Source organism: Lycium barbarum, chromosome 7 (genome assembly GCF_019175385.1).
Source record: "Lycium barbarum isolate Lr01 chromosome 7, ASM1917538v2, whole genome shotgun sequence".
Classification (NCBI taxonomy): domain Eukaryota; kingdom Viridiplantae; phylum Streptophyta; class Magnoliopsida; order Solanales; family Solanaceae; genus Lycium; species Lycium barbarum.
In genome coordinates, this window is record NC_083343.1 from 126,329 (window position 1) to 198,417 (window position 72,089).

The 72,089-nt window shown below is 32.5% G+C and overlaps 7 protein-coding genes and 1 long non-coding RNA gene across 8 annotated transcripts in view; 3 read left to right on the forward strand and 5 right to left on the reverse strand.

Annotated features, from left to right (window-relative positions):
* The window catches only part of LOC132602790 (protein trichome birefringence-like 5), a 6,034-nt gene extending 4,091 nt beyond the window's left edge, over positions 1-1,943 (forward strand). The window contains exons 3-5 of the mRNA XM_060315561.1: positions 46-239; positions 340-495; positions 1,220-1,943. Coding sequence (XP_060171544.1) covers positions 46-239; positions 340-495; positions 1,220-1,529 — 660 coding nt within the window. The 3' untranslated portion in view covers positions 1,530-1,943. The remainder of the gene's footprint in view (positions 1-45; positions 240-339; positions 496-1,219) is intronic.
* A 1,002-nt stretch (positions 1,944-2,945) lies between these two features.
* Positions 2,946-9,677, forward strand: LOC132602791 (nucleotide-sugar uncharacterized transporter 1-like). The gene is made up of 7 exons (XM_060315562.1): positions 2,946-3,352; positions 5,195-5,346; positions 5,434-5,642; positions 5,745-5,838; positions 8,137-8,303; positions 8,398-8,568; positions 9,123-9,677. Exons 1-7 carry the CDS (start codon positions 3,280-3,282, stop codon positions 9,403-9,405), a joined length of 1,149 nt encoding a protein of 382 aa, XP_060171545.1. The 5' UTR covers positions 2,946-3,279; the 3' UTR covers positions 9,406-9,677.
* A 15,903-nt stretch (positions 9,678-25,580) lies between these two features.
* Positions 25,581-29,501, reverse strand: LOC132602013 (auxin efflux carrier component 2). Its single transcript, XM_060315045.1, has 7 exons — positions 28,449-29,501; positions 28,007-28,357; positions 27,170-27,440; positions 26,646-26,731; positions 26,390-26,547; positions 26,211-26,287; positions 25,581-26,038 (listed from the first exon to the last, which is right to left on the reverse strand). Exons 1-7 carry the CDS (start codon positions 29,398-29,400, stop codon positions 25,972-25,974), a joined length of 1,962 nt encoding a protein of 653 aa, XP_060171028.1. The 5' UTR covers positions 29,401-29,501; the 3' UTR covers positions 25,581-25,971.
* A 5,441-nt stretch (positions 29,502-34,942) lies between these two features.
* On the reverse strand, positions 34,943-37,660 carry LOC132602792 (cytochrome P450 94A1-like). Its single transcript, XM_060315563.1, has 2 exons — positions 36,611-37,660; positions 34,943-36,358 (listed from the first exon to the last, which is right to left on the reverse strand). Exons 1-2 carry the CDS (start codon positions 37,479-37,481, stop codon positions 35,706-35,708), a joined length of 1,524 nt encoding a protein of 507 aa, XP_060171546.1. The 5' UTR covers positions 37,482-37,660; the 3' UTR covers positions 34,943-35,705.
* A 2,652-nt stretch (positions 37,661-40,312) lies between these two features.
* LOC132602014 (uncharacterized) lies at positions 40,313-43,380 on the forward strand. Its single transcript, XR_009567572.1, has 3 exons — positions 40,313-41,345; positions 42,704-42,787; positions 42,876-43,380. It is a non-coding gene; the product is annotated as an uncharacterized LOC132602014 (long non-coding RNA).
* Positions 43,381-45,627: 2,247 nt separating this feature from the next.
* LOC132602794 (cytochrome P450 94A1-like) lies at positions 45,628-47,497 on the reverse strand. Its single transcript, XM_060315564.1, has one exon. The coding sequence runs from the start codon at positions 47,389-47,391 to the stop codon at positions 45,865-45,867; it is 1,527 nt and encodes a 508-aa protein (XP_060171547.1). The 5' UTR covers positions 47,392-47,497; the 3' UTR covers positions 45,628-45,864.
* Positions 47,498-54,875: 7,378 nt separating this feature from the next.
* Positions 54,876-55,697, reverse strand: LOC132602795 (zinc finger protein 2). Its single transcript, XM_060315565.1, has one exon. The coding sequence runs from the start codon at positions 55,510-55,512 to the stop codon at positions 55,057-55,059; it is 456 nt and encodes a 151-aa protein (XP_060171548.1). The 5' UTR covers positions 55,513-55,697; the 3' UTR covers positions 54,876-55,056.
* Positions 55,698-70,049: 14,352 nt separating this feature from the next.
* Positions 70,050-72,089, reverse strand: part of LOC132602796 (4-coumarate--CoA ligase 2-like) — a 3,520-nt gene continuing 1,480 nt past the window's right edge. The window contains exons 2-5 of the mRNA XM_060315566.1: positions 71,405-71,603; positions 70,836-71,049; positions 70,544-70,646; positions 70,050-70,344 (exon numbers count right to left, since the gene is read on the reverse strand). Of these exons, the coding sequence (XP_060171549.1) occupies positions 70,219-70,344; positions 70,544-70,646; positions 70,836-71,049; positions 71,405-71,603 (642 nt within the window). The 3' untranslated portion in view covers positions 70,050-70,218. The remainder of the gene's footprint in view (positions 70,345-70,543; positions 70,647-70,835; positions 71,050-71,404; positions 71,604-72,089) is intronic.

The following is a 72,089-nucleotide window of genomic DNA, read 5'->3' on the forward strand; positions in this document are numbered from 1 at the left end:
TGCAAAAGCTCTAGCAGTGAGGAATAAAATATTATGTTTTTGCAGGATTATAATTGCACGGTTGAATTCGTGCGCTCACACTTCCTTGTTAGAGAAGGAGTACGTATCAATCCTCAAGGAAGCTCAAATCCAACTCTATCGATAGATCGCATCGACAAAACATCTAAGCGTTGGAAAGGAGCTGACATTCTTATCTTCAATACGGGGCATTGGTGGACTCACGGAAAGACTGCCAGGGGGTGTGTTATTTTTCTCTCACAATATCTCAGTTCTTTTGTTTTTGTACTTTGACTTAATGGAGCTGCAGGGGCGTCTAAAATACGGGCTTTGCTGGTGCAGGAAAAATTATTATAAAGAAGGTGACCATATATACCCTAAATTTGATGCCGTTGAAGCTTATAGGAGAGCATTGAAGACCTGGGCTAAGTGGATTGATGAGAATATGAGTCGTGAAAAGTTGATTATATATCGTGGCTACTCTTCAGCTCACTACAGGTACTTACTGTTTCTTCAACAATAGAAAATTTTGAAACCAAATGCTGAGGCTTGTCCTAGAAAAAGCTTGTATCGTCACATACTCACATCTATAGACTCATCAAGATTGGCTAGACTTTCCGTTTGGTAGTATGATCTAAAGTGGATTGGTTTGCATGCTGTGTAATTTTATATTCATGCCAATCAGGAAATGGTTTTCTACAAATTTGTCAAACATGGTTTAAGTTTACATCTACAGCCAAACTTCTCTATAACAACCTTATTTGTGTAGAGATTTTTTGACTGTTATAGTGACCGGCTGTTATACTCCTATAACAACATTTGACATTTAAATCTTAGTTGGCTGTTATAGACAAAAAAGATGCATAAAATCATACTTTGTATAAGGAAGGGAAATCTGTCATAAATAGTGTATTAAAGTATCAAAATATTTGGTCAAAATCTCTAGACCTATTATTGGTGATCTTAGAGATTCTACTTCTGTATAGATGGTTGATGATTATATTTTCCAAAAAAGAAGATAGTTGTTACAGAGGTGTAATTTTACAAAGAACGTACTGTTATGAAGATGGTTGTTGCTGTTATAGGTAAAAAGTTGTTATAGAGGGGTAAAATATAACAACAAAAATCGGTTCTGAGAAAAACTTGGCTTTGATAGTGAGGTGTTGTTATATAAGGATACTGTTATGTAGAGGTCTGACTGTATCTAAATCTTTGTAAACAGAGGCGGAGATTGGGATTCAGGTGGAAGTTGTCGTAAAGAGACTGAACCTGTTTCGACTGGGGCCATCCTTGGAAACTACCCTTTGAAAATGAAGATAGTGGAGGAGGTGATCAAGGAAATGCAGCGGCCTGTAGTCCTTTTAAACGTAACACAGTCGACAAATTTCCGCAAGGATGGGCACCCATCAGTGTATGGGAAGGTTGCTAATTCTGGTAGAAGGGCGAAGCAAGATTGTAGCCACTGGTGTCTACCCGGAGTCCCCGATGCATGGAATGAGCTAATCTATGCCATTTTGGTCTTGCAACAATGACCTTGTTTCATTCTCTGATAAGTAAGGATTTGACGCCAAAACTCCTCCAAAGGGGACACCGCATAGTGTTCTTTACTCTTGTTTTTTCTTTTCTTTTTCAAACCTGTTTTGAAAGACGTTCTTATTGAGCCGAGCGTCTATCGCAAATCTCTTTACCCCAAAAAGGTAGGGGTAAGGTCTGCGTACACCTGATCCTTCCCATACACCACAAGATTTCACCGGGTTATTGTTGTTCAATAGATGCGCATATAGAAGAGGCTGGTTATACAATATGTGCGCCAAATGTAGCAGTGCCCTGTAAGAGTGTAACATTGTAAAATGAGATGAATATAGTTATGGCCATTTTGAAGTTGGCATCGTTTCAGTTTCTGTACCAAAAATGGGCAGTAATATATTATTCTTATTTCCAGGATCCATTGGTTACGTGATGCAATTTGTGCAATTGTTCATACTCCATGACTCAATTTGGAGACCACATACTTTGGAAGTTAATGTATTTTATCTTTTTTGAACTACGAGTAAAATGCATCCATTTTTATTCATGTAAATAACCTTTGACACTTTGTCATTTTGTCACTTTGTCATTTTCAAGCCCGTGATCGATCAATAGTTATCCTACTATTATACTTTTGATTATTATGCTGCAACTCTGTCTCCATTTTTGACAATATGTACATCCAAGGGTTGAGATTTGAAGGGAAGAGCATTTTTTTTCAATTATTGATTTTGAAAATTAAAAGAGCATGTCGTGAAAAAAGAACTTTGAATAGACTTGTTTTGACTGTCTTTGGAGCACGAATCTACACTTGTCCGACCAAATGCCAAGTTATGATGATGATAAATAAGGTGGTCCTACAACAAGTAACGATAACTTGACCTAATCTCTTAAACACGGTGGTCCCATTAATAAGGATTATTTAGCTTCAAATCTAAGTCGCTTTCTCTTTTAATAAATTACTACCTTTATCGTGATTATTAAAATAGTTCTCTCAAATTATTTATTATTTTAAAATTTTAAGGCACAATTAATTATGTTTTTTCTCTATTTACTCTGAATAGAATTTTGTCACTAATGGAGATGACACAAATAAAATAAAAATATTTAATGAAAAGAGATTATAACTTAGACATAAATAAAGATAAAGTTAATCAAGTGACCCCTCCTAATTAATATTTGAAAAAGTGTAAAAGATAAAATGAGCTAGATTAGAGTAAACCAAGAGTATTCGCCAAAAAATTAAAAAATAGTAATTCTTCATTTAAATAAAAAATTAAATTTCTATTTTATTTTATTTTAAATATGTAAAATTAATTTAATAATTTGAATAAGGGTGTGTAGAACAAAAAAAAAGACAAATAATTTGACACGGAGAAAGTATTTGTTTCCGGTTAATAGTGCTCAACTTTCTTGTCGGTGCATGCCCGTGATTTTCTCCAAAACAATTCTCAACAGACATGTACTTTAACTCACTTGTACATCTCTGCAACACTATGGTACTTGTATGCTTCATCAGTTGTACTTAACGAATATTCTATGAGCTTTGTCACGACACTGGCTCCTTTTACCTCAATCACTCCGCTAAACCCGACAAAACCCTCCCTCTTTCTTTGTGTCCATAAAAATACTTATACATTACTACTATACTAGTCTTGTTTATCTTTAACATTTTCCCACTTTCTCTTTTTGAATAACTTTTATTTTGAGTGAATGGTGATAGAGTGCATGAGTTGAGAATTAGTTGTAAAAAATATGTTGGGTTTTTTGATGAGAAAAGATGTCAGAAAAATACTCAAGAGGAAGGACAGTGATGCTGGGGAAAAAGGTACTTCAAATTTCAAGATTTATGTACCCAACATTACATTTTGTTTTCCTTTCTTGGTACCAGTTTGCTCAAAGGTCTGTTTTTTATTTCTTTTTAGTGTTTTTGGTTAAATATTACTAGTAGTAGATAACTATTTTAATATTTTGAGTTGAATTATGGTGATTCTTTTTTGAGATTTATGTTGTTAGAATTTGTGGAAACTTTTCTGGTTCTTTATTTTTCCTGTGTTTACAAATGTAGTGACATTCTGATATTGAGGGATTTGGTTCTCTTTGATTGGTATTTTTGCAATTGAGGAAGCTTTAGTAATAGTATGGGGACACTATAATTGGATGTCTCTATTGATTCTAGTTGTTGCAAGTCTTGCCATTTCTGTGATTCAAAATTGGGGCTTAAGCAACTGTGCTTTTCATAAAAAAGGGACTTTTGTATATAATTGGAGTAGCAAATGAACCTGAAGAGCGACAATTTTATGGTGGTTTTAGTAAACCTTGTTGCTATTTTCTACTTAATTAAGAGTCAATAGGTAACAAAGACTCAAAGGGTGCATGTGATGATGCAAATTTCTTTTGAATCTCCATTGCTCTTTTGGTGGGGTTACTTGTGGTTCTATAGATGGACCAGAGTTTCAGATGGTGCTACAATTGGAGGCGAAGTTCAAAACATTAATTGCCATGAATCATGATCTATGTTTGCCGGTAATATAACAACACGTACAAGCTTCGGCTGTTGATGAATGACATGCAAATGATTCATTAAAATCGATTGTTCATAAGAATCTGGAATTAAAGAAATTCATTTTAATAGTTCTGGTGCTTGTTTTGTTTGAGGTGTGGTCTATTTACCATTCTGAAGGCACTTCATACTGCTGAATAAAGGGGAATGGTAGGTGGCAGCGTCATAATGGCAAATCTTGAAGCAATGTGATGGCCTCCTGAAGAAAGAAAAGTTACTGGCTATTCAGATGTTCTTATGTTACCCCAGATAGTTAAAATGTACTTACCTGCATGAGAAAAAGCAAATTAACTGTGATGTAATGCGTGAATTTGCATTTATAGTATGAATATCTTATATCCCCTTGATGAAGAGTGAATTTCTTTTTGTGTTGCCTTATCAAAATATCTTTTTGTCATTTTCTTGTGTTGCTTATATTCATTGTTGTTTGTTGTTTTCTTGTGTTTCTCTTACCTAAATTAAACGCTCTTTTTCCCAACTGTGTTTTTCATGCTCTTCTTCTAAAGATGCAATTAAGTAGTACTAGTCTCTTGTTACTGTGAATTCAGTTTTGTATTTATCTTGCTTTATAGAAAAACTTTGCTATACTTAAGCTCTCTGTGCTCTACAGTATCATCACCATTTTAGCGTAAATTTATGTAAACTTAGAAAGGCATTTGGACTTATATTTGTCCTATGCTACTTGATTCTATTCTTCAGTTTAAACATCTTTTTTCCAATAAGTAATTCAGTTCGAACTTTGAAGCATAGACCAATGAAGTGCCTAAGGTGGTCTCTCATTTAATAGAAACTGAGCATTTATTGATCAGCAAAATGAGGACCATCTGTCAGAAATTTAACAGAAATATATCATATTCTCCCAGTTCGCTGTGGGTTTTTGCTTAAATGGAACAAGTAGTAAAAATGACAATATTTCATAACCTCAGGTTTGCTCCTGTAAAGTCACTGTATTCACAAATTCTTCCATTGAGCTAACTGTTCTAATATTTATGGATGGTTTTCCTCTGCACTTAAAGTGCTATACCTTTATGAAATACAGAAGCTCATTCTACAAGACATTTGATATTGATGGTCTAGTCCATTGTTTGTTCCTTTTTATTGATGCAGGAAGAGCATTGGAGGAGGTACGAGCCTCCTTGTTTAGCAGGTTACGAGCACTTGGAGGTGGAAAGCGTCAACAAACTACCTTATGGGGGCCCACTGTTGCTCTGACATTCAATTTTTTTGTTTCTGTTAGTATTATATTGATGAACAAATTGGTCAGTCTACTAAACCTTACTCTAGATGGAAGTAGATATTAGTATTACATATTTCAGTAACGTTTTCTTTTCTGCTTTCCCTTCCAGGTTCTTGTTACAGTTGGATTTAATTATCCAATTTTCCTCTCTTTCCTACATTATATCTGTAGCTGGTTGATAATGGCTATTCTTAATGCTCTCTCCATCCTTTCCTTGTCTACACCATCAAAATCAACAAAATTTTCATCGTTGTTATCTCTTGGTATAGTCATGTCACTTTCTACTGGGCTTGCAAATGTGAGCTTGAAGTATAATAGGTGAGACCTATGGGACCTACTCTGTCGCCTCTTAATCTTTTCTCCTCTGAAATCTGAAGAGGTCCTCATTGTCGATAGTTAACCAGTGCAATATATTTCCAGTGTAGGATTTTACCAAATGGCAAAGATTGCAGTAACACCAGCTATCGTTTTAGCTGAATTTGTTCTCTTTCGGAAGAAAATTTCTTTCCTGAAGGTAATTGCTTCTTACTGTTAATATACAATTTATGCTGGTAGCCTAGTTGAGAGCTAGGTTTAGTTGGTTTATGCATTGTTTTTCTTTCCATATGCCATTAATATTCTTGGAATAAATTCCTGCCTATAGGGTTCACAGAGTCCATAATAAACCTTCACTCACATTCCCACATATGTTCGTTTATTCATAGAGATGGGATTCTATGTCTAACAATTTGAGATAACAAATCTAGCTTCTTCATTCTCATTTAAACTTCCTGTGGTGTTTCTTAAAAGCTGGTGTTACGACGATGATCACACCATCTTACCAATTTCCCACATGTTCATTTTTAAGGGAGATAGCTTTTGATTTTTGTCTTTTGGTCCTTTGTCACCTCCCAATAGAACTCAATATTCCTTAATAAATTATCAGGATTCTGAAAGCAGCTCTTTTTTTATCGGTATAAAGCAGCCACTGATTTTCAGGTAAAAGGTAACTCAAGATTCTTATATGGCGCTTGTATTTAGATCCTCCTGCCACTCAATAAAGTGGCAGTTTTTCTGTATTCAACCAAGAAAAACCCCTTCACCTGGATTCAAATCCTAATACCATTATTAAATAATAATAATAATAATAATAATAATAATAATAATAATAATAAAAAAAAAAAATAACTTCGGCATTATATAATAATTATCAACATCTCAGCTCAGGTACCATCTATCAACGTTCTTCTACTATGTTAGTAAACAAATTCGTCCATTTTTCTGTCTGTTTGCTGTATGGTCCTTCAGTACCACAAATTAATCAGAAAAAGTACAATCGTCACTCCTCCTTTAGCATATTGATCTTTTGGCTGTGTTGGTATGCGTGAGTAAGATTTCATTTAAATGCTTAGACTGTTATATTTAGAATAGACTAGTATCTGGACACGTGCGTTGCACGTGTATCCCGTGACAATCAATATAAACTTTTTAAAATGATATAAATATAATAGTAAAATATATATATATATATATATATATATATATATATATATATATATATATGAGTTACAAAATATAGTTGAAAGGAAAGAAAATACAAGCGCAACATCATAACATGTAATCCTATATATCAACATGGTAACTAAACTTAAAATTACTGGATAGGTCAACAATTATACTTTTAAACTGTTGTTGCAATTACATTTTGACTCTGACTCTTTCTGCAGAGTTTGTTCAGCACAAGAATAAAATATAAATCAAGCATCCTCAACTCAAATTAACTGAAATACTTATATTTCCTCGGTGTATGAATAACTTTTGTTGATACAGTCTTTTGAGATAAAGGCATATTCACGTAAAAATAAATATGACATTTCTCACTTCATAGCTAAAGGGTTGACTATCATATTTCGAATCCAATACTCCCTTTGGTACATAAAGAATATGTTTGTAATACTGTATTCGAATTATAACTTTAGAAAGTTAGAAGATAGGTAGATTGAATCAATAGAATGAGAAGGGAAAAACCTGCCAAACTCAAAAATTGTTGTAGGTAAATATTGATTTACTTAATTAAATATTATTTTTTCAAGAACTAATTAATTTCTCATACAACCTGGAGAACCAATAAATTCAAAGCACTCTACTCTTTTTCGTTTGTTTAATTTTAGTATCAAAATGAATATGTATTTCTTAAAGCACTTAGTGAAACTGTTGAACCATGAGCCTTGGAAAACAAAAGCAAAGCCTTTGTCCCTGTTTATATAAGAAAGAAGAAATTGTAATATTCCTACATATTCAATTCAATAAAACCAAAGCCAAATCAAATAACCAAAAAAGAAATTCATTTACATAAAATAAATAAAAATATCATTTTGCTTTTTTTAGGGGCCATTGATCATTACCCTGTGTCAAGAACCTGTATGCATCAAATTATCTGACTTCTAAAGGAATTAATACATAAAATACTCAAATTTTACCAGAATTAATTTAATTGTACCCTTTAGGTAATTTCATTTGTTATTTTCTCTCAACTTGCACAGTTCAAAGTATTACTCCCTCCGGATCAAAAAAAGAGTCCATTATGATGATGAGATAGGCTGCTAGGCGAGACTTGTTTTTGATGTTTTATTTTCATCAAAGAAAAGATAGGCAAAAGAAACCACCAGAAAAGCTTCTAATCTATCACAAGCTGAGACAGAGATTTGTGTGTCAAAGCCTATATATGTGCTTAAACTGGTAGTTTACCCTACTTTCAGAAGACCGAACTCTATTTGCCATTTAATATAGGTAAGCCTTTTATGATAACTCTATTTACCGTGGTATGTTTCAGGTGGTTGCACTCACAGTTGTATCTGTAGGTGTTGCTGTTGCTACGGTGACAGATTTGCAGTTTCACTTCTTTGGTGCTTGCATTGCAGTAGCATGGATAGTGCCAAGTGCAGTTAATAAAATACTATGGTCCAATCTCCAGCAGCAAGAGAATTGGACTGCCCTCGCGTATGCTCCTAAACTATTTGCTTCTTTTATCGTTTTTAATTTTTAATCAGTTCATCTGTCGCACCTTACCTCAAATTTGCAATTCTGGTCACAGGCTAATGTGGAAGACCACACCAATTACATTGTTCTTTCTGGTGATGATGATGCCATCACTTGATCCTCCAGGTGTCCTTTCATTTAATTGGAACTTTTACAACTCAACAATCATTGGTGCCTCGGCTGTTCTTGGCTTCTTGCTTCAGTGGTCAGGCGCTCTAGCACTTGGGTATGTGCTTTGGGGCATTTACAAGCTTCTGCTTTCACTTGGTGTCCTCAGTTCTGAGTTCTCTAACCTTCTGAACTTGTCTTTCTTTTTTTGTCTGAAGACTTGGGGTTTTGATTTTTACTTATCAAAAGAAGCAAATAAACAAAAGAAGCCAAATTAATTACTCCCTCTGCCCAATTTATGTGATGGTGTTTGACTGGGCACGGAGGCATATTAAAGTAAATTTATTGGTACTAAATATAAAAGGGTATCATTTTTTTGGGGACTGACTAAACAGGAAAGATGTCACATAAATTTGGGCCGGAGCAGTTCTGGCTTAAAATTTGCTGCAAGTAGTAACTGAAGTCGTGTTGACTGTGAGAGCCATCTTACAAGTGGATAGACCTACTAGATAAATATTGTGTTATTAGTATTATGTCTTTGTGCTTGGCTTGCCCTTACAATATGACTTTCTTTCAGATCTTAAAGAAGTTAAATTCATCTCTTGAAATGCATTGCCTAGTCCTTATTATGCTTCTAATTATGTGGCTTCTTTTCTCTTTGTTTTCCAATAGGGAAACATCTGCAACAACCCATGTGGTACTTGGACAGTTTAAAACCTGTGTCATTCTTCTTGGGGGTTTTCTTCTCTTCGGTTCAAATCCGGGTCCAACTAGCATACTGGGAGCCACTACAGCTCTTGTTGGAATGTCTTTCTACACTTACCTTAACTTGCATTCACAGCAGCAGCCATCTAAAACATCCTCCAGACAAACTCCATTCTCTTTATCCAAATCAAAGCTAGGCAAAGAAAATGCAGATGGCCGGGATGGAAGTCGTGCTGATGAATCTGTGTAAGTGAACTCTGGACCAACAGAGTAAGTGTTGTGAATGGAGAGCAATTCACTAACCACGGCATTATTTGTCTGAAGTTGTATTTTTTGGTAACAAAATGATAGCTAACATGAGCATTTTATGTATCACCTGTGGTTCAAACATTATGAAAAGTTGTATATTCAAATTATTTGTTTTGCAAAAAGCAAAACAATGGCTTAGTACTTTTGCGATGCATAATGTTTGTCAAGGGGACTGGATTCATCTTAAACAGAACTGGACCAGCTCTTTTGGAACTGCACAATGTCAACAATACAGAATTGGGTCATAAGAATTGAGTCGGAAGAACTCTCTAATAGTATAAAGGAACTCATTTACTTCCATAAAAGAAAACATGATAAGAAATGCCCCTATTACGCTTTCTTCACTGCTATATCATCATGGAAACTACTAAAAAAATGTCTAAGGAAATGATAAAGATGGAAAGTACTATTTGTAGGAATTATTCTCAAGTGTCAGGTCTAACATATTCGTCTTTTGTACTTTCAACTATATTATGGAGTCAAATCTCAATGACATAATACCTTAATTTTGTCTATCCTTTAAGCGTTTCATTTTGGAAAAATTCATGTACTAATACACAGAGAAACACCAAAAAAGGCTATGTTAGTTACGGCGAAGCAATGAGTATCATTCGCCAGGACGTTTGTGATGGACCTGTCAAGTTTTAGGCCAATCGGAGTTAGTCGATCAATTACAAAAAATATGTGTACTAATACGCACTGAAAACTCCAATAACCATGAATTCGTATTTCAACACTTTGAAATGTCAAAAAAAGCGATATTAGTCACCACGAAACAATGAGTATCAAAATCCCAAGCCGATTGTGACAAATTGGTCAAATTTAAATCCAATCGTAGCTCGTCACCACGAAAACACCTTTAGTTGCGACTGTGGTCGCAACAAATAAGAAATAAGTCTGTATGTTTTGTAACACTCGTAGCGACAAAAGTTGAACAAGTACTAAATCAGTCGCCATCAAATCATTTTAGTAGCGACTAAAGTCGCCAAGAATAATCAACTAAGTCCCTACCAAAAGTATTTTACCAATAACTTTTCGGGCAACTAGACAAATATAAAAGAAAGTTTCCACCAATAATTCCCCACAAAAGTGTTTAAAAGGGAGCCGCCACTAAAACAATAAGTGTTCGTGGCGACTTAAGTAGTCATAAACACTTTTAGTACCGATTTTAGTCACCAAAAAGAACTTCCCTTTTTGTGAAATACCCAAATTCTAGTAGCGACCTCTCTATTTTTTGGGGCAGCATGGGTCGCCACAAAGCCCACTTATAAATAGTTTTGGAATAAAATACAATGGGCAATTAGCAGAATTGCCCTTCTTTTGGGTGATCTTTAAATTTTGCCCCTCATATTTGAAATCTTTAAATTTTGCCCTTCGGCTAAAACCCATGAGTTCCAAGTTCGAACCCCCACTCAGTCAAAAATTTAAAAAAAAATCGCAAGGCAGAGTTTAAATTTCGCTATGCCCCCACCGGCATACACTTGTTAAGGAATTACCAAAGTTATACCGGACCCGGCATACTTATGCCTTATGGGCAGACTTAGCATAAATATGCCGGATCCGGCATAACTTTGGTAATTCCTTCACAAGTTTATGCCGGATCTAGCATACTTATGGGCAAACTTTTAGTTAAGCCTTAATTAAAAGTTTTTTCCTAGTTATGCCTTATGGGGCAGACTTTTAGTTAAGACATAACTAAAAGTATGCCCCATAAGGCATAACTTTTCCTTAAGACATAGACTTTGTTTTATAAGCCAAATTTGGTTAGTTCAAACTCCGCATATTAGCAACCAAATTGAACTTAACATCAGCAAAGCAGTAACACTGGGAAAGAAACAAATCATACATTGGCAGAAACAAAGCATGCTCATAAAAGACTGATATTATTTTTATATTTTATCTACTGGTGCATCGTAGGAAACTTGGTAAGTGCAAATACGAACAGACTGAGGTACATTTGCAACATTTTAAGACCTGAATATGCATTAAGACATATTTAGGTAGAACAGAACATCCACATTCTTTATTGGTTTGTTATGATTTACTGGTCTGGTCCCATTAAAAGTTTATCCATAAATATGGCTGACCCGGCATAAACTTGTTAAGGAATTACCAAAGTTATGTCGGACCCGGCATACTTATGCCAAGTCTGCCCATAAGGCAGAGTATGTCGGGTCCGGCATAACTTTGGTAATTCCTTAACAAATGTATGCCGGGTCCGGCATACACGCGACCCAAATCTTGCCTTGCAATTTTTTTTTTTAATTTATGCTTGAGCGGGGTTCGAACCCAGAACCTCATGATTTCTGCGTGAACGCTCAGGGTTGCAACGCAAAGGGCAAAAATTAAAGACCAGCAATATGAGGGGCATAATTTAAAGACCACAAATATGAGGGGCAAAATTTAAAGACCACTCCAAAAGAAGGGCAATCCGCGCAAAAAAAATGAAATACAATAACATCTTATGTAGCCATTAGCCCAAAATAGTATGCTTTTTTGCTAGACCAAAATGGGTATTTCGTTGGATAACCAACGAAATACCCACACACACACTGTTCCGGTGCCGAATAAATTGTTGCATTTCGCTACACATGTAGCGAAATGCAACAATTTTTTTTTTCTTTCTGCATTTCGTTGTGCAATTCATGAAAAAGGTTTTTTTTTTTTTTTTTTTTTACAATTCGTGAAAGAAACGGTGTGTGCATGCAATTGACCTCATTTTTTAGTGAATTGCATTTCGTTGTGCAATTCACGAAATATGCTCTTTTTTTTTCAATTCGTGAAACTAATGAATTTTTTTATTTTTTTGTTTTGGCATTTTGTGAATTGATCAACGAAATAGGCTTTTTTTTTTTGCATTTCTTGAAATTAATGAAAGAAACTGTTTTTTTTTTTTTGCATTTCGTGAATCAATGAACGAAATAGTTTTTTATTTTATTTCGTTCATCTAAAAACGAAATTGGAATATATATATATATATATATATATATATATATATATATATATATATATATTGTATTTCGTTGATATACCAACGAAATAGGAATTTTTTTGCATTTTGTGTATTAAAAAATAAAATAGGATAAAAAAAATTATTTCGTTCATATAAAAACGAAATTGGAAAAAAAAAAATATATATATATATATATATATATATATATATATATATATTTGCATTTCGGTTATATTCCAACGAAATAGGAAATTATAATTTTTTATTTTTTTTTACATTTCGTTTATATTCCAATGAAATAGGATAAACATTTTATTTTATTTTTGTATTTCATTTATATAAAAACGAAATAGGAAAATAATTGGAATATTTTTTTTTTATATTTCATTCATATATCAATGAAATAGGATATATATATATATATATATATATATATATATATATATATATATATATATATATATATTGTATTTCATTTATATAAATAACATACCTATTTGCATGTACAAGAAAAAATATCAATTCGTAATTACACCAATTAAAATCACAAAATTCAAAAATAATATAGTTTTTCCTTTTTTTTTAAATCCACTTTTCGTGTGTTTTTTTTTTAAGTTTCCTAAAATAGAATTATGAAAATATAAATTTTTTAACTTTATAAAAAGTTATGATAATTTATAAAGTGGATTTTTTTAAAACAAGCGTGTTTAAAAACAAATTCTAAAATAAAGTTATGTTTTGATTAAAAAATAACACGCTTGTTTTGTTTGGAAACTTTAGGTTTAAGTGTTTTATTTTTTAATCAAAACATAACTTAATTTTGAATATAAATCTAATTCAATTAGATAAAAACATAGTTAAAAAATATAGGAGAAAGAGTAGTTATAAATTGGTGAAAGAGTAGTTGTAAATTGGTGAAACTTTAAACAGTCATAACTTTGCGTTCGGATATCCGATTTATGCAAAAAAAAAAATTATTTTGCATATTTTTCCGAGATTTAGCAGCGCAAACTGCCATGGCCGGGCCGATTTTCTAGAAAACCTCTTTTTTCCCTTCTAATTTTAATTTCCCCCCAAATTGGCGGGAAATTTTCAATTTTCTTTACTTATAATATGATGATGCGCAATAGACTTCAACATAAAAATTTCGGAGTAATGTAGCTGTAAATGTCAATTTCACTTATGTGGTTTCAATTTTTGAAAATAAAGCTGACTAATTTTCTCGACATATAGGATAAAACTATTTTTTTTATCCTATTTCGTTTTTTAATACACGAAATGCAAAAAAAAAAAAAAAAACATATTTCGTGAATTGCACAACGAAATGCAATTCACTAAAAAATGAAGTCAATTGCATGCGCACACAGTTTCTTTCACGAATTGCAAAAAAAAAAAAAAATTGTTGCATTTCACTACATGTGTAGCGAAATGCAACAATTTATTCGGCACCGGAACAGTGTGTGTGTGGGTATTTCGTTGGTTATCCAACGAAATACCCATTTTAGTCTAAAAAAAACCATACTATTTTAGGCTAATGGCCGCAAAAATACGTCATTTCGGCTAATGGCTGCCTTATGTAGTGCTACAATAATCCATTTTGATGCTAATAGTCTAATAGAGTAATAGACAACGACAATAACATTTCCTAAATAGAATTTTATATGAATCTTTTATTGTTAAGAATTCGACACAACATAAAGTATTCAATGATTCACAATATTTTCTTTCTTCAAAGTATAAATGACACTAATATTTTGAATAACGAAATTTCTTTGAGCACATGATGCAAATCATCCAGAAAAGAGGGGGGAGGGAGAAAGAGACACTGCATGTCGCAAGTCTTCACTTAGAGAAATGGTTCAGAAGTAAGTGCCGTGAGAGCGTCTTTTTTTCTTTCTTTCTTTGCATGGAACAAATTGAATTGTTAATCTTACTTTATACAAAGAGTGTAATCTATGCAAGGTAAGAAAATGTGACACACCACTAAGAGAGTTGACCATCACAGGGAGCTTCACCACACATAATTGACTGTTAACTGAATAAACTCTTCTCATCCCCACATCAAGCAAGCGAGCTGTGAATGTCATAGTATCAGCGGATGACTCATTTCCAGAAACTGAAGTAGCTAATGAACCCAAGAGGTACATAAGCACTTCCGGGGATACTTTTGCTGTTGGATGGATACAAAGAACATTCAAACCATCTGTGATGCGCCTATTAACGAAGGCTGATGCAGTTCCAGTAGAGATCTGAAGTACTATTCAAGTACTTTGAAGACATAAAAGGAAGACAAAGTTTCAGAGCATCCAGCACGTGTAACACTTCTTGCGCTCCTTTGGGTCTTTCAGAGGCATTTACTGTTGTTCCTCCTTGCAAGTAGAAGAGACCTTTCAAAGAGATTTGTGAGGGCTTCACTTGCAGGTGCAGATAGAGGAGCAAGATCAGGTAATGACTGAAAGTTTTGCAGCACATCGCGAAGACAACTATGTGACATCTTTCTCACCTGTTCCATCGACCAACAAAACAGAAGAAAATTCACTGTCAGTATACTACTATTCTTGTGTCCTTCCTAACTTTTGAGTTGGAAGCAATACATAAGATGCAAAGAACAATTAGAAATTTATCCACAATAGTACAAGCAAACAGGTAGCCATGTTTATCACTGATCTCTGTCTATGTAGGGGATTGGCATCCATGTAATTTACACACTTTTTCCTTCATCTTTTTAAATCATAGTAATTTTTTTTTACGGCCGAGAAATCTAGCTGAAGCCCACCCTTTGGGCCAACCGCACCCTTGGAAACTTGGGAATGATGGGCCTCTCTACCTTTCTCCACTTAAATATCAGAGTTAATTTGCTTGGCGCAGGACTCGAACCTGCCACATAAGTCACAAGTCCCTCAACCTTTTCCAATTGAGCTAATCATTGTATTTTCTCATTCCTTTGTCTGTGTTCTCAGGAAAAAACAACTTGTTAACAAAATAATCTCAAATCAGAATTACTAAACTCTCTTTGTAAGTAGTACTAACTATTATGGAGTATGAAGAAGGGTCAGAATTGGTGGGCATGGCTGTATGCAAATAATTTTTTGACTAAACATTAGCTTGACTATCGACCGACTTAGAGCCTGTTTGGATGGGCTTAAAAAAAGCAGTTTATAAGCTGTTTAAAAAAGCAATTTATAAGCTGTTTTAGATAAGTTACGCCAAACGGGCGCAATTATTTTTTTGGGCTTATTTTAAGCACAAAATGGCTTTAAGCTGGCCAGCCAAACACTCAAAAAAACTGAAAACTTCAGCAACTTATAAGCCAATCCAAAGGGGCTCTCACTATGTTGTTAGGTAAAAAAGTGTTTTTAAGCAAGTTAAAGCTCATCAGTTAATTACAACATTTTTTTGCACGGATTGCCCTTCTTTTGGGGTGGTCTTTAAATTTTGCCCTTCGCTTGGATACCTGAGGTTCTGGGTTCGAACCCCCGATTAGGCATAAAATAAAAAAATAGTTTCGCAAGGCAGGGCTGGGGGAGTGTATGCCGGATCCGGCATAAAGTCCTTAAGGAAAAACTAAATTTATGCCGGAGGGGGCATAACTTTTCCTCAAGGCATAGTTTAGTTATGCCTTATGGGGCAAAAAATTTTCTTAAGGAACTATGCCTTATGGGACAGACTTTTAATTAAGGCATAACCAAAAGTATGCCCTATAAGGCAGAACTTTTTCTTAAGGTATAGACTTTGCCTTATAAGACAAACTTTTAGTTATGCCTTAAGGAAAAATTTCGCGTCTTATGTGGCATACTATAAAAGTTTGCCATTAAAAGTATGCCCCCACCGGCATAAACTTGTGAAGGAATTACCAAAGTTATGCCGGACCCGGCATACTTATGCCAAGTCTGCCCATAAGGCATAAGTATGCCGAGTCCGGCATAAGTTTGGTAATTCCTCAACAAGTTTATGCCGATGGGGGCATACTTTTAATGGGCAAACTTTTATGCCGGACCCGGCATAAACTTGTGAAGAAATTACCAAAGTTATGCCGGACCCGGCATACTTATGCCAAGTCTGCCCATAAGGCATAAGTATGCCGGATCCGGCATAACTTTGGTAATTCCTTCACAAGTGTATGTCAGTGGGGGCATAGCGAAATTTAAACTCTGCCTTGTGATTTTTTTAAAAATTTTTGACTGTGTGGGGATTCGAACCTGGAAACCATGGGTTTAACCAAAGGGCAAAATTTAAAGATTTCAAATATGAGTGGTAAAATTTAAAGACCACCCCCAAAAAAAGGGCAATCAGCTAAAACAAATGGGCTCTTAAATAGGCCCATTTTGAATAATGAAAGGACTGTTCCCCGTCAGATTATATCAAGTCACTTCGCGCAGTTTAAGAAAAAGAAAAGCATAATAGAATGAAATATGTTAAAGAAAGAAGGAAAGGGTATAACCTTTTGTCGATCATCAGTTATATAAGCAATAAACACACCATAAAGTTGAGCAACATGAGACCAGCTCCACCCCTTAGCAATTATTAGCAAATGCATAACACACTTCATGCACGAAACAATCCCTTCAATACTAATAGTCCTTAACCCAACAACCTTAATCAAAAGGTCAGATCAATACTCATAATGTATCTTCTTCAATAATATAGTTTGATCTAATGTAGGAACAATGAAGGACAATATTGCTGACAGGTCATCAACAATGTGGGACCTTGGTCTTTGGGTGGTGGGGTCAGCCAGGGCATGGAGTGAAGAACACGTGGCGCCCAAGTAAGTGATTGATGTAAGAGCACGGTTTTGGTCTTTGAGCTGTTGTGATATTGCAATAATGGCCGTGCGTGTGCTGACGTGGCGATCTTTGCTGAATTGTGATAGTAACGTGTTGGAGAAGTCAGCATGTAAAGGATATTCAATTTCGTCGCCTTGCATGCTCTGCACAACAACTCAACACAATTTTATACACTACTACTTTATTATTATTATTATTATTATTATTATTATACACGAATGTAAATTAGCATGAGCTATAAACAATAGAAAGAGTTGTGGTTTTAGATGCAAAATCTTTGCAAAGGGGAGGTAGGTTTTTACGTGAAATAACCTTGGCCTGAGAAGGAAAACAGACGAGTACACAGCAGGTGAAGCTGTGGAGGGAGAAAGGGGAATTTGGGCTTCATTTATTTGTTTTTTATCCGGCCCATTTATATAAGGAATATGGGCTTGGGCTAAGGTGAATCTTTCAAATGGGCCTAATATTTGTATCCATAAAATAGAAGAAATTGCACAATTTGACCTTCAAATGGGCTGGTGTTTAATTTTTGCTCTTCAAAATCGAAGGTTTGTGTCTGGGGGCATAAGTTCTTTAAAGGCGGAGGACATAATTTGTGAGATATTATGATGCGAAAATATAAAATTATACCCCGCAAACAACGGTAAAAATTAAAGACCATCACAAAATTGGGACAAAAGTGCATTAGTAGAAAACATGTTTATTCCCGTAATCTATTAGTAGAAAAAACCAATCTAAGGAAATAGATTAAAAAAATTCTCTATTAGAGATTAATAGAGTGGAAATATTTAGAGGGGACAAGCAAAGACTATATACAAAAAGAGGCAGGCTAAGTTGCGAAGGAGCGTTTTTGGCAAGACATTTTGAGCTCTATTTACTTGTTTTTAGGGAAAAGGACATAAATGGCCGGTGGGGTGAAACTAATCCCACCCTCAGACCCAATTTTTTCCAAACCCAAATTATACCTACTAAACTAATCCCATCCATTAGTCAAAACCTAAATAAGACAATTTTCAAATAAAAACCCAAACACAAAAATGTTTGAGGCGATTTTTATATATAATATGTGTCATTTGTGTATAAAATATGTATCAGTACCTATCTGTAATGTATAGAAACTGTATAAATATGAATCACTAAGTTATGTATCATTTTTGTATATAATATGTATCATTTGTGTATATAATGTGTATCAGCACAGTGCAACTGCCCTGTATAGAATAGAAAATTGTATCATTTTTGTATATAATATGTATCATTTTTTGTATATAAAGTGTATATATAATTCCAGCATGTGTATATAAACTGTATCAGTCTTGTATAGAAAGTGTACCATACATATAAAAAATGTATAATAGAAACCGTATCATTGTGGTATATAATATGTATCACTATTGTATATGTAAAAAAAAAATATCATGTCATTATTGTATAATATGTGTATAATAAATGGATAACTAACGTATAACTTATGTAAAATAAATGTATGATTAATTATAACGTATAACTTATGTAAAATAAATGTATGATTAATTCCAGCATATGTATATAAACTGTATAATTCTTGTATATAAAGTATATATATAATTCCAACATATGTATATATACTGTAGCAGCCCTTTAGTGGCGAATTTTTGTGGCGACTTAGTCGCCACGAAAAGTTTTTCTTTTTTAAGCTCCTGGGCTATTGGGCCGGTCAGCCTTGGCATTATTTTGGGCCGACCGGCCATTTTTTGGCATTATTTTTGGCCGAACGGACACTTAGTGGAATTAAGCCCAAACAGTGATTAAATGTGGGATTAGTTTGGCTGAGTGGACACACAGTGTCCTTTTCCCTTGTTTTTATCCAACCCATTTATAGGGAATTAGATGGCCCCTTGTCCATAAGATACGAGGTTTTCACAAATCACTTTTCCGCCTTGTTTTAAAAAATAATCAGTGTTATAAAATTTTACATTTTACAAGTCAAACTTCATGATAGTGATTATTTTTTGTTACAAAAGCTGAAAAATAGTTATCTATGAATTTTACCTTTTTTTTTAATGATTAACCAGACGGAAATCATAAAAATAGTCTCTTGAGGTAGTTTCGTCATGTCTAGCAACTTCCACATGCGCTGATAAGTAGGTGTGAAATCATGGTGATTAGTAAAGGAGTCAAAGGGGACGAGGTAGATTTAAATCACATCAAACAAAGTTGTCTTTCAAGACCTACAATCTCTTGGAATCAATGCAAATCTAATTCAAAATGATGAGGTACGATGAAAAAAAAATCTATATATTAGTTGGAAGTATGTGTTATATATATATAGATATATAGATGATATCTGTATATATAAGTACATTTACTTTAGATCTAATAGCTTCTAGAAGTCTTTTGATCCCTTCGGAAATTTATAAGTCAATAGAAAATATGGAGATAAATTTTTGGTACTTTTAATTTACTAGTACGTTTCTGTGCGCGTGTGTAATATTGGTTTGAAGTTGAGCTTTAATAGAGTAACATGAGATTAATAAAATTGACCTCAACTTGTTCGGAATTCGGAATTGAGAGATAATTATTATTGTTACTGTATTTCAGTTGGAAGTCATGAAGAGTTTATTTATGACCACCATGCCTTATTCTAATGATAAATCTTCGACTCACAATAGGTCTCGATTAGATTCTCACTGTCCTCTCTTCATCATTATCCCCTTTCCCAATATAGTAGAAATTAAAAGAAAAAATTGCATATTGGTGAATGACTAGCCCATAGGTGGATTACTAGTATGTTTTCAAAAGGAACTTAAACCTTAATGACAACCTAAAGTGTACTTAATATAAAATTAGTTTTGCCTTGAAGAAACTTCTCCTTGCAAGGTGTGTGTATTTGCTCACATGGCCAAGAGGTCCTGCATGCTGTCACAAGGTGGAATCTGTCTGCTCTCCCGTTTACACAAACTCTCTTCTCCTTTGTTTTTATTCTCAGAGATTGCACGAACTGGGAAAAATCTCAATCTAAATATATAATGCACTGCCTTCCTTTTAGAATATTAACTGTTCACGTGAGGCAGTAGAATATATATTACTGTGTACCAATAATACATTGCAATTTCCTAAGTCTTTGTAAGGGTCGGGATCGTTGTATTACTGCGTTTGTCTTAAACAGAATCAACTCACTAAATCTTTTTGCAATTCTTAAACGGAAAACGCAAAATACGGAGTCAAAGGTAACGATCTACTTCGAAAAAATTCCAACACCACTATTTTGTATTGAGTTTATTAATTTTTATACACTAAGTGTTTAAAGAGTTTTTACACTGTCAAATCATAAAAATAACTAATTGTACGTAATAGTTCATATAAAGGAAAACTAATCTATATATAATATAAAGCTAGGCATAGACAAGGTGATGTGACACTTCTCTATGACCTCTATTCCTATTTATCTTTTTTCTCCTTTTTTTGGCTTTTTCTTTTATTTTCCCTATTTTTCTTCCAACTAATCACTCATTTTATCCGTTCAATGTTGAATTATTTATTTCATATTGATTAGATCTTAAAGCTCTTCAAATCCTCATCAGTACGTCCCTTTGCTTTCTCATTGTCTTTTTTTTCCTTTCTCCATAATAACTGTAAATATTTTGGTTTCCTTACTCTATGATTAATGTCAATTATTCTGTGTAATTATATGTAATGACTAATCATTATTCCTTTGACGTTACTAACCATTCCAAAAGCCACTTTCTTCATCCCTTTTAATTTCTCTTTCTCTACTTTCCGTTCCACTTTGTATTAATTTAATGTATATTAATGTAGTATTCACTTTTAATGTATATTAATGTAGTATTCACTTTGTATTCTTTAACCATTCTATGTATAAAAGCAAACAATATAACAACAATTTGGCATTCTACATTTTCATCCATTAGTTGCACCTATGTATAATAGTATATGATCTTTTGTTTGTTTGTTAGATTATCTATTTATTCAAGGAAGCTGACCAGATGAGCTATTTCTTAATCCCTTTTTACTTTTTGCTTAACATATTTTATTTTATTTTCTTGATTATACTCTTCCTTAATTTCTACGATCTTATTGTTTGAATTTTCATGTCACCTTATAAAGAAAAGATTTTTTCCTAATCTAAGTGAAGGTGTTTTTTTGAAGAAAATATTACTATATATATTTTGTGATGAGAATATTTTAAGATGATGAGGCTTATCCACACTCTGGTGGAAATTTTTTATCTGAAAGGTAAGTTACATAAGATAAATACTTTTATCATATATCTTTCTACTCATAGACATAGCTATTTCAAGTTTAATTTGACTTATGTTTGTAATTTTTCTAGGAAAACAAGCCCTGGATAAGCTATCAAGTTGACACAAAAGTTGATTAGTGAGAATGATTTCATTGCGGTAGTCTTTAACGATTTCATTGCGGTAGTCTCTATGACCCTTGATATTTTTACTTGAATATAAATTCCACAAGAAGTAGTCAAGAGTGTTTTTTTTCCCCCTGTAATTCCTTTTTATTTTTAGTTCTCTTCTCGTATCAAATAGAGATGTTACTATTTTCAATAGCTGTATAAATTGCACTTCAGTTTTTATCTGTTTGGAAACCGTCTTTCATTATTAATTACTTCATTGTTCTTTGAGGTGAAGGATGATCCAGACAAGCGTCAAACTATTACTAAGTTGTGTTTTCGCTAAAGGCATGCTAAAAAATCTTTATTGCCATTGATCAGAAAATTGGTGTTAATGAGTCCTTTGTTATAAGTTGTCGTTTATTTTGGAAATTGTATCAGCTTTTGCTTACTATGAAGTTATTATCTTCATTATCCTTATATATGTGGAAGAGTAGAGTGATTGCAACACACGTTTGTTGTTTGTTGTTAGTTGTTAGCCTTCTTTTTTCCGTTTTAGTTCTAGAAGTTGATGGTCAAAATCTGTAGAAATCTCAAGTATTCATACTTTACTTCGTGATATACTGCTTATTGAACTAAATATTTATCGGTGGAAGTGAAATTTTTAAAGTACTTATTGAATTGAATACAGACTACTTGATTATTGTCAATAGTAATGAGACTATTCTCTCTTAATATATTGACAATCTAATTTTAAATTAGTGTATATAGGCAATCGATGTGCGGGCCTTGGGCAATATCTTGAATGTTAAAGGTGTTTTTATGCTCGAATATTGCACATATATTTATACATGAGTGTTTACAGTCCAATTGACGCAAGTGCCTTTTGCACTTTCTTGAATGTTAAAGGGGTTTCTAAGCTCGAATATTGTACATATATCTACATGTGAGTGCCTATAGTCCAGTTGATGCAAAAGTGGTACTTTCTTGAATGTTAAAGTTGTATTTAGTCTCGAATATTGTACATGCATCTATACATGAGTGTCTACAGTCTAATTGATGCAAGGGCGGCCTTCGGCACTTTCTTGAATGTTAAAGGTGTAGGCTCAAATATTGTACATATATACGTGAGCACTAGGTTGAAATTAATTTAAAAAGAATATTCTAAGTTGAAAATATAATTTTGTAAAGTTAGTTATACGTTGATTTGTACTTCACTTAGCAAAAGAAAAAGGTTTGGAAAATTTTAAGCCTGATAAGGCTTCAGCCTTTGCTTTGTATTGCTGCACTTGGTAGTTAACAAACCCAATAATAAGTTGGTATTTTTTTTAGCTTTGAATTCAGGTGTTCTCTTATTTGAATATAAGAAAAATGATACTTAAAGTAAAAGCATGTATTAGAATTCTTCTTCTTTTACCATTTCTTTAGAAAAGAAATTGATAATGAAAAATGCAGTTCAACTAAAAACTAATTCCAAATAGTAGTATCTTTTTTATTTAATCAATCTAATAAAATTAAACTTTCTATGCATATACAATGAATATTTTTTTTTTATCTATTCTATCTAAATTAATTTTATAAAAACATTTTTTGAAAACTTATTGGTATTTTTATAATCGCGCGAAGCGCGGACAAATTTACTAGTATATTAATAATTGTGAATGTGATAATTCATTATGAGTTGATTAAATAGAGGCTATGTGATACTTCAATCTTATTTCTTGTTTAGCTCGAGCTCGATGTTTGTAGATTATCAATTTGATTGAGCTCGATTCATGTATCGCTCAAATTGTAGTGGTTTTGATGTATGTATGCTCGAATAATCATTAATCGGTCAGACTTTTAATATGCCTCTATGACTTTGCATATATAAATTGTACTTTTTGTTATAACCAAGAAGTATATTGTACGTTATTTTCTATTTAGAAATGAATAAACAAGACGTTATGTTATTTAAAACCTTTTTTTTTTAAGTTTTGCAAGGATAGTATAAAGATTTTCTATATCATCAGAAAATTAGACTGACCTACAAGGCTACAATGACACACTTTTCATGATAGTAAGCCTGGTGTAATAAAGCTGGATAATAGAATGATAACCTAGTATAAAAGGGTTAAATTATGTCGATGATGTAAAAATATTTTATTGTCGGTATATAAATTATTTAAAATCATTAATTTAAAAAATGTTCTTAGTAGAGGTCGATGTGAAGTTAAACAAAGGGACAATGCATCCTTTTCTTCTAACGGTACCAAAGTACTCTTAATTAACGAATAACAATAATTTAGAAAAAAGTGGGCTGTTGTCGGGCTGGTAAGATCCATTTTGTTCAGACTTGGAGGAACATTATCATATGCATTGTTTGTAGGCAAATGATAATAAATGGCTATATAACATAATTTGATTCAGAAAACGCCTTGTGCTTTGAACTTAATTCCAGAAGAATAGATTAAGCCAATGGCCAAATATTATTCTGTTTTTTCAATATCAATAATTCAAACAGTTGTTGTTAGCTAGGGTGGTTGTTGATGATAGTTGCCTTTACTTCGTTTTCGTTTATGATTGAAGCTTAAAATTTTGAAAAAAGATCTTGTATCCTCAGATATATTGTTAAATCACTTCGTCCATTTCGAAATAATTAAATGTCTTTTTCCTTCCGTTATAATTATCTGGTATTCGGAATTGATCACTAGCTAACTGATCCAGATAAACACCAAGTAAGGTCTATTTAAGAAGAAACACTAACTATTCCTAACAACATAACATTACTTTTCAACATAGAAAACTTTAAATGTATATAATATTGATGTAATTTTTCTATGAAATCAACCTCGCTTCTCTTATTCCTACCAATTTTTTTTTCTTTTTGAAATTTATTCGTAACAAAATGCTACATATGACTCAAAATGTTCCACTCAATAATGAAATACTGAAAAATTTAAATATCCATCTCTTCTCTTAACTTAAGCTACCGCGAAGTGAAACTAGAATGTTAAATTGAAACGTAAAAATACATGATTTGGAGGACCGGATTGTCGTGCAAATTAAGTTTATAGAACATAAAATCTAAGGCGGAAATATTTTTTCAAGGATTTTTGCAGCCTATGTCAAGCCTAATAAAAGATCTATATTAAATATCATGATTTCCTTAATATAGTGAAAAATAAGCATATTATCTGACATGCCTTTTAGTTACTTGAGTGTATTCGGTCCAAAACTTGAAAATGCATGCATGTCACACTGCGATGAATTTTGTGCCATGAGTATACAGATTTTGAGTGATTGACTTCAGGGTAAAAACTAAAAAGTACTACTCTAGTATATTTTTTTTAAGCTCTTTTTTTAGTTATTGACTTCAAGGGAGTAAAATGGAATTTACTACTGGAAAGCACCTTGATATTTTGGTTATATAAAAAAATATTCAGTTAAGTGTACTACAGCTAGACAGAAGTTTAATTAGATTCAAAAGTGTTCAATTGCCTGTTTCCTACTAAAGGCATCACATGACACAGCAAATTAAAGAATCATCAAGATGCTTGAAACTCAGAACAAAAAATGAAAAAAAAATTAAAATAGGCAAATCTTGGAACAATGCACTGAAGCTAAATTTCTCTTCTCCCCAGTATGATTATCCTTTATTATTGAATTTAAGCTTTCACGTGCATGTAGAAATTTTAAGAACTCAGATGGTCAAAGCCAACATGATCGGAATAAAATAAGCTGTATAAATTTCCGCAAAAATGAAAACGAAATCCATCTCGTTTGACTTCTTATCTTATAATACGGAGTAATTCATTTTCATGCTTAAACAGTACAAAAATAGAACAGTAATCTTTATTCTTTCAAAAGTACAAGTATTCTTGAAAAGGTGGATTTTAGCATTGTGATTTAATGGTATATTTTTTTATTTTTTTTACTAACGATCTATAATAGTCGAACTGTTTAACTAGAAGTTCGATCTATTGGCCTTATAAACCATAGAAATTCCTTAACGATTAGAAGCTCGATAAATATATAATCCGCTTAAATGTTGGACTTTTAGGTATTACGCAGTTGAAGTGAAATTAAAGAACAAGAGAGCAAGACAATAATGTCAAATGTTTGGATCTAAAACTAGCTACAACCTTTATATTAGTAAATGAAGTAATAATACATCAATAATTTTACTATTGACCAATTCTTCTTCCTAGCTAGCTAACTATAGTAACGGCATAAATATTACTCCTACTACCACAAAAATAAAAAGAAGAAGAATTGAGATAAATTAATGCAGTTTTTGTATAAGAAGTCCCAAGAGTCACATGCAGGGAGCACATAGTAGTTTCCTATTGTCTTTCTCCCTGAATCCACTGCATGCCTTCTCTCTTGGATTAATTCATTGAACTTATCTGTCTCTGTTCCCCATGTCTTCACCAAAACTTAAAGCCCAAGAAGTACGTAATACAGTATTGTAATTGGCAAGGCAACTAGCATTCCAAATATAACCCTGCCAAACAAACAAAAAAGAATTTAAATAATTTTTTTAAAGCTATATATATGAGCTACGACTATTATTTATGTAGCTTATAATACAAGAATGAACCAGCGGAGACGGATCCAAAATTTAAACTTTATATACAGGTTCAGACTAACAAATTAAACTAATGATAGAAACTTACGCAGTACTAAGAATATCAGGGTGGACATTATATTCTTTTGCGAACACAAAGGGAACAATGCCTTGGGGAAGAGCAGCCTGCAAGTTATAAATAACAATATGTCATCATTTCGACTCTCAATGTATATAAGTTAAACTCTCCGCTTGTAGATTTGAGATTTTAAGGAAAGATGAATGTACCTGAACAATGGCAACATGTAGTAATACACCACGAAGGCCAATAGCAATAGAAGTAGCAGCAATAACTGCAGGTCCTGTTAAAAACCTAACTGCCATGGAAAATGTGGCAACCGACTTTCCACATGCTATGATCTTTGGTTGTAAAGCCATAAATAGACCTATATATATGTTCAAGCAATTAGTAAAGATAATCTAATAAATGTTTATAAGAGTACTGCGTGTATAACGTTTGTTTGAAAGAAGAAATTATACATACCTAGACTGAACATAGCCATTCCAAGACCAGCATCTGATAGAATTGAGATTGATCCTTTCACAATGGAAGGCATTTGAATATTCCACCTGCACCAACATTTAATCTTTAGAATGTTAAAAGTGACTTCAAAATTCCAGTAAAACTAGTACATAAACGCAAAGGAAGGTATACCAAATTTTATCTTCAAAGACTTCGAATGCAATTTAACTACACAAACGTAGTAAACTTTTATCTGAAAAAAAATAGGTTAAATTGCAATATTGTTCTTAGACTTTTTACCCCGACAAGCATAATTAATAATCCTAATCACCCTAGCACTTACTGTACTAATATATATCTTTATCAATAATTTTAAAAAAGGGAATTATGGAGTATTAGTTTAGACTAGAGACACACCCTTAGGTGGCCAAACATCATTCCAGCGATACAAATAAATGCAACTCACAATATGAAGACATGAATTAATTCCATATTAAGTGTTTTGTTGATTTCATACATTAAAATACGTCCAAATTAATTGCTACCTGTATGAGACGAGAGACCAAATGAGACCTAGCAAACTTGAATAGGTGTTTGGATTTCTTATCAACTTCCTCCAAACCATAATCAGGATAAGCCTTGTCATAACACTAGCAGGAGGCATCTGTGCTTTCTTCACTCCTTCTTGATCATCCATGTCACCTACTTTCTTGTGCCCTGGGAAAGGTGACCCATTTGCTGCTCCATACTTATTCGAACCATTCTCTATCTCTATTTCTTTTTCTCCATTTGATTTGCCGACATAACTTGCATTCTCTATCAATTAAGCAAAGAGAGGAACATAAGTTAATAGAATAAAAAATGAGAATAACAAGAGATCTCAGATTTGAACTACATGAATGAAGTTGTTTTGGTAGAGAGCGTTTTACTTAAAGTGAGACTTTTCAATGCGAATCTTGATTAGTCGTAGATTTGATAAGCAAGAGAAATAACCCTTCTTAATCTAAGAGTTTGAATTTTATATGCTGACAATTTCAAAATTATTTTTACATTATAATGATCACCTAAAAAATAATTATATGATTACATATATTTGTCTACAAAAGTGAGATCAATAGCCTGAAAAATAAGGTAGATAACCTATTACAACACAATAAAATACTTAATAGAGTAAAATTTGTTTATAAATTGTGTATGAAAAATAATTTCTTAATCTAATAGCAATTGGCTGGACTGAAGAAGGTCAACTAAAGTAAAGTGAACAAGAAAGGACTAACAAGAAGCCAAAAGGTGAAAAAGACAGAATATAGTTAATTGTTTGTATGCACTAGAGACAAAGTAGATGACAAAAAAGAAGACTTTGTAGGTGGGATTTAATTTACCTCTAGCTGCAGCTATCTCTTGTTGAAGAACAGCTTTGGATGCATCAAGCACCCCAAATTCAGTTGAACCACCTCTATTAACTGCATGTTTATTATTACCTTCAGATGTAGGTGAAGCACTTGAACTCCAAACAAACATGTGAAGCTCTTTATTATTATTATTATTGTTGTTGTTATTGGGCGCAGGCAATGGTGGCGTAGGCACTCCACTTCCACTCCCACTTCCACTTCCCATTTCCTTTTTCCTTTGCCCCGCAAACATTGGATTTGGAGGTGGATACAAAGGTGGTACCAATCCATTAGCAGAAGCAGTACTACCACTGTTGTATAGCTCCCCGCTCATACTCCTACCTGTCAAGACATAACATAAATTTATTAAATTAAAATATATAATTTAATCAGATGATGATGAGACGGTCACACAATTCAACAGTACACGTACCTCCCATTCTCTTCTTATTGCTTCCAATCTTGGACATCTCCTCCTCAAAATTCGAGGTTCTTGGTGTTGCCCCTTTCGATGACTGCAACGAAAACACATCTCCACCAAAGCTATTCGTGTACCCGTGCTTCGGACTAGCTGTTTTGCTTTGAAACATGGCGTAAAAATCAGTCTGGTTAAAACTAGACGCCCTTGGAGTAGGTTCTCGAGACGATTGAACCGAATAAATCTCGACCCCGGTTAAATTCGACGCCCTAGGAGTCATGTTATTCGATTGCAACAATCCATGTGACTTGTTATAAGACGAAATAATAGAAGAAGCAGAAGATCTCCTTACAATAACATGCAATTTCCCATCATCTCCAATTTCCGCATCGGCTTGTAACGGTTCACGCCCGTTTAGCGAAACTACATCAGATTCAACTCGAAACGAAGTAATCGAAGCAGCAGTTTCAGGAAACTGCTCTCCGATTAGTAACTTCGCGCCTCGATATTCGAACATGAAAAGCATTAAAGTGTACCAAATAACACTTTGCATAACAACAATTTGTACCATGAGATTCCCTGAGAAATCTCCGTACATTGCTTTAAGCAACGGAATTCCCATAACCAAAGTGTTTGGAAGTGTCGATAACGAAAACAGTGTAATCATCCATTCTAAACTCCCGTTTTTGCTAAAAACATGCCATATGAAAAGCGCGAAAAGGATCACAACCTTTTGCAACGAATCAGCTGCGATGAAATGGTAGTTCATAGCATAAGGATCATTGGTTGAAATGAAATGAAAACCAAGAAGAGGAACAGCGAAAACCGCCACGAATCGGTTAATTCCAGAACATTGATCTGGTGTGAAGATTTTCCACCAACGGACAGAGCCATAAGCTAAGATCATAGCAACATATAAAGGTATAATTGCTGCAAGAACATCATATATGTCTTTACCAGTAATCATGGCTGTTAGCAAAAACTAATTTGAGAGTAAAGAGAGAAAGAAAGGGAGAGAATATGATGAAAGTGATATAAAGGAGCAAAGAAAGATAGATGAAATGTATAGTTTTTTCTTTGGTCAAAAGAGGTGGGGACATAGGCTAATTAAATGGAGATATTAATTAAATTATATGGAGATGAAAGCATCTTATTAAATGAGTCTTCACTTTAATCTTCCTCTTCAACCTTTCATGGAATTGTTGTAAAAGGAAAATCAATGCAAAACTTTGACTAAAGTATTCCCATTGGGTCAGTGGAGGTGAATTTTTTTCAATTTTTTTTTAGAGGAATATCGAATTTGTATGTAATTCTTTTCGATAGACATTGCATAGGATAGAGGGCGGAGAATATCTATTTTTCTAAAGTTGAGGGAGAAGTTAGATTTTTAAAGCAATATTTGGAAGGATAAATGATTTTTGCTCTATACGTGTAATTACTAATATGTAATTAAGTGATAACTTGATCTCATAAATAGTTTCTAAACCGTCTTTACTTGCACATCATTTTAGACACTATCAGACCATGTCCACATCTGTTCATACTAATATAATGCAACAGTAAAATAGTTTTCAGGTTTAATTCTAGTAAGTAAGGTTGATTTTTGTCTACGTTATCCTCTCTTCAGCTGTCTTGTTACTATTATACTATACTAATTTCATTAGGTTAGTAGATTATTTTGACTGGATTTCGAGGCTCTAAAATATGAAATTATGTTAGGTGTGTATATATAAAGGATGCTTGACTAAGTTTATAAGTTGGTCAAATTGACTTATAGACATTTAGTAAATATCAAAAGTACTTACTATAAGCTAAATATTTATAAGTCAAAATTAGTCAAATATCAGCTTATAAACGCTTCTAGTTTGACCAAGTGTTTACTGTTTTATTCTTGATATTTTTTGAAATTTTTACAATACTCTTTCTAGAATATAATTAATCCTAAATCTGTCAATTCGATTTCCGTCATTCCTCTTTGCACTTAAATTAAAATACATTTAAATTTATAGTTTTTATAAGTAGTTTTAAGGACATGTCACTTTAACTAAAAAGGGAGTGTTTATCTGTTTATTTTCAACGCTTGATACTTGTCAGCTACTTTTAATCAACTAATTCAAATGGGATCATATTCTGGCCTAAGATAGTTTACAATTTTTTCTACAATCAAAAGGAGACACCATCCTATAATTCAGCTGTAAGTCATGTCTGAGATCATATGTAAAGCCACAGGATAAAATTACTTCTAAATTTTTTGAACAGATAGAGAATCTTATATGTAATGTGTTTAGATCTATGGTTTATAGCTTGAGATATATAAAGAATTGTGAAATTTTATGCATTAAGATAAACGAATGGCTCGATCGATCGACTCCTTACTCGTCGCCACAGCACACGTTCATGCACATGCAGAATCTAATTTTATATTAGCCTATTAGGGGACAAATGCTGCAATTCAAAATTAATTAATTATATAAGCTGCAACTATAATTTATTAATGGAACTCTGTTTAATAATGTTTTTTGGTTGAGGATGTGACGTTTAAGAAACAATTGGGGACCGAACCAGCGGTTTGGTTTTTACTTGTTTTCTGATTGATTAGTAGAAAACTTCATATCGAACACACCTATAGTTCTTCCTTAAAGGGTCGATTTAGCTTTTAGTACCTATATCACAGAATTCATTTGTTATTGCCCTGCTCACTCTAATGGCCTAATTTTACGCTCTTTCTGTTTCAATATAAGAATCGTATTTTATTTTTAGTCCGTTTCAGAAAAATGTAAGTAGTTTTAATTTAGCTAATTTTATGTCATTCCTTGATCTATATCTATATTATTTCATATATGCATCTATTTTCTCCATAATCGGCAACGGACCAAACAGTTAAGAATATCATTTCACTTTTGTAATTTTAGCAACTTATTGTTAATATTAAAAAAAAAAAAAAATTGTACTAAACCTTTTCAAGTAAGTAACGTATATGCATTGTATTTTCTATTAAGTATAATACCACTGCAGAGGAATTTGTGAGTTCCTATTACCCAAATACAACTTTTTCAAATGGTAATTAAAAAGATTACAACTACTTTCAAAAAATTGCATAAATACAACTTATTCAAAATTTTAACTTCTTAATTACAAAAACACAACTTTTTACATTCCTAAAATGTTAATAATACTTAATTTTAGGAGTTACTACCATTAATGCATTTTCATTTTTTACTTTCTCTTTCTTTCAAAATCATTAGAATGTAATTTTCCAAATAAACATAACAAAAGCAACTTCAAATCCCATATTCCATCTACCGTTTTAAAAAGACTTTTTTTCTTTCGATTCCTCCTTTTTATTCTTCTTTTTTTAATTTCACTTGAAGATGATTCAATTATTTTTTTGTGACTAAAAGAAATTATTTGAATATATTAATATTATGAAAATATGGTATAAGAAATGTACATGAAAATATACCTTAAAAAGTATAAGGTATATTCAAATTGGTATATTTAACTGAAAAGATGATAACAAAACATTTGTGAATATAATAGTAGAAATTAGTATATTTAAGTTTGTATATTATACATAGTATATTTATATGTACATAGCCCATCCTCTTGCTCTTTTAATTTCATTTACATCCAAATCGCTTGGTTCTAATATCACTTGCTATGATCAAGCGATTATTATTATGCCAAAATTTATGATTGATAGCAATATTGCATCTTTATTCTTAACCGAACTTATAAAACAAGTGTTGTGTTCGACCATGACTTCAACCCGGATCATCTCGGACCATCACCTGGACCTCGCTGATGAGTGTCTATTCATTTGCACTTTTGTCACTATTTTGTGATGGTCTTTAATTTTTTCCCTTCAAATGGGTTGGTCTTTAATTTTTACTCTTCAAAATCGAACTTATGCCTATAGGGATATAAGTTACACATCATAATATTGACAAGTTCTTTAAGGGCGCTAACATAACTTGTGGATATTATGATGCATAACTTATGTCCCTATAAGCATAAATCGATTTTGAAGGCCAAAAATTAAAGACCAGTCCCTTTGGAGGACAAACCATGCAATTAGTTCTTCTACGTTTTGAACTCTTATTTGTCTTGACATTACCATCTACAATACCATTCTGCAGCTTCTATAATATCTCTATATGAACATAATGTTTTTGCTCTTTTAATTTCACTTATATCCAAAGCTAATCTGTGTATAGTGATCATTTGGAAAGAGAAATATTGGGCCGCAACAGAAGTGAGGATGTAATTTCAGCCTCGGCTACTATTCAAGTAGCCCAAGATCAAATCCAAAGGGGAAAAAAACTTAAGTAGACAAAAATATGATAATATTTACATATTGTTAGCAGGAAAATGTAATTAATATTCTATGACACATTAAATAAGAGTTCTATTGTAAACAAATTGCAATGACTCCAATTTCCTCGTTTGTCCCAGATTTTGTGCATAATGGAATTATCTTTCTCTCTCTTCTAAAGAATCTTGTACAGAAATGATTATTTTTAGTTACAATTGTAATTTTACCTTCTTTCTCTTCTTTCAACCTTCTCTCTCTTTAATATATATTCATCTTTTTTCCAATCATTATTATTATACTCATAGATATTACTGGTATAATTAGTAATATAGATTATTATAATCATAGATATTACTGGTATAATTATAATATACATTATTATAATTATACTCATAATATTATTGATATAATCAATAATATTACTAGTATAATTAATAATACACATTATTATACATAGAATAATATTCGTAAAGTTTTGCTATACCTTGTATAATAATTTTATATACCGTGTATAATTAATTTTATATACCTCGTATAATTTTTTGTGTGAACTAAATAATATTGTAAGCAGTAATACCTCATATAATAATTATTTTTCGAATACATTTTTTTATAAATAAAAGGAAAGAATGGAGGAATGAGTAATAGGAGATGAAGGATATATTGGTTGAAGAAGATAGATAAGTTGGTAGATGTTTATCCTTAAATCAGAGAGATAAATGATGGTTTATCTATTAAATGATTGATAAATGAAAATAAAGAAAACAAGATATCACTCCCTAATTTAGGGGACATTCCCATTGTCACATATTTATTTTTAAATGTTATAAATGTAATAAATAGTGTTCTTTTTGTAAAATATGAAAAGTTATGCTATTTATGTTCTTAATTCTTGTATAGTGACCTATGGTGTAATTTTCTCAATCCAAAGATTAGGCACTATAGTTCAAAGTTTATCTCTTACAACAAAATTACGTACGTAAGCACTCAGACACATTTTTTGGCAAAATAGATTGAGACCTATCCTATTAAACAACCAAAAGATTTACACATAGCTCCGGGAATCTTTTTTTTTTTTTTTTTTTTTTGTGCAGATTGCCCTTCAAAGGCACTGGTCTTCAATTTTTGCCCCTCAAATTGGTGATCTTTAATTTTTGTCCTTCACTAAAAACTCCTTGATTCCGAGTTCGAACCCCTGCTTAGTCAAAAAGTGGAAAAAAAAATCGCAAGGTAGAGTTTGAATTCGCAAAACAGAGTTCTGCCTCAAACTATCCCTGATCAAGTAGAGTTTTGCCCTTCAGGCAGAGTTTTGCCTTCAGGCATGACAAAATTCTCCCTTAAGGCAGAGTTTTGCCTTCAGATATAAGGCAAAACTCTACATTTCATTACGGGCCTAAGTCTGTTAGGCGAAGGACAAAAATTAAAGACTACCAATTTGAGGGTCAAAAATTAAAGACCAGTGCCTTTGAAGGGAAATCGTGCAAATGACCCTCTGGGAATTAATATTTTTTTCTATGATTACTAGTCTTTCTAAACAAAACAAAACAAAAAAAAAAAAAAAAAAAAAAACCAACAAGAAAGAAAGAAAAGAGAACAAAACTTGAAGTCCAGAACGTTATCATAAAGCCCACTATCAATACAAGAGCTTCTTCTTTCAAATTGAAAAGATAGATATTAACCTTAACCCAGAATGTCCGCTATAGAAATTAAAATGCAACTATACGCCCAACTCCGAAATGGAAACCTACAATCTCCAAATATGCAGTTAGTAATAACTTTAAGCCATGAAACTACTTACAATTTTAGTTTAAATAATAATAAAAAAAAAACTTATTCCAAGCCACTCTATCGAGTACCATTGAAATTAATTGCATGTTTGGCTAAGCAGCCTAAATTCAACTTATTTTGAAAAATACATTTTGAGAAAGTACTAATCATTTGAAAAGTACTTTTGTTAAGTAGTAATTTGTGTTTAATCAATGTTTTCAGTAAATACATTTACGTGTGAAATTATGAAAAGTAAAAGTTACTACTGATTCTAATTTGGTATGAATTTGTGATATGGGTAATTATCTTGTCCTGAAAAATCAAAAGCACTTATTTGTGATATGGTCACACACCTTCATTTTTTAAAATAAATGACTTTTTTCTTCTAAAATAAGATATTTACGATCATGAATCTCACAATCAGTCATACTAGGAACAACAATAACAACAATATACCCACTGTAAAATTCCCAAGTGGAATTTGAGGAGGATAAGATGTACACAGATCTTATCCTTATTTTTGTGAGACACAGAGATTGTTTTGAAAGACATCCTTGGCTAAAGGAGGCTAAAAGACATGGTCCAGAAAGTTCATTATACAACAAAACATATACAAGGAGATAAATAAATGATTTAGTTTCTAACATGGCCTGAACCATCCTCTACAACAACCACATTGACCGCCTTTTCATACCTGATATCTCTCTTTGTTATCCCAGTGTTATTACCACCAAATATGACCCAACAAAGGAAGCCAATGCTACTACACATCCTGTCACAAAAATTCAACCCAGACCATAAAAGATGAAATCCTTTTCGGTTTGCCATCTTAGTTGGATCCACAGGTCGAGAATGTAACCACTTTGGAAGACTCCTCGCCCTAAACTTCCACGAATAGACACTAGTAATGAACTTGAAGTTAATCCAACCAAGATCACTTGTTGTCCTTTCCACATATTATCCATCAACCTTATAAACTAACAAGGGACCATATGGCCTAGGACCACCTAATTCACTTAGCCTTACCTCTAATCTCTTTTAAGTGCAATCACAATCAACCCAGGAAGGCAACTTTTTGCCACCACATCATACCAGCAAAGTTGAAAAAGCAAAAGACTTAGAAAGCAAAACATAACAAAATACAGAACCGTTTGTTTTCACATGTTCACATTTTAGGCATGGAAATATTACTATATCCTTTCTTCAATGGTAACTGGGAAACCTCCTTTCATTTTGGCCGTGAGATAAGCAATAAACACCGGCTCCACCCCTTGCTTCGCCACCGGAACCACCTTAAACCGTTGCAAAACACCAGCAACCACCCTCTTCATTTGCAAGAACGCCATTTCTTTCCCTAAACAAATCCTTGGCCCTGCTTGGAAAACAGGATAACTATACACATCTTTGCCGACAAACATCCAATTCCCTGTCACTTCATCTTTATTCAACCATCTCTCTGGCTTAAACTCAGCCCAATTTCCCCCCCATATTTCCTTTGATCTCCCCATTGCATATGGATGATAAGTTACCCTTGTACCCTTTTTCACAAATGTACCATCTGGTAATACATCATCTTTAACCGCTTCTTTAGAATCCATTGGAACTGGTGGGTAAAATCTCATACTTTCACAAAGTGAAGCATGAGTATACATCATGTTCTTCACTTCATCATACAATACTAAAGACTCTGAGGTTTCTCCAATTTCTTTCAAGATTTCGGATTCCACTTTCGGGTTTTTCGAAATCAGGTAAAAAAACCATGTTAATGCAGCAGAAGTCGTGTCACGTCCAGCCAATATAAAACTTATCACAATATCAGTCACAAAGTCTTCATCAGAGTGCCCTGTTGTTGGAGAATAATTCAAAGTTGTTAAAAACCAAATTTGTTTAGAATTTGATAATTTATTTAATTCATGTCTAAATAGGATTTATATAAGAATGAGTTTATCAGTTTACAGTTAGAATATGTTTCTTATTACATTATAAATAGAGTTGTTGCTAGCTATTTTACAGGTATGGACATTGTGACAGTTGTGGAGAACTAGAGAGCGTTCAAAGATTTAATGAGTTTATGCATAAAAATTATTTTCTTCACCTGTGCTCAAGAATCGTGAAAGTAAATCAGCTGAATCGAGCGATGATTTCTCGTTTAGCTCCTTCTGTTTCTCTCTTACAATTTTTTTCGCGAATTCACGTACTTGTTGAACTGCAATTCTCAATTTCTTCTCCGAACCAATATTAAGGGCGCGTTTGATTTTCCAAATAAGTGGGGAGGGAAGAATGAATCTTTGGCTGCTTAGGCGAACAGAATCTTCAAATGCAACCGCAAATTCTGCCTCGGGCAGGGTCGGTAACAAGTACCCTGGGTCATATCCAAATGCAATTTTACAAATGTTGTCAAAAGCAAACCTTTGTAAAATGTCTTGGAAATCAAGAACTTTTTTTTCAGCAGCAGCATTGGCAAGAATTGGAATTAAACGTTCGGAGAGTTCTGTATCAACGACCGTTTCAACGAATTTTCGTAAGGACCTGGTGTTAAATTCATGACTAGCAACTTGTCTTTGGTACTTCCATGTATCGCCATTAACGTTGAAAATGCCGTTTCTGAGAAGATCTGCGAGGGCGGAGTTGGATGTTTGGCCTTTTTGGTAAACATGGAAATTTGTTTTGAGCATGTGTTTGACATTGGATGGATTGGCTGTGAGAATTGTGTGGAAATTGAGGGGGCGAATGAGAGTGAAAGTAAGTTTAGGGGTGTTTAGGATAATATCGGATATCCATTGAATTAATTGTTCCTGGTTCGCTATGATGGATAAATAGGAACCAATGATAGGATATGATTTTGGTATTTTACTAGACAAAAGGGTATTAGTTGTTGTTTTTCTGAATTTGATGAAGAGAATGAAGAGAAAAGGAACAAGGCAAAAGAGTAATGAGTTTGAGAGTTGCAAGTCTACGAGTGCCATTGGCCTGAGAATTTTGGACTTGGGTTTTAATGTGTAAAATTTTGGAATGAGGAAGGCTTATTAGTACGGTGTAGACTTTTTGGAAATGTCACTGTATTAAATGCTACCCATCTAATAGCATATGTTCACGTATGTATGTGTCAGATTTAGATATGTTGAAATAGCAACGTCCTTAATTTATATGATAAGAAAGGAATTACTCAGTCAAGAAATATGCATTATTTTGAAGCCTCTACAGCTTTACTCGTACAAACGGAGCTTTTAACTTCTACAGCGCCCACACTGACAGGAGAAGTTCTTTATGATGTATTTATAAATGTGATTTTAATTATATAATTTTTTGGAGATTAACAAAAAATAATATAGAAGCTAAGATTGCTAAATTAGACACATGAGATTTTTGTGGGATCCAACTGGGTATGTTGTTATTTTTATTTTTTGCCGTATTTGAATGTAAGGGTTAGGTTAAGAATTTTTTGGGTTTTCCTTGTGGAAACAGATCACCGATCCTTTGTTATCAAAGGCGGATCCAAGATTTAAGTTTTATACCTTCAACCTTTAAAGTTCTTAGTATTGAATCTATTAGATTTTTAAAATTATGGTTCATATCTAGTATAATATTTATTGCAATTTTAATAATTTTTTACACATAATTTTATACCATGCCTTCCTTGGACTCGAAGTAGCTGAGGATCAAACTTCACAATAAATGAGTTCTCGATTTCTAGTACTAATAGATATTGATTATTTTGAAATCAAGCGGATATCAATTTCTCCTGCTTTAGCAACTTCTCCTAAGATCTCTTCCATAATCCATTGTATAGGTAATACTCCCTCATTCCATAATAAGTGACTTTTTAGGCTTTTCATTTTATTTTAAAATAAGTGATGTTTTACGATTTCAAGAAGAAATTGCTCTTCTTCTTCTTCCAAAATGACCCTTATTTACATAATCAAGAATCATTAAGCTTTTATTTTTCTAGGCATTTAATTAGGAATAAATTAGTAAAAATACTCATAATTTTCTAAAAATGAACATTTTTTAAGAGGCGTGCATAAGCATAAAAAGTCACTTATTATGAAATGGAGGGAGTAAAAGAAAAGCTTTTTCTCTCTTAGCAAGAAATCATAGAACAAGCAACACCCTAAATAGAACACTAGCTAATTGTATTTTGTTTTTTATTTGTTGTTTTCTATTCTATGGTAAAGTAGAATAAAGTCAAAGAAAAATAAAATTAAAATGAAAGAAATGCAACTCTTTGTGCCCAGATCCGCATCGAGCGGCGATCGCACTCATGGAAATATGGTTGACTCGAGCAACATATCTTACAATGACGTCATCCACTCTTACACGATCAGAAAGAGAATTATCCTAGAGTGACAGGGCCATTTATCCAATCCAGTTGTTCAAAATCGAACCGTAATTGATAATTCAATCACAAAATAAGTTTATTGATTTATTGATATTAGGTTATTTGATTAACGGTTTAAACTTTATAGTTAATGGTTTACCGGTGCGGGATGCGAGTTGCTCAATTTCCTTATCAGTTTAGTTGTTAACCCATTAAGAACTAAGTATTAGATTTACATTTACCCATATGTATATAGAGTCGAGTTATCTTTAGAAGCCCCATTTCCTTATTTCTCATCCATTCCTAATTCGCTCAGAGATTGTTAATCCTGTTATATGAAATATTCGATTAAGAACGGTCTCTGGATTTAAGGAAACTTGAACAATCTTTCTTGAGACAAATATGGTATATAATCTCCTTGGTGGAAAAAAAGTGCTGATTGACCAATTTAATTCTCTTTTCTTGAGACAAATACTAGCACAAATCTAGCAGCTATTGGACTTGCCAATATGAGAAAACCTTTAGTTTTAAGGATTGCACCATACGTCAAAATTCAAATATTGTAATACCATTAAGGTTAATTTCTACAAATGAAAATTACGACTAAGACAAAAAAAAAAAAAAAAAAAATTAGGCAGCGAATATGGAAATGTTACCTTAATTTCCTGTTAATGAAGAAGACATTAAGGTCCCACAGATCCAGGAGGAAGCTTATAAGTTTCCCTTTGGGATGATGATTTTTGAATCAATGGTATTATAATTTATTAGTGGGATAAAATATAAATGGGTGAAAATCATTTACCCCTTATTCTATGCAATGTCTATTTTACCCTTGATATTTCAATTTCCCGTCTATGTAATATTTTTTTTATTTGATACATAACATTTATTTTTCTTAGCCTAGGTATTTATATATTTTTATTTAAGTTCACATTTTAAGTAGAATAATCATTTTATAAATTTGTCACAAAATCTAATGGTATTTAATATTACATGCATGAAGTATGTTATATGTATATATATATATGCATGTTTCAATTCTCTCTTATTCTCTATTGTATATAAAGATAAATGAGGTTTGTTTGTTAATAATGGAATATCTAAATTATATTTAAAATTCATTTACAATTTAAATAGATAGTCTTCTAGGAATTTATCATAAAATATACCTCTATTTTTATTGATTATTATTAATACAATTAATTTCTAATTCTGCTCCTTTATTTCATTATAGAACGTTATAACTTATATATTCAATTAGTATTTATCATTTTTCTTTTATTGTTTGAAAAATAATACTATATGTATTTTTTCATAAAAAAATTGTTACATAGATTAAACAATAAAAAATATTATGATTTTAAAAGGTAAAATAAAAAGACAAAGGCTGATAATGTAAGGTAAAATAGGCATTTTAAAAAGCCAATTAGGATAAAGGAGGGAGAATGTCTATTATTCAAAGTTGAGGGGATAGTTTGATTTTTAAAAAGTTGGGAAAGGTAAATGATTTTCACCCAATATAAATTCATTTATGAAGGTGTTATTAATTTAACCGATAACCACTAAACAAATACTAAGCCAATCGATATCTTATAGGTCTGTTATCGGGTTAATACATTTAAAAGACATTTATAATATATAGAAGGGGGAGTTTGAAGGCCGAACAAGGACGAACAAGGGCAAAAATATATTTTTAATGTTTGTTTTGGGAAAATTTGGAACTTAACTTACTCTTATATACATTCTTCTCCCTTATTCTAGGAAAAAAAAAAAAAGGAAATACGGATCAAATTTTCTATTAGCTTCTCATTCTCTACTTCTACCTTCATACTGCTCCTTAATTCAGATTATCGTGCTTTGCTTCGAGTTTTTCCCCAGTGTTGTTGTATTTCGGAGGTACAGTAATATTTTTTTTTGTTGGTATTTTATTCCACTACTTTTGATGACTATATGATGATAGGTTTTCTGCTGGTTTTGTAATATATTGTAGAACTTTGCATGGCTATTATGCTGATTTTGTAGGAATTTGGGGTTCATAGCAATCTTAGGTTTCTTCCAATTTTTCAATTTTACGAAGAAAAAGAAAGGCCAACACCAGTTTAAGAAATTAGTTTTTTGTTTTTTTGTCCTAAAAATGAATCTCAGTCGAATTATTATCTTCTTACGTGGCTGAGATATGCTCAGATTTTTTTCTCTATGCTTTGATCATCTTTGACGCCTTTTCTTCTTATACTAACCAAATTAAAGTTTCATATCTCCTTCCTTTATTCACATCACAAATGCTTTATTGCAATTTGGCATGTTTCTGAGGTGAATTATACTTTAGAATAAAGACTACTTTGGTGGGTTTGGAGATAACTGAAAAGTAAGCATTTTGTTCTATTCTCAAAAGAAAAAATAGGCCTTTTGTTTTGGAAGAACCCAGCTAGCTACAAGCATCAAAGATTGTATCTTTGTGTGTTTGAGGTTGAATCATGATTCAGATCAGAGAGAAATTTGGTGTATTATTTAGGTAAATTTTGATTTAGATCAAAGAGTACTTTAGTGGGTGTTTGTTTGTGTGGCATAGCTTAGAAACAGTTATGAAAGAATTGTATTTTGGTGTGTTCTTGTGGCTGAATTATAATTTAGATTAAAGAGTACATTAGTGGGTGTTTGTTTGTGTGGCATAGCTCAGAAACAGTTATGAAAGATTGTATTTTGGTGTGTTCTTGAGGTTGAATTATAATTCATATTAAAGAGTACTTTGGTGGGTTTGGAGGGAATTGAAAAAGAAGGCCTTTTGTTTTTTAAGAACCCAACTGGAAGCATTAAAGATTGTATTTTTGTGTGTTTTTTGAGGTTGAATCTTGATTCAAATCATATATATATATTTTTTTGAACTCATCAAGAGTAATTGAAGATTGTATTTTAGTTTATCTTAAGGTTGAATTTTATCATACCAGAGAGTACTTTGGTAATTGGAAGTTGGTTTTGTTTGTGTGGAGGAACCTACTAATAGTCATCAAATATTGATCTTTTTTGGTGCATTTTGAAGTTGAATATTGATTAGATCAAAGAGTACTTTTGTGGTCTTGAGGGAATTGAGTCATGTTCTATGGTTCAGTGGTGTGGGATCCATGGCTAATTGTTGCCCAAATTGGGTACATTTCAATTATCTAACCCTCTTTGATCAGGACACTCCTATCCTTGAGATTATCTGAACATGCGAAGTAACCATATATCCTTGAGATAATTTACAGACATAGATGAAGTGGTTATTTCTTTGAAACCTGAAAACATTAGGTTAGTCCTCCTGTTTTTCCCATGGTCAGTTCATGAATTCGCTGCTAATTGCTCTTTTTTATTATGTATCGGGGGGTTGAGGGAATTTGAGCTTCGGGTTCCAAAATAAGGATAAATTGACGAACAACATATAAAGTGCATGAAACATCACTAATTTTGTCAAATTGAAAAAAAAAAACCTCAGGAGAGTTATTGGCACCTAGAGCTATACCTGTGTTCTCTTGATGAGAGTTGTAATAGAAATTAGATAAGCCATGACCATTCAACTTTCAACTTGTGTGTCTGAACTAATTTTGTACCAAATAACTGCAAACTAATTTATAATTTTCGATGTGTTTTTGCTCAAAGAAGAAAATCATGTCATTCAAATGCTTTACTTAGGAAGTTTTGGCTCAGCACAACCTTGCCTTTTAGGAATATGGGCAAGAGGTCTGCTTTCTTTGTTAACGAGATAGAAATAATTAATTTAGGATCCCTGAAAGATGTATTGATGTTTTTGGTTGAAGATACTTCATGTTCATCTCTATCTATTCAATCTATGAAGTTATATGAACTCTTACATTGTATTTGTTTCAACTGATCCAGGACACTTCGAATCATTTGGCGATAAGACTCCCTGTAGTGGCATTGTGTCATACTGCCATTCGTTGGAACCTGTTAAAGAGAAAGGTATGTACCCCGAAAATTTATCAAATGTTTTCATGAGTTGAAATTTCTAAGAGCTGATATGTTACATTATTGATTTTTTTCATTAAAGGTTAGATCTTGGAGAGGGGTAAGAAATACATCTTGAAGTGCAAGCTAAAATACTTTTTTCCCAAGACAACAATAAGGTTGTTTAGAAGAAAGTGACAAAAAAATGGAGAAAAATGTCCAAAATTAATGTTGCAATCTTATTGTTTGGTAATTTGAACTCTATATCCTAGATCAAGGACAAGGAGCTAAGTAAGCATGCAATGGTCAAGGATGCTACCCATCCTTCTAGATGAACTAATTGAATTGACTGTTAGTGCGTCAAACAACTTTTGTTGCTTTCTGCTTCAGATCTAATGCCATCATTATTTTCTAAATTATTACGAAGTCATGTTGTTCTCTTTAAATTATCTTACTTAAAACTTATTTTGTTCACATGAACCGTAAGTGTTGAGCCCGTGTCTAGTATAAAATAGGGATATTTTCGGAGACCTCTCTTGAGGTTTGGCTCCGTTTCACTGACCTCCCCTATGTTTTACGCTATTACACTTAACTCCCTTGTTTTGACTTTTTTGTAACAATTCTTTAACTCAATTATTATTAATGTAAAATAATCACAATCTAACTAATTTGCCCTTATTAATACATGCTATTACGTATTTGATTATTTTCATAAACATATTTTATTCAGTTTCTCCCAAATTATATCACATATTGTATAAGACAAAAAATGATGGATGAACATGATTGCTCATGACGTTAAAATATGTTCATCAAATACCCACAATTAAGATTTTAACTCTCAAATCATTACAATCTCATACTTCCACAGTTTCACGAGCTGCTGCAATTGATGTTTATGAAAAATGAAAGTACTTCGAAATTTAGTAATAAAACAATCTTATATTATTTCTTTCTTTGTTAAGCTAATGATTGTATATCTTCGACATAAAACTTCTGAAAACACAGTACAACTGATGTAGAAAATCTCAAAAAGGCTAATGGGTTTTCATTGAGAGCCAATATCCACAGTCACAGTTTCGATACCACTGTTTCAGAATTTGCACAATCACCTACCGCCACCATTCAACGACGAAAATAACAAAGAGGAATTTAGGACAACACTGTACTCTTGGAACATTGTTGGAAATCTTACGAAAAATACTTGATCACGAACAATTGTAGAGAATTCTTCGTAGCTTGAGGCATGCCAATGGCACTGTCCTTAAGGATATTTCACCCTGTATGGGTGTATCCCCCAGGATTCAACAAGCTTTTCTAGTACAAAACTAGGAGCCAGAATCTAACAAAGATTTATCTTATATAAACCCAGCAATACAAAATTATAAGAAGTATATCTTTCTATATTTTTTCCTTCTACCAAAGATGAACCCATAATGTTATATATATACAGAGAGCTAACTTCTAATCTTCTTGTTGTACAAAGATTTAAGAATAATAATCTTCTGCTGTACAAAGATTTAAGAATAATAAATGCCATAAAAAGATCATAAAGGCAATTGGTCAAATGATCAGATTTAATTTATAAAACCGTTTTGCAGCGTTAGGAAAGGAATCCAAGAATAATTATATCCTTAATAATGTCTAATAAAAGTGAGGTGATTAATGGTGGCTAGTAAATAATAAAGAATATGGTAATTTATTTTTGAGATATTAAATAGAAAATAATATTTTTCTAACAGGAACATGCTTACACCTACACGATTTTTTTAATTTTTGATTGAAGCATAAATTATTAATGTAATGACAAAAAAGCAAAAACTATATGTTTGTATAATTAATTAAACAAAAGAGTGAAGGCAAATTAGTCAGATTGTGATTATTTTACATTAATAATAATTGAGTTAAAGAATTGTTATAAAAAAGTCAAAATAAGGGAGGTAAGTGTAATATCGTAAATCAAAAGATAGGTCAGCGAAACTGAGCCAAACCTCAAGGAAGGTTTCTGAAATTATCCCTATAAAATAAGACGGAGGAAATAATATTGTTGGAAGCTGAAGTTTTACGTAATTAAATAGCTTTAATTTAGGTAGTTTTGCGTCATTCCTTGAATATTGATCTACATCTATAATATGCATCTTGTCCATAATGGCCAATGGACCAAACGGTTAAGACTATCAATTCACTTTTGCAATTTTAGCAACTTATAGTTAAGATGAAAAATTTATAGAAAACCTTTTCTAGTTAGTTACTTATACGCCTTGTATTTTCTTGTAACCATAATACCATTGCAGAGGAATTTGTGAGCTTCTATAAAATATATCTATATTTACATATCCCATTCTCATGCTCCTATTAACAACCAAAATATTTATGCATAGCTCCAGATTTTAATTTTTTTCTACGATTACTAATCTGTCTAAACAATTCAAAAAAAAAAAAAAAGGAAGAGAAACTCAAAACCAGAATGTTATCGTAAAGTCCACTATCATTGAGCTTCTTTTTCCAACTTGAAAAAATACAAACCTTACCCCAAAAGCCCGATAAAGAAACCAATAATCTCCAAAAACCCAGTTAATAACTCGAAGTCAAGAAACTTCAAATTTAATTCGAAAAATAGCTTCTACCGAGTCTCTATAGACCATTGAAATTTAGATGGATTTTTTTTTGTGATCTCCGCCGGCCTTACTACGTATTCGACATCTATTTTGATTTTTGACTAATACTTCTGGAGTAATAAACTGTTCCAACTGGGAACTATTATACAGTATATGTTATTCGTAGAACTGATATGTGTTATATCATCCTTATAACCGAAAAGAAGGTAGATGGTATCGTGCAAAGGAGGTCAAAGATATTATAATGTTGCAAGAAGACTTTGTTGATGAATCTAAGAAGCAATTATAAATATACAGACATTTGGAAGACATTCAACCCCTTATACGACTTTATCTTACAGGAATTATGAGGACTAACAGAAGGATATTGACAACAATATAAATACAAAAAATCATGAATGTCACGATCATGCAAAATTGAAAAAGCAGAAGACTTCAAAGCAAAACATCACTTTTGGCCACGGTAGACTATTTCTATATCCTTTCTTCAATGGTAACAGGGAAACCTCCCTTCATCTTTGCAGTGAGATATGATATGAACATCGGCTCCACCCCTTTTTCCGCCACCGGAACCACCTTAAACCGCTGCAAAACACCAGCAACCACCCTCTTCATTTGCAAAAATGCCATTTCTTTTCCCAAACAAATTCTTGGACCAGCTTGAAAAACAGGATATGCATACACATCTTTGCTTACAAACTTCCAATTTCCTGTCACTTCATCTTTATTCAACCATCTCTCTGGCTTAAACTCAGCCCAATTTCCCCCCCATATTTCCTCTGATCTCCCCATTGCATAAGGATGATAAGTTACTCTTGTTCCTTTTTTCACAAACGTACCATCTGGTAATACATCATCCTTAACTGCTTCTTTAGAATCCATCGGAACTGGTGGATAAAATCTCATGCTTTCACAAAGTGAAGCATGTGTATACATCATGTTCTTCACTTCATCATATAGCATTAAAGCCTCATTTTTTTCTCCTAGTTCTTCCAAGATTCGAAATTCCACTTCGGGGTTTTTCGAAATCAGCCAGAAAAACCATGTTAATACAGCAGAAGTCGTGTCACGTCCAGCCAATATAAAACTTATCACAATATCTGTCACAAAGTCTTCATCAGAGTGCCCTGTACTCAAGAATCTTGATAACAAATCAGCTGAATCGAGCGATGATTTTTCGTTTAGCTCCCTTTGTTTCTCTCTCACAATTTTTTTCGCGAATTCACGTACTTGTTGCACTGCAATACGTAATTTTTTCTCTGACCCAATGTTTAGAGCACGTTTGATTTTCCATATAAGTGGGAAGGGATAAATGAATCTTTCACTGCTTAGGCGAACAGAATCTTCAAATGCAACCGCAAATTCTGCCTCGGGCAGAGAGGGTAACAAGTACCCTGGGTCGTATCCAAATGCAATTTTACAAATGTTGTCAAAAGCAAACCTTTGTAAAATGTCTTGTAAATCAAGAACTTTTTTTTCAGCAGCAGCATTAGCAAGAATTGGAATTAAACGTTCGGATAATTCTGTATCAACAACTGTCTCGACAAATTTTCTTAAGGACTTAGTGTTAAATTCATGACTAGCAACTTGTCTTTGGTACTTCCATATATCACCATCAACATTGAAAATGCCATTACTGAGGAAATCTGCAAGGGTAGAGTTTGATTTTTGACCTTTTTGGTAAACATGGAAGTTTGTTTTGAGCATGTGTTGGACGTTTGATGGGTTGGCAGTGAAAATAGTATGGAAATTGAGGGGTCGAATGAGAGTGAAAGTAAGTTTAGGGGTGCTTAAGATAATATCGGATATCCATTGAATTCGCTGCTCCTGATTTGCTATGATGGAAAAATAGGAACCAATGATAGGATATGATTTTGGTATTTTACTAGACAAAAGAGTACTATTAGTTGTTGTTTTCTTGAGTATGATGAAGAGAAGGAGGAGAAAAGGAACAAGGCAAATGAGTAATGAGTTTGAGAGTTGTAAGTCTGTTAGTGCCATTGCCTAAAGATTTTTTTCTATTTTCAAGATGGTGGATTTTGGAGTTTGTTTTTCCGTTAATGGAATGAGAGTAAAATTGAGAATGACTTGAATATATAGAACTTTTGGGATGTCATGATCAATTTTTTTGAGACTGCCACGTTTAGACGTGTTGATAAACAGGAACTACTCATTATGTCCAAAAATTATTTTTCAGCTGACGTTCGCTAAGACGCCAAGAAGTAATTTTCCTCTGACCCATTAAGAATTCAGACTTTACTTGTACAAATGGTACTTGGCCAAATAAAAGTACCTTATTAGTATAATTTAAATGGAGAATAGCGACTTTACTTTCCGACAAAACACGTGTTATTCACCAATAAATTTGTTTTTTCGGTTCGATTTTATCAAATTTTGATTTGGTTATTTCGGTTTCGGTTTTATCAAATTTTGATTTGGCTATTTCGGTTTCGGTTTTTTGAAGGTGGACACCGAACACTGAACCAAACTAGTTCGGTTCAGTTCTTTTGGTTTCAGTTTTTTGAAGTTTGGTTCGGTTCGGTTTTGGTTTTTTCAATTCAGTTTTTTTGATATGATATTAGAAGCGATTCAATTTACACTAATTCATATTCTCAAAAGCAATAAAACATAAAACTAACAAATTAAAATCAAAATCAAACAAATAGGATACACAAGAACAAAAAAATCATAACCATAATATAGGATTACTATGTGTTATATACATACAGTAAGAATAATTAAGATAACACATAAAGGACATACATTAATCCTAAAGACACATCCTTGTCACCTTTCTTTTTTAAGGATATTTGATTTTCTCAATGTGAAAAATTAGGGATATAAAAGCAAAAAAGAGCTTATTACAATTGGATTTTTTTGGGCTTAAACTTAATGGGTCTGGACTATTTTAATTTTTTTGGGTAATGTATAAATTTCGGTTGTTCGGTTCGGTTTCATCAAAGTTCGGTTCGGCTATTTCGGTTTCGGTTTTTTGAAGGTGAACACCAAACACCGAACCAAACTAGTTCGGTTAGGTTCTTTCGGTTTCGGTTTCTTGAAGTTCGATTCGGTTCGATCCGATTCATTTTTTCGATTTTCGATATTTATGTCCAGCCCTACTTAAACATACACTTTATGTTCTTAATTGTCTAAGAAGTCATTTTATCGACTACGTACTGTCAAACCAAATTCAGTCAATATGGTATTATGTTCTTCTTCTTTTTTTCATCCAAAATTTCATGTTTTTTCCTAACCGAAATCCAAACTAAATACGGGGGCAACCTATTGCATTCAGGGGAGGATGTAGTAAGAGGCCAGGGTGTTCACCCGAACACCCTGGACAAAAAATTACAGTGTATATTTAGGGTAAATTTTCTGTGTTCATGTACATATATTAACCTTTGAACACCCTGAACATATATTACAATGTATATTTAGGTCCAGTTATTTTTTCGAACACCCTGAGTAAAAATCCTGAATTCGCCACTGATTGCATTAGCCATTTATTGATTCATTCGAATCCAGTAGCTTTAGCTTTCACTATTAATAAAAAATTCACTAACCTACTATGTAAAATAGATTATTAAATCAAATGAACTGTGATAAAACCCTGAACTCGAATTCAGAAAATTCAAACCCTCAATTGACTAGCAGGTCGGTTGTTATTATTTCCATCATTTTCTAAACTTTGTTCGCACCACCAAGAGCCTGTTTGGATGGACTTATGCCTATAAGCTGTTTGCAGCTTATAAGCTAAAAAAAAATAAGTTGGAGTAGTCTAACTTTTTTTTTTTTTGGCTTATAAGCTGTTTTCAGCTTATAAGTTGCTTTAGATAAGCTAAGTCAAATTGGCCCAATTATTTTTTTGAGCTTATTTTAAGCATAAAATGACTTTAAACTGGTCAGTCAAACACTCAAAAAAACTGAAAACAGCTTATAAGCAACTTATAAGCCAATCCAAACGGGCTCCAAGTATGGGGCTTGTCGACCAAGCAGCTGGGGAAATGGTTCACGACTATAATTACTATTATGACCTTTTTCTTAATACGGTTGAGTTGCATGGGGTCACAATATAATGGAAGTTTCCAACGTCTGGAGTCTGGACTCGGGCCCGGCCAATGGTCTATTTATGTTCCCACTAAGATCCCTACAATTCTTCAAAAGTCAAAGATATTTTTTTTCAATAATTCAAAGGACAAACTAACGTCAGCAATTACTTCATATGTTTACTCAGCTAAGCGTCTAGAAAGTACACATTAGAGAATCTACTCAACGAAAGTCGACCCAAAAGATACGTTCTCAAATTGAGTACATTTATGTTAAAACTGATCAGCAACTGGCAAAATTCTCAATTTTCAGAATCATCGGAATGGAGTGTGTAAGAGGAAGCCTAGAAGAGGTGTCATCCAAGAAATTGGCAGTCATAGCAATTTTCGTATATATGTCTTTGTCGTAAAGCTTGCTAGAAATAATTAGAGGCAGAATCGGGATTAAAATTCTCTGAGTTTGGGATACTTGTTTTTTTATGTACCTCGTTTTAAAGTAATATTTTGTACATATTCAATAGATTTCTTAATATAAACACAAGATTTGGACAAAAACTAGCTATTGAATTTGGCCGAACCATATGCTATTCTCTAGCTCTATCCCTGGCTAAAATAAGTGTCTCGGAGGGAAACCATACATGAGTTTAATTCTAATTAGAAGTAATAAGAGTTAAAAAGATTATCATTTTTCAAGAGCGGGGTTTACCCTGTGGTTTGTGCGCACCCGAAAAATAACGACAGCAATTTCCTTGTCATAAAAAATAAAAATAAAAAGATTATCGTTTTTAAATATTTGGAAATTAGTTAGATTTAAAATTCACAATTGTGGTGGCCAAATGGAAATTGGGCTTGGCCACATTTAATGCATCAAAGTCTGTCCAGATTAGCCTTGCATGGATCCATGCACCAAGCTGCTAACCTTTGGTGTATAAACCTTTCAACCTTATGTAAATCAACCCCAACTTCAAATACTCAATATTTCCAACTTCAGTGCCCCAATATTGTTCTAACGGGCTTGGAAACAGGCAATTTGCACGATTGCCCTTTGTTGGGGTTGATCTTTAGTTTTTGTCCCTCAAATTCCTGGTCTTTAATTTTTGGCCTTCGCCTAAAATACCTCAAGATTCTGGGTTCGAATCCTGGCTTAGTCATAAAAATAAAAATAAAATCACAAGGCAAGAATTGCAAAAAGTTATGCCTTATGCGGCAGACTTTGCCTTAAGGCATAACTAAAAGTCTGTCGGAGAGCGCAAAACTTTGTCTTATAAGGCAAACTCTTAGTTACGCCTTAAGAAAAAGTCTGTCTTATTATTTTTTCTTAAGGCGTAACTAAAAGTTTGCCTTATAAGCTAAAGTCTATGCATTAAGAAAAAGTTCTGCCGTATGGGACATACTTTTAGTTATGCCTTAAGGCAAAGTATGCCGCATAAGGCATAGCTTTTTGCAAAGCCTTGCCTTGCGAAATTATTATTTTTTAACTAAGCGTGAGTCCGAACCTAGAACCTCGCAGTATTTTTGACCACTTTTTCGAGGGAAGAACAAAACTTAAAGACCAGCTATTTGAGGGATAAAATTCAAAGACCACCCCAAAAGAAGGCCAATCTGCGCAAATAAAATGCTCGAAACCTCTATTTTTTGGTCCATTATTTCCTTTAATTATGGAACGACACATGAGCAACGCCAAACAATATTTGCTGCTAACTCACTCCTCCAAATGGGCTTGTTTATAGTGAAAAAGGCCCACTTATAGCCACAACTCATCCTTTAACAAACTATAGCCCACGTCCATCAATTGTTACATGCTCTGCTAAATACTTACAAGAGAAGACCTCTAGAAAGGGACGGCCCATTGATTTTATTTTTAAAAAAAATTAGAAAACTTACACAAATAATTACCTTTTAATAGCTTCTAATTAGTTATAGCTACAAGTTGAAGATTCACAATTCGTAACTGTTTTTGGCTATATTTCAATTGTATCTCGCATTTTGAAATACAGCGAAATACAAAACACGTTAGAGTAAATTTAGGCTCTATTTTTTTAACATAATTTTTTAAAAAAAATTCTGAGAGAAAAAATAGGCTATATTTTTGGAACATAATATTCTTTTCCTTTCTAAATAGTAAGTCAAATTAAATCAACCATATTTCACACAAATAACTGGAGAGTAAAATCAGGCCCTATTTATGGAACAATTTTTAAAAAATAATAATAATGGGATTCAATTTAAAACTTCCCATAAATCACACATAACGGTTGTTCTTCCATAAAAGCTTACGATTCTCTCTCAACTTTTATCACAATCAAAACTTTTTGAATTCAAAAACCACTAAAGATCTAAAAACTTCCAAATACAGAAAAATATACACTGAAATATAATGAAATATGGTTGATTGTTTAAGAAATATAAAGTTGTAGTATGCGTATATACAATGGAATACAATGAAATATATCAAAAACTATTTCATAAATTAGAAATACAAAATGCAGAAATACATTGAAATATAGCGAAATACACAAGTCGTGAAAACAAAGCGTAGTAAAAATAGGCTCTATATTTGGAACATTCACTATATTTACACCAAAAAAAAGATAAATACATTGAAATAATATACTGAAATACACTGAAATATATTGAAAATTAGATATACTATTTGTTAATACACAAAATTACACAGAATTATACTGAAACATTTTATCAAACACTTGGTGGGCATGAAGCTCCACAACTCTCATCAATGGTGTTCTCATGGGAAAGAAGCGAGTCGTCTCAGATTGCTATAAAAAGGAAGTTATCCGGAGATTACCTTACTTACATTTGAGGCTGGAGATACTAGAAGGAGTGATGGCATATCATGGTGGTCAAATTGAAAAATCTAGAAAGTCCTTGAGATCTGCTCAAGCCAAGTTTTTGCAGCTTCAAATTCCAGATGAATGCGTCCTTACTTTTGGGTATGGGCTACAAAGAACGAGATGTCAAAAGTGTTGTGCATGAACAATCAAGTAGTAGAAAGTGTTGTTAATTTTCAGAGATAATGAACAAAGACTTTCAATTGGAGGATTCTTCTGATTTGTAAGAGAAAATGAGATTTTCGACCATGGCTGCTACTACTACTGTAGGATTTTCGACCATGGCTGCTGCTACTACTATAGGATTCTTCCGGTTTGTAAGAGAAAATGAGATCTAGGGTATGTGATGGAATAGAGAGAGAAAGAGAGGTGAGGGAGAAAATAAATTTGGGAGGTGAGAGAAAATCAATTTAAAAGACTAGGAGATGGAACAGGGAGAGAAAGAGGGGCGAGGGAGAAAATAGATTTTATAGGTGAGAGAAAAATATTTGGAAAAAAAAATTATGGTTAAGTGGGAGAGAGGTATCTTATTTTTAGGGAAATACACTGCAGTTACAAAAATAAGTTATAGATGCTAATTTGATAAATAATTAAGCTACCAAATATAATTTAAAAAAAAGTAATTATTACTAATAAATAAGTCGTAGAGATAGTTATGGGCTATAAATTTTCCAAAATAATTCCCACTACATTGGGGGATCAAGGGAAGCGGAGAGGGTAATCGAAATAGAATCCACATCTATTGTGGCAAAGACTTTCATAAATATTAGTATATTACTAGACTAAAATCTTGTTAGCCCGTTAATGAATTTTGAGCTAAACTGTCATAGACCTCATCCACTAGTCATAGATAAACCATGAAGGCATAAATGGTACCAAGACGAGCGGCAAGACTTATAGTTCAGTGGCATCGATGAGAATCTTCCACACAATAATACTTCGTTTTTGTTTGTTATTGCCTATCTGTATAAAACTTACCATTGCTTAATCATGTTTAGTTGTTTCTTTGTCTTCTTGGTATAGAAAATAATTGTATGTAATATGTATGTGCACGAATCTGTGTATTATCTTACTAGCAAAATTGTTACTACTATTTTTTTTTAAAGAATCTCTTTGTCCCACTTCCACTTTACCCCATATAATGGAAATGTAAAAGAAAAGATAAATAAGTGGCTAAAAGTATTCATGGAATTTCTCTTGGTGTACATCTTAGCGACATGTGTTTTAGATGCGTGGTCCAGAGTTGAATTGATACATACTTAGAGATATTTTTTGCATGAAACACTCTTTTGTTTGACAGTTTTTGGGATGTTTTTGTTCTATTGTATGGACTCTTTTATTGGCTTTACCTATGGATTACATTATCTCACTATTGGTTGGATGAATAAGGGACTACTTAAGGTTAAGCTAATCACAATTCACTTTGTAATTTCTTTTAATTTAGGGATGATACGTGAACCTGTGGATCATCTCACGAACTTACACCTCTCGATAGAACTTCAATTCATCTGATCATTCTTGTTTTCCGCAAAAATGAAATGCATTTCATTGAATTGCTAGAAATGTAGATAGCAACCCTTCTTGAACTAAACATTTTAAACTAAAAGCTTTGAACTTATATTCGAGACAACATAAGTGACAAAATTCATATTAACGATACTGGTCCACAAAGAAGGAAATGACATAAAGTGAGAAAACTAAAATATGAAACGTGTAATTTGTTTGTTTCTTGGTCTGCTACCGATTTTCATGCTAGAGGAAAATCTGGCGCATGAACTATTTCACGTTCACGCTAGGTTTGGGAAAGGGGCACCGCAACTCAAGGGATGTAATGCATGTAACCTACCTAATAACCAATTTCATGATTTGATTCTGTGACCTATAGGTCAGACACACATTTCAAGTACAAAAGACTAGATAATTTTAAAACATTGAATATAATATAAAGATAGAAGGATCACCGCATGAGCAGAAAAAAATATAAGAATTGAATCTAAAAAGTCAGGTAAGTGCTATGTTAATTAGCAACAGAAGATACGTGAGAAGAAAAGGAGAGGGGGAGGTCATTAAAAGCCTTTATCTTCTGCTCCTCTTTGACTGCATTCATCAATGAATCAAATCTTTTTTTATCGTTTTAACCTGAGCTCCCATAAGCTCAATTAATGCACAACAATAAATTCTAATTTATTTTAATAACTTTGATGACACCAGCGAATTATAGTATCATGCAACGATTAAATTATAATACTATCAAATAAGATGATGTTAGTAAAATAATAAAAAGAAGAACGAAATCAAGAAGAGCTTTGAGGCGTAAAATCGACTTCCGCCCCTGTATATACAGATTTGAAGAAAATAGAAGCGTCTTCTTTTCAGAATAAAGCTTATATTTTGTACTCCAATGAAGCCTTATATTTATAGGACTTTAAATTAACTTTTCAAAAAAAGTCACCAAATTTAAGACCCCAAATATTACAAACTAACTCAAAAGCTGAAACTAATGAGAATGAAAAATAAGACAAATTAATAACCCCCTCCCCCGCCACGGTAATTAAAAAAGAAAAACGATAAACACATTAAAGAGAGACCATTTTAGCATCTTTTAATTACTTATATATATATATACTAATAGATTACTCATCATTTCATTAATAAGAACCTCCCTTGAGTAGAATTAATAAACCACCTGAAGTAGGGTCAAAGGTGGTTGAAATTACAACAAATTCTAAGTAAAATTAAATAACCAAAAAAAAAAAAAAAAGTGATGGTGATCAAAGCCTTAAGGACAAATCAAGGTGTCCAAAATCCTCTTGAACAATCTCACCATTTTTCATAGAACCATAGCTCATCATCATCTCTCTTTTTCCATAGGTATCATTAGTCACAAACCTAGCAGCATAACCATGACCACCATGGTTCGGACCACTAGGACTCAACGAGCCACCGGTCCGATTATTATCATTCGACCAACCAGAATGAGGTCGGAGGGATGAGGTTAGCTCCGTACTCTTCTTGGCTAGGGTTCTTTCAAGTTTATGGGCATTTTGGTGCCCTCCAAGTGCTTGTGAACTATAAAACTTTCTTCTACAATAATGGCACGAGAAAACACGTGGCCCGGTCGGGCTTAAAGGCTTTGATGACGATGACGACGACGACGATGATTGATCGAGTAAAAAATCATTTTTTGATAAGCTTAAGTTTAAGGCCGTGTTTGGTTCGTAGCTCATGGCTGAAAAGTTCAAGAAGAAGAAGAAGAAGTTGATAGGGTTCTTTTGCGAGTAGGTTCTTAGTGGAATTGGTGAGCTGAATTTAGGTTTGTGGGAAGTGAAGGGACTCCAAGCATATATATAGGGAAAGTATTGAGTGTATGAGTGTCTGTGTGCGTAATGGAGAGAGAAAGAAGAATAAGTTGGAGAAACAAGAAGGCAAATGTCGTGAATTATAAGAAGAGCAAAAGGCTTAATATTTGGATATACTCATCATAGTGGATGAAATATAAGTTTATACTTAGTGGCGGAGTCAGGACTTTCTCTAAGAGGGTTAAAAAATATAAAGAAGTGGACATACGAATAAGCTAAAAAATTCAACATCTACTATACACACATAAAAATAATTTTAATTTTATACATAAAAGTATAATTTTACGCATACTACATAATCTTGATCGTTTACTTAAGCTCTTAGATCGTTTAAAGAAAACAACTACAAGTTGACTACGCATAGCACAGGTTATTAGCCTGAAAATTAACACAAATAATTTGTTATGACATGTTAAGATATGTTGATAATAGAAAATTATTTTATATTATCAATTTATATAAGATAACTATTTCTTTTTTTAAACCCTTTGGTGAAAAATAATTTTGTTAAAAATGATTTGAAGAAGAGAAGAAATTTGATGGGATGTTTAAGAATAAGAGATTGACAAATTAGCTGCAAAAATCAGTGGGGAATCAAAGGGTTGTCGCCTCCACTAAAGGCAGCATGCGACCCTCTTGTCGGTCCGATAAAATTTCCAGGTTACTGCCATGTTCAATACAACTTCATATATTAAAAAAAAAAAAAACAGATTTCCCAAGATATTATGTCTGTTAATTTTTTATGTAATTATAAATCATCTTATTAAAGATAAATAAAAAATTAAAATTAAATAATTTTTAAATATAAAAAATTATCATTCTTTTTAAGATATTTTAAAAAGAAAGTACTTACGTCATATAAATTAAAAGGGGGGAGTACCCCTTTTTTTGAGCTCCTTTTTTTCTACCTCATAACTCTCCTTTGTTTATTTTCCTTTTAGTTGTGAACCTATTTGAATAGGCCATCTAATCTGTAGTCCAATCAACACTTTGTTTTTAGCTTATTAGCTTCCTTTATCACCTTGGGACAAATAGGCTTCTACGATATTGCAATTGATTTTCCCATTAAAGAAGTAATTAGTGATTAAGATAAACTGCCTTGACTAGACAAATTCTGCAATAAAATAATTGACCTTTTTCTCTATTTGTCTCTTAGGATTAGATAAAATACCTTATGGTGTACAGATGCATGTCATGTTGTACCAAGTAGTCCTAAACATGTTTCATTTTCTATGTGCACCCTGCCTCTAATTTATCATAATGTGTCATGTGTAACAGTATCATTTTAATGATTTGCTTTGTAGCCCTAATATTTTTAGGGGGGCTAGCTAGTGATGAGTATTGTTTTAATTTGAACATGTGCTTTAACTTTAAGTAAGCAAGTCATGTTCATTTTCTCACTTTTTAAAGTTGTTCATAGTTACAATAATAACATATTCAGTGTAATTTCACAAGTGAGATCTGGAGAGGGTAGAATGTACGCATACCTTACCTCTTCCTTTGCAGGATAGAGCTACATTAATGCATGTTGGATTTAATTCCCAATAAAAACCTTAACCTTAATTAACAACTTTTTAAATCAAGATTTGTCTGCTACTTATCAACAATATCTGGACAAAGTCGTTATAATTGTAGATTTATTTTCTTAATCCAGAATCAAGACTATAGGATATTTAATCCAAAATCAGAAAATTAGAAATAATGAATTGACCGGACGGAAAAGATTGAAAGAAATGTGCATATTCCAGAGAGGACCTGAATAACGGAATTATTTATCATAAATATCTCATCACAAATTTATTTTTCTTGTATTTAACAAGGATACCTTGTTGGGTCCATGAGCATGCATAAATCCATTCATGTACTAACAGAGTACTGCACCTCCAATCTCGTTATCATATTAATTATAATTTGTATAGTTCAAAATCCATATTTTTCAAGTCTCCATAAATGCTACCTTCCGTATCGAATCCTCTAAAAGTTTATATTTTTGAAGAATTTGACAAACATCCCCACAATATCTTTGAAAAGTTCGAATTTGACTGATACTAATTAGGATATCAATAAGTTAAATCTCATTCTAGGAGTCCCCTAAAGCTCTATGTATTATATGTAAAAGAGAAAAGCTATGTCAATGCTTTAATCGAAAATTAAATCTTATCCCTGATGGAGGACGGGTCAAGCAGGACTAGCGGATTTTTAGGATGGCAAGCTTCGAAACATGATACCTTAGGCGAATTTCACACAGGAATAGGAGAGAAAAGTAAAAAGTTTTATAAAACATAACTCAAATTCTTACGGTAAGCACTCTTTGAAGCTTAATATGGCGTAGCTCAAAAGACAAATTTGTGTGGGCTTACGCCTGAAATAAACAAAGTAATGGACTTGGGCTGTGAAAATAAGTTCACCCTTTAATTTTATGCTATTAATTAGTTGTAGTTACTAGTTATACGGTTAAATAATTATTTCAGCACTGACAGGATCACTTGGGGATCATCAATTTCTTGGCACAGTAGAACCATGAATTCATCATATGATTATGATCATTCATTCATTGTCCATTATAATGTCATTGATGCCATTTGTTAACTAACTAAAATTCAGAGCTAGAAAAGGACAAGTTCGAAACTTTAGTTCATTTCTAGGAAATGTGGATGTGACTTATAGTACGTACTCGGTTCATTATATTACCCTCCCTATGGGTCCCTTCCATTATCTTGCATGTATGCCCCCCAGGCCCCAAGTGTTTTTCCCTTCCTTTGCAGTTTGCACCCAACTTGTACATTCAACTTTACTATTTGTTTCCTATTGGCGTTACATTGAGGTGTCGATTAATTCAAATTATGGTTGCATAAGACTTATTTAAGAGAAATACGCTCTCTAATAGAATTTATTTTTTAATTTCAGGATTTTAATCTGAAATTTCTGATTAACAGTGGGAAAATCTTATCCATCACACCACAACTCATGTTGGTCGTACATTCAACTCGATTAATTAACCTAAAATATATCGACAAATATTTACTGCTTTACGCTTTACAGGAATCAACTGGATCCGTTAATTATTAGGAAATGTCAGACCATAAAATTATTATTCTAACTATATATTCATTTTGAGAATTTAAAATCCATATAAAAAAGTATAAAATTGATTTCTTTTTGTAAACAAAAATAGCAATATAATCATTAGTATAAATCAGAGAATTAGTGATTAAACTCCATAAATTGCATCCTGATTGTACGAGATTCTTTTTGCTAGTTGTATCATCATGAATTCAGGTGGATTTGAATTGCGACCTTATCTAAATTAGAGAAATTAATGATATTCGTGTCGCACTAAGTTTGTGCTAAGTTGGCGCTATAACCTAAGGAGTTTTGAAGCCCTTTGGTCAATGGTGAATCTGGAAAATATTTGGGATATATAAAGGTGATTTAAATTTGGAATGTTTTGCACTATTTTTCTTTCACAGTGAAAAACTCTCTTTGTTTTAATTTACAGATCACGAGACCTTAGGCGTAGCCAAAAATCGTTAAACCGTTTGTTATTTCTTCTTCTCTATTTGTTATGTATGTAATTGTGTGTTATTACTTAGCAAACCCGTGATATTCTGCAACTTTTTAGTGATAAGAAGTGAACTAAGATAATAATTTTAAAGGGAAATGACTAATTAAGAATACTTGGCCATGCATCTAGGTAAATTATGGATCTGAAGTGAAGTCAATTCCAATCACATAAACTATCAAATTTATACTCATTATCTTCTTTTCTTTATTTTTATTTTTGTGAGTCAAAATTGGCATTTGATCAAATCCACTAGGGAAGAAGATAACTGAGCCAAAGCACATGGGGATGTGCCTTAAACTGTAGAAACACAGGGAAATCAATCCCACTATTTGCTCTCTCTAATAAAAAGGGATGGGCTCTCCTGGCATAAAAAGTTACTAATATATTTCTTAATTGTTTGTGACATTAATCATAATCATCTTGCCTTGTCGGCTATAATTGCGATGACTTCTGACTTTGTTATCAACAGACACAACATAATCTGATAATTAATATATAGCACCAGTTTGAATATACTTAGGCCTTCAGATTCCAAGGCAAAGACATCAATTCTTTTCGATAAGACTATATAACCAATATCATAAAATATAAATAAAATGGAGCTCGATTGACACTAAAAAAAGAAAAAAAAAACGCTACGAAATTTATTGCTAATATGTAGCTAATAGTTCATAGCTAGCAGGATATTTTGATAATCTATAGGTAAATAGCCCTCAGGTAACAAAATTTTTAATAATCCATCACTAATCCCATTATTAAATAGTACTAACCACAAATAGAATCCGCCACTAATTCCTATATTAATTTTTATATAGTATGATGGTATATGTTTTTCTTTTGTACCATCAGGGGGTCCTGGTTTTTATGTCCGATCCAAGCTAAAAGACAATAAAGTGAGCTTGGAGCAATATTTACTTGGTTAGAATAGTGTGGAGATTTCACATATTGTATGAAACTGATGGTTTTCTCTTACTCCCTTTAATAACTTAAAAACTTTTTAATAATAAGTTGAAGGCATGTTAGATTATTTAAGAGTTTAAGCTCACTATATATATATATATATATATATATTAAATTATTTCATTTTTACTTGGTACATAGCAAGGAATATGTTTTTCAAGATTATGATCCCATAATTTTAAGGAGGTTTACCTGTAAATATATTCTATAATTTTAAAGAGGTTTACCTGTAGATATCTTTTAGATAACATGATAGTGTTAAGAAATTATTTATACAAATGATATATATAACTTAAATGGCATAAAAACAATAAGTAGTGTTGTATTTTACTAGCATAAATGACATTACGATTTCACCTACAAGTTGAAATCAATAATTCTACCACCGAGGGATGTATGTTTGGGATAATTAAGATCCCTCTGCTCTTATAACTAGAGGTTTCAAATTCGAAATCTAAGAGTAATAGTATATTTGAGTCATCAAAGCCTTCCTGGCCCCTACTGGGTAGCCGCGCTAGCAGGTACTACGAGCCCAGACAAGAAACCTTTGACAGCTGCTAGAACGATAAAGGACAAATTACATAAAGAAAGAAGACTTATTTCAAAGTGGTTCAGGTAGCTCAGCTGGACTGAAAATCCTTGTGTGGTTCGCACGTGGAACCGGGGAGGCAGATGAGACTGACTAATCGCTAACATCCCGGGTTCTCGTTCAAACCCTCCCTGCTTGGGAATGAAGTGCGCCTTCTCAATCTGGCTGTCGTTCACCCTGGCGAAAGACGAAGGTGATAAGCGAAGCGAGCTACCCCGATCTTCCGGAGGGCGTGACCAACTCCAAAAGACATGCCTTAATCTTTTCCCTAAAATCCTATTTCTTAATTCTTATTCATTTTAAATCCACCTAAAATAGGATTTTTTAAAAATAGAATTTGTTTATTTTCTATTTAAATATGTTATATACATACTATCGTTCAGTAAGGAGTGTTTTACCTTCTTTAGTGAATCTACCTGATGTGAAGCCAAAATATAATAATTAAGCTTCAAAGACCGAATGGTTAAATCAAGAATGAAAAGAAGAAATCAATAATTCTAAAGTTTTTCCTTTGAGTAATAAATAAATTTGCCAAAAATTGCGTGTAAATCTAAAGATTCATGCGGCGCATGTCTTAGATTTACTATATTTCGGCAAAGTACACCTGCATAGTAACCATATAAAACAAAATATAGCAGCAGAAGAATTTGGAAAAGAAAAATAAAAACATAGAGAGAGAGAGTCACATGGGAAAATGGCAGAGGTTTAGGTAGAACAGTGAATTGGAGGTGGTGCCTCTAGTTTTCTTACATACAGATTGGAATTCCTATGAAGAAAACTGATCCAAGGTGTAGTGGTCTAGTGGACATGTTTGTGTGTTGTCGGATTTTTATGACATTTAAGAAGTGGCCATATGTAAATGATGAGTCATGAAACAATATAGGTAACAATATATTCGTCAACTTTGATATATCTTTAACTTTGTCATTATATATATTTGCACTATTTTTTAACAGAGGGGTATATATGCATCACTTTTTTAACGAGATGTATATCTGCTCTACATCGCAAAGTTGAGGAGTATATTTGAACCTTTTTCCCATATCTTTTGACTTAGCTCAAGCCACTTCATTCTCTAGTTCTTTTCTTCATGTGAATTTCAATGGTTATAGTTAAATGGATAAGATCACACGAAGGAAGATAAAACCTCATCCCCTCGAGTGTTAGTGTCATGTACTAATCCCCGTCTTGTGATGTTGAAATCCAACTTTGTTTTATCTCTTTGATACATTATTCATGGACAGTGCCCTTCTTTTTGTAGTACTAGTGTTCTTCTTTTGCCATGAATTAGGGTGAAAAAACATTAGACATTCCATCTTCTGAAACCAACACTTTTGATGTTATTTGACGTACAATAATTTCTATATGCCTATTATGAATTTGCACCCCCTGGGAGCGATAAACCTGTTGGATTTTATTAACCGTGCACATTTTATTAAATAATATTGCTCTCTCTGTCCCAATTTATGCAATACACTTTTCTTTTTAATCAGTAAAAAAAAAAATGATACATTTCCTTTTGGCAACAATTTAACCTTAAACTTTACTTTTCACGCTTAACGAGATAATCTATAACCACACAAATATCTTTGACTTATTTTAGACCACAAGATTCAAAAGTCTTCATTTATTTCTTAAACTTCGTGCTCAGTCAAATTATATCACATAAATTGAGACGGAGGGAGCAATATTATTAAAATAAAGAATTGAGTAAATAATCATACATGACAGATAAAATACAAGTTTATGTGGATGAGTAATGTGGATCATTGTAAAGTAAGTCGCTTGTCGGGATTAAGATGATTGATATTTTCTGAATCTACGAAGATGATCAATCAAAATTTAATTAAATACATGTGATGGCTTTTTTACTTCAAAATGTAATGAAGCATATCTCACCTAATATTTCCTATTGACAATATTTCTGGCGGTTGCTCCATCTGACCATTACTATGATTATCGACACTTATATCCCTTTTGATAGCACAACGTAAAGTTTAGTAATCTCAAAAAATATAATATGGTAGATACAATCCAATATCGAGAATTATTTGAGATATATTTTATTTATTGTCATTGAAAAATATAAATGTACATGAACTTGTTTTCACACGAATTTAAAATTGTTTCCGCGTGAATTTAAAAGAATATCCTTATCCAGGGAAGAAAGTTGAAGTTTTTGGAACATATATGCTTTGGTAGTAACAGAATTAAGAATCAATATTTAATAAATTAAAAGTACCAAACAATGTCCCAAATACACACACGAACACTTCAATCTTCCGTTTGACACCCATGTAATTAATTATCTGTGAGAACTCTTAAACATTTTCGTCCTTTCTCCACGCCATTGTTATTGCCATACTAATTTTAATTTCAGGCCCGCAAAAAAATTCAATTCCATGTTGTATTTAACTACCAATTGAAAGAGTGAACATCTGAGTATGCTTTTTCTCTAGTTCATCGAGAACTATAATTAAGGGCATAAAAATGAAATCAGCATAACAAATGATCTTTCTGTTACTTCCACATGGTGGTTTTAAAGAATATATTATGTTCAAAGTTAGAGGCTAAAAGAATATATCATAGCCCACTCACTCCATTTCTAAAGCACGTGTTGGTCTAATATGTTAATTCATCGTACACTAGTCTACACAAAATAGTTAGCTCTTAACACTTGTTTTCCTTAGTTTCTAACTTTTTCATCATTCATATGCAGCACTGTCACAGGACTGGTGACTTGATGTTTTGTTTTTAACAATAATTGTTGAAATAATTACTACAAAGGGAAGGGAAAGGAAAAGCAGATTAACAGGAGTGAAGGAAATCGTGGAATTGCAACAAGACTCCGATCATGAAAGAAAATTGCAATTGATTCTATGGGAATAAAGCATAATAATAACATAAAATAATAAAGCCAATAGATTAAGTCATAAATAAATCTTGTACTAATAGAATAAGTTGTGATTTTCTTTATAAGCTACACTTTTAGTATTTAGATATTACATATCTACATCTATATTATTTTAAAAGCATAAATATAAATGTTGATTGACCAAAAAAGTCTTAACGTATTGAACGACTTTAATACCCTTACTATTACTACTAACGTTACTAATTAGGAATTACTAATTCTATTTCGATTGAACTACCTACCTTACTATTATTACTAACGTTACTAATAATTATTAATTCTATTTCTATTAAACTACCTAACTTTATTATTACTACTAACAATAACAGTGTCGTCTAATGATACTAACTACTAACTTACAAATCCTATTTTTGAACTACCTACTAACTGTACTAATTAATCCTTTGATCTCCTTTTTTTCTTCTACAGGAATTGCACTCTTTAATTTGAAATGCTAGCCAAACACTTCTATGTTTAAAAAAAAAAAAAGTCATTAATGAAAAGAAAAAAAAAAAGACCTCTTCTAGAGGTTTAGCTAAGACGATTTTGGAAATTAGAAATTTATTCTTTTTTTGTTTAGTGCGAGGTCAACTTAAGTTATACATTGTCGGAGAAGAGTTGTTTATGTTTCACATTCTTCATCGTAAGTGTTGGTACTGCTTCTTCAAAAAGAAGATAATAAAACTCGGCAAACTTCTCAAAAGATATTAGTTCTCTCTATTATTATATTTTTTATTTTCAACTTTATTATTTATGTTTAGAGGTCTCTGCCGCTTTATGCTATTGCCACCACAAGTTGCCTCTCCTAATTAGAAAATTATTAAATATTTGCTTCTAATATAGTAAATCAACCATATTAGATAATAAGAATTAACTTGTATTTAGAGTAGATATTTAAATATAATGTAATTAGAAGTACTACTTACCTAACATTTTTTGTGGTAATTGATATGGAATAACGCGCAACACACGTTCGTAGAAACTAGTTATTATAAAAGCACAAATATAAATGTTGGTTGACCAAAATATCTTTCAAATATTTAACGACTTTTATACCTTTTAAGAACTAAAATACCTTTAAAGAAGCAATTCAATATTGGATATAATTGTAAAATTAAAGATTCTAGGACCTCAAATTTAACTAAAAGGTTGTTATTTGACTACAATTGAAATTAGAATCCTAAACCTTTATGGTGATTTGGGAATTATGTCTAACTTTGCAGTAATTCCCACATTGATTAAAATCATAGTATTAACTTAAGTTGATTTCTAAAAGGACTCCTACTTACTCATTAAGTATCATGTAACTTTTCAATCAAAATAATTATTTCTTTGAATTTTAAGAAATTAACTAAGATAAAAGTTTTTCCCCAGCTATATTCACAATTCTTTAAATTATATATTTTACATTAATTGTTAAGACTATTCGTGCGAGGCACGTATAATAGAGACTAGTATATCATAAAAGTATGATCCTATAAAAGCTATACGTTTAGCAGCTTGATATTACGTGTCATATAAGAAGCTTGATCCTACAAATAACCAAATAAAGTTCTTTAAGTTGAAAAACACAATCAAAGCATCAAAAGACAATTCAAAGAAACTAGACATCAAGAATTTGGCCACAAAACAGAGTACATATTTCATACCAAAGCTTTTCATTATAAATGGCTGCACCGCTCATTACTGAAGTTTGTTGGTGTTACTCGACACAAACATAAAATAAGCTTTCTTATTTAAACCTTTCTTATTTAATGTTGTAAATTACTTAAATCTTGGCAGAGACACAGGTAGAAGAAGATATATAAAGATATACAAAGGCTTTGTTATTTTACGTTACACATCAATGGGTGTATGTTATATACATCGGAGTCCTAGATAGCTAATAGACAAACAATAAATACATAGGCAATGAGATCCTAGTTGAACAAGGAGACGAGTCCTAAGTCGGCGAAGATTGTGATGTGTTGATACTAAGTATTAGAAACTAAGAAACGAATAATTGTTTGGGAAGTAAAAAATATTCGTAATCATATGATGTGATTTAAAAGTGTTATTTGATCAAGAAAATGTAAAAGTTATTAAGACTTTAAAAGGATTGGGAAATAATTTTACATATGATATTGGCCTATCTTACTCTTGAAAGCCATTCTTCAATTACAAATTAAGTGAAAAGGACCCCCACTTTTCAAGGGTAGAAATGTCGTAAATTAGATTATCTCTACTAGATCTCTCTAATAACAAGGCATTAGTCATGGGCCAAACCCTAAACACTATCCAAATTGCAACAGCTGGTCATTATCCATGCATGCATTTAAAAGTAAAGTTTTCACAAGTACAATCTTTTCATTGCGCCGTCTATTAAGGGACAAGAGAAATAGGAAAAGCAAAATAAAGTTTTTGAGAAATGGAAAGGGAAAAATAAAGAAAATTTGACACTCTTTCTTTACTAGGACTTTCCAGAAAGGTAAAAAGGCATGCACATTTCAAAAGTCATATAAATATTAATTATGTCATATTTATTTAAGATGGCTAGTTCTAAAATTCTTATAATCAAACAAACTATTATGAAATTTTTTGTCAAAAGGTTTAATTATTTCTTTTTTAAATTTCGTGTCGAGTTAAACCACATCAAATAAATTTAAGCAAAAACCTCGAAAAGAATCTTTGAGGACATAGTTTCTCTAAAACCACTACAGCTTGAAGTTTCAACTCATTTGATAGTCACTAAGCTTGATAGATAGATAAATAATTGATGTGTTAACGGGATAAACGCAAAATAATTGATCATCTGATTCAGTTAGTGTTTCTCTATTTATATTGATAGCTAATAGTCATTGTGATGTTGTTTCTTAGCTATTGACATAATCACGGCTACTTCCGTCATGTCAAATTGACATTTCCTATTTTTTGTATATAATTATTGTACTATGTGTTTTGGTTTTAATTTGTACGTTAGAAGCTCTGACAATATTATTAGTTTTCCATCTTTTCTTGATTGCGTCTCTATATAAGTATATGTTATCAGTGGCATCCACACATTGTTATTGTACAAAATAAGTCAGTGTCATTTAGTCATAGAATTGTACCTAACTAATTAAAACCACATGAGATGACTCTCCAATATTAGCCTCATTTTGTGTAACTGTCAAAATATACACTTAATTGTGGTCAGCTGTAAATTAAACGAACCATAGCTGGCAGGAAAGAAGATTGAATATCTAATGTACTTAAAAAAAAAAAAAAAAAAATCTAATGTACCAATTTCCTGAGATGACATTGATTCATTCATTTCATATATGCTAAAGAAAACTGGTGGACTTGACATCTGCTTGGAATATATTCATGAGGAAAGGGATTGAGTTTTATAGATTTTCTTTTATTCCATCTATTTCATTTTATGTGACGCTATTTTTTTATTAGTTTGTTATGAGATGTTTTTATATATGTATTTGAAAACAATAACTTTAAACTTCATATTTATCTTTAATAACATGATTATTATAGCTACAGAAATATAATATATATATATATCACAAATTTCAAAAGTCTAAATTAATTTTGTGTTCAATAAAACTATCTCAGATATAGAAGTTGAAATGGAGAAATTACATTTAAGGCCCGACCCGGCCCTTCCGGGAAGGCAGAAACAGCTAGAAAAACTCAAAACTTAAGTGGGACATTTAAAGTGAAAGCTCTCCTACGACGACCCTTTAAACTTATCAGCATATTTTATTTAAACATTCGAACTACGGCTTGTTCCAGTAGTTGAGTATCTCAACACACGATAAACTAGTGTTCTTATTAGACACTTCGATTTCTCAAGTGCCCATTACATGAATAAGTTAACCACTTAAGATATTTCACATTCTTTAATTATACACATCTACCGCATCGACCTAAAGTTTTACTGTTTATCAAATGTAATTTGAATATCTAATTGTCGATGTAATCTATCTTGAAAATAATTTGGAGAGAGACAGCTAACAGTCTCAATGGATATGGGGCATATGGCAATATTCATGCACTGAACTGTTCATCAAACTTAGGCTTACTTAATTAGCTTCAATATGTTATATTAAAAAATTCTGCATTCGATTATCATGGCTTAACATTGTTTGATATTTTTGGTTGCACCCATTGCAAATAACTCCTGACATTGTTGTTGGTACTCAAACAAGTGCGCTTCAGCCATATCCCATATGCCATACAAACTGACATACAAGAACCCACTGCCTAAACTTTTGGTCCCAGCATACATTCATTGAGAAAGCTAAGTGGATTTAAAAAATGTAAAAGATGTCAAATTTGAGGCATTTACGTAACATTCATAAAGGTGTGAGGAAAAAGTGTCAAACTCTAAAGATTATGGGTGAAGATTTATTTATTTTTGGGAAAACAGAATATTTTTATCGCAATCAATATGCCGTTTGAGACGAAACATTTTGTAATTATTAGCGTTACGCAACTGGTTTAAGATAAGAGACAATTAAACAAGTTGAACTAGAACACACCCAAAAATAGCATTTCAATTCCAATTAGCATTTGTCAATTAAACTTCAATTCGACAGCAATCTTTAGTCATACTCATCACGCTTCTATGAACTATTCATTTTCTGAGGGTCTCAAATGAGCGGATTGAGCAGAATTTGGTAGATATATAAATGGGTGAAGGCAATAGTTTGGTGGGTTAATGATTTGCTCAAATATTACTTGGACTAAATTGGGCCGGTGAAGATATGAAATTATGAACTATACAATGGTCATAAAACACCAACTCTTACAGAATGTTAATTTAGTTTTTTTTTGTTTCTAATAATTTGTTTAATTACTAAACAAAACTAATGAGATTTTTTTCTTCTTTATTATGACTATAAATAACATTATTAAATAAATGAACAGTTTTTTAAAAAATATATATTTGACAAGGTTGCAATATGGGCTACATAATTTCTCTGTCACATAAAACTATATACCCGTCACAAAATATACATTTCTTGCCTTAGATTTGGGAAGTTAACAGAAAATATTTGTAGATCCATTATCTATCAAAGTTTCGAATGTGCCTCAATAGCTCTCGTAAATTTCTGGATTATCACAAAAATATTTGTAGAGAAGCCTATACTTCCCTTGTTTTTGAGGAGAAAGCACTTTTTTCACAGTTTAATTAATTTCAACTACCATAGGGTCATTTGTCTTTTCTATAGTAAGAGAAAACGTGGATATATATAGGCTTCTCTTTTCTTTCTTTTTTTTGGTCATGAAAAGTAGAGATATATAGGCTTCTCATATTCAACAAATTAAAGGGCATCTCCTTCATGTTAACATGTGCGTTTATCCCATGAACTATGCACAAAAGGAGATTACGACAAGTAAAAGACAAGCTACTCTCTAGTTCTATCATAATTATTTCCTATTTAAATCTTCGCATTGCAATTTTCCAAATGCAACACTTCGAAAAAGAATATGAAGTTGTAAATTTTCTTTTTAAAAAAAAGGACGACAAAGCAAAAGACAACGTCCCAAAATGTGAATATGTGAAAGGTGGCAGACAGAAAAAGCAATTAATTAGAAGTTGACTGAAGATATTGACACGTCGGCTATTGGATGCTGATGTGTCACTACTTGTTACATTTATATAAGGAGGCCATTCTATATATTCTTCTACTTCTTTGCTTTTTATCATGTGTAGTGTTAGAAAATGAATATGTCCTCTTTTTGTTCTAGTTTGTAGGTCAAAGTTGTTAGATGGCTGTGCCAAGAACATGTGTTTCCCCAAGTCAATTTATAATTATTAGACTACATATAATTCATGGACTTCTTTTTGATGTTCCACCATATCCGATATCTTTATTGGGATCTTGATTAATTAAAATTCGCATAATAGAAGACTCATAATTAAAAAGATAAATGCTCATTCGAGAATTTCTTTCATATTTCAGAGCTCAAATACATAATTAAAGATGAGTCCCATATTCTATCCCACCACAACTATTTTTGTGGTCATATTCATGACCTGAATTTACTATTCTTAAACAATTTAGGGGGTACAGAACGAACACCCAACATATGTATTTATACAAATGTGTATTAACCAACTAATACCCTCCCAGGTTTCGAATAATATGGGGTAGCACATTTATGGATCCATTTCTTTTAAAACTCGTATTACTATATACTAATCATAACATGGATTTTTTCTTTTTAAGATTTATTAAACCCTATTATTACGTGCATTTTTAGTAAATAGCATGCATATTAACCTAATGTTTCTAGTTATTATTCAATGGTCTTATAAGAAATTTTACAGTAACTTGGAATTCTAGAAAACACACAGGTTCTGGTCATGCATCTAAGTCATCAGAAAAAAACACGAGTAGTAAACAATGTACCATAGTCAATTAACCAAAAAGGGTAAAGTCATTTGGTTCAATATACAGTACAAATTATAAGCATACAAATTTCGTTCTAACTTATATTTTACAAGTTCCTATTTATGATGAACTAAGAACAAAAGTATATATAGTATCTCCATGACAGAAGTACTCAATTACTAGCTAGACTGCCTGCTGCAAGCTTAGCTCTTAAATCTTTGCGAAGTATTTTCCCAGACGGAGCTTTTGGGATTGCCTCTGTGAAAAAAACTTGATTTATTCGCTTGTAGAATATAACCTGCATCAATTAGATGTTATTCTTTTTTAATGGAACTATAAAGAAATGATATCATATAAACTGAAACAGATGCAATGGAGCAATAGCATTATACGTATATATTTCTATTGACGAAAGATATATGTATTCTTTTCTCCTTTTAATTTGCAAGCTTTTCTTCCTCTATGCTTAGAATTAATTATAATATTATGCTATTTACCTGTTCGGATACAAATTTCTTGATCTCTTCCTCTGAAATATTGCTACCATTTGCTCTCACTACAAATGCAACAGGAACTTCTCCTGCAACCTCATCTTTCATCCTGTATCACAAACCACTAACTACACTAACAAAACACATTTTTTTTTGTAACAATTGAAAAGAAATATAAATAAGTGACATACACTTCATCAGTCTATTCTATAAAAGAAATATTAAAGAGTTCTACTCCTATTTTTTATTTTTAGTTTTGAACATGAGAAAACCAAATTACACTAAAGTAGGGACTTACGGGACAACAGCAGCATCAGCTATATTTGAATTGGAAATAAGCATAGCTTCTAATTCAGCAGGAGCTACTTGATATCCTTTGTATTTTATTAATTCCTTCAACCTGTCCACTATAAACACTTGATCATCTTCATCTATGTATCCAACGTCACCAGTATGTAACCATCCTTCTTTGTCTATTGTTTCCTCTGTCGCTTTTGGGTTATTTAGATATCCTATTCAAATTCAAAAGTCAATATTTTCATAACAAAGTAAGATTATATGCTACGCAAAATGCGAAAAATGAGCGTGCGTGAGCGTAACAGATATTGTTTACACTCTCAATATATAAAAGTTCAATTACTACGGAGTTGGAAAAGAAACACTTCATATTTGGGCCAGTGAACATGGGCTCATCGGCCCACCTATTGCGTTTTTGTGGGCCCAAAAACATTAGGAAACTTCTTAGGCCCATTATGGGTCAAACCACAACAATAGGTCCACATATATTAAGTTGGCCCATATTAAATATTATGGGTTTGTCTCATATATTACCTTATTATTTGAATTAACACGAAACGCATATATTACCTTTCATAATTTGATCACCTCTAATGCAAATTTCTCCGGCATGATTCCGGGGAAGAAATGCACCGGTGTGGGTATCGACGATCTTCATCTCGGCGTTACGAACAACAGTCCCACAGGAACCTGATTTTACTTCAAACGGTTGTTTTGCAAAGGCTAGACACATTGATAACACTGGGCCTGCTTCAGTCATCCCGTATCCCTATTCAATTAATTTTCACATCACAAGAAGTAATAACAGTAGGTTAGACTTTAGCCTTAATTGCATATCACAATGTTAGGTTCTGATCAATAGCCATCCATGTCCTATTCCTAGCTTTATATGTTTGCCATAAATGCCGTTTTGTTTGCTAAAAGTTAGACATTTGATGTACTAAAAAGTTAGAAATTAAATTATTTCTAAATATAGAAATACGTCATTCTTTTTAAGACATTAAAAATAAAAGAGTGTGACATAAATGGGTGCATGGAGAATAGCAAAAAAAATGGCGTCCTACCAGAATTGATACTTGCTACTCAATATAGTTGCTTTGTCATTGTTTTCTCCTCGGAAACCATATCTATTTAGTATTTAAGCTTAACTTATATACAATGTTTAACATAAAGAATTATACCACAAAGTGTGCTTTAACTTATTATAGCATATCATGTACCTAATTTTTTAGATCACTAATCTGTTTAATCTTAT

Bases quoted from the DNA above. Each gene is read 5' to 3' on its own strand.
- LOC132602791 (XM_060315562.1), top strand. From the start codon at position 3,280: ATGTTGGGTTTTTTGATGAGAAAAGATGTCAGAAAAATACTCAAGAGG. The intron at 8,304-8,397 runs GTATGCTCCTAA...TTCTGGTCACAG, and splicing joins GAGAATTGGACTGCCCTCGC to GCTAATGTGGAAGACCACAC. The intron at 8,569-9,122 runs GTATGTGCTTTG...GTTTTCCAATAG, and splicing joins TCAGGCGCTCTAGCACTTGG to GGAAACATCTGCAACAACCC.
- LOC132602013 (XM_060315045.1), bottom strand. From the start codon at position 29,400: ATGATTACTGGTAAAGACATATATGATGTTCTTGCAGCAATTATACCT. The intron at 27,441-28,006 runs GTAAATTAAATC...CTTAATTGATAG, and splicing joins AGAGATAGCTGCAGCTAGAG to AGAATGCAAGTTATGTCGGC. The intron at 26,288-26,389 runs GTACATTCATCT...TATAACTTGCAG, and splicing joins TACATGTTGCCATTGTTCAG to GCTGCTCTTCCCCAAGGCAT.
- LOC132602792 (XM_060315563.1), bottom strand. From the start codon at position 37,481: ATGGCACTCGTAGACTTGCAACTCTCAAACTCATTACTCTTTTGCCTT. The intron at 36,359-36,610 runs GTGAAGAAAATA...CTCCAACAACAG, and splicing joins TTCACGATTCTTGAGCACAG to GGCACTCTGATGAAGACTTT.
- LOC132602794 (XM_060315564.1), bottom strand. From the start codon at position 47,391: ATGGCACTAACAGACTTACAACTCTCAAACTCATTACTCATTTGCCTT.
- LOC132602795 (XM_060315565.1), bottom strand. From the start codon at position 55,512: ATGAGCTACGAACCAAACACGGCCTTAAACTTAAGCTTATCAAAAAAT.